The following is a 72089-nucleotide window of genomic DNA, read 5'->3' as shown; positions in this document are numbered from 1 at the left end:
TCGGTGGTTTTACAGTAAAAATGCTTTCATCCTTCTCTGTTGGCCTTAAAAGGAACACTTCAATTATCCAATTACACCCCCTACTTTCTGGGTTCAGATCTCTAGACATCTGTTTCTCTGTCCCTTATAGTATACTTTTTGGAGTTACTGGCATTGATTGACCTCCTTCACACTTTGGATGGGTTTTGATTCATAACCCTTGGCTTCTCACCCTAACTCTGCTGGTTTGTGGTTGGGCCGTTCCCAGGGTAACTACTAGCCAAGCATCTTGATGAAGTGTGTGTGTGTGTGTGAGTACTGCCGCTCTCCACACACTCACATCCACGTGTTACAAACCACAGTTAGTAGTCAACCATACTGTATCAGACAGCTAGCAGTCAACCATACTGTATCAGACAGCTAGCAGTCAACCATACTGTATCAGACAGCTAGCAGTCAACCATACTGTATCACACAGCTAGTAGTCAACCATACTGTATCAGACAGCTAGTAGTCAACCATACTGTATCAGACAGCTAGTAGTCAACCATACTGTATCAGACAGCTAGCAGTCAACCATACTGTATCAGACAGCTAGCAGTCAACCATACTGTATCAGACAGCTAGCAGTCAACCATACTGTATCACACAGCTAGTAGTCAACCATACTGTATCAGACAGCTAGTAGTCAACCATACTGTATCAGACAGCTAGTAGTCAACCATACTGTATCAGACAGCTAGCAGTCAACCATACTGTATCAGACAGCTAGTAGTCAACCATACTGTATCAGACAGTTAGCAGCAACCATACTGTATCACACAGCTAGTAGTCAACCATACTGTATCACACAGCTAGTAGTCAACCATACTGTATCAGACAGCTAGCAGTCAACCATACTGTATCAGACAGCGCTAGTAGTCAACCATACTGTATCAGACAGCTAGCAGTCAACCATACTGTATCAGACAGCTAGTAGTCAACCATACTGTATCAGACAGCTAGCAGCCAACCATACTGTATCACACAGCTAGTAGTCAACCATACTGTATCAGAGCAGCTAGTAGTCAACCATACTGTATCAGACAGCTAGCAGTCAACCATACTGTATCAGACAGCTAGTAGTCAACCATACTGATCAGACAGCTAGCAGTCAACCATACTGTATCAGACAGCTAGCAGTCAACCATACTGTATCACACAGCTAGTAGTCAACCATACTGTATCACAACTAGTAGTCAACCATCTGTTCACACAGCTAGTAGTCAACCATACTGTATCAGACAGTTAGCAGTCAACCATACTGTATCAGACAGCTAGCAGTCAACCATACTGTATCAGACAGCTAGCAGTCAACCACATACTCTATCAGACAGCTAGTAGTCAACCATACTGTATCAGACAGCTAGTAGTCAACCATACTGTATCAGACAGCTAGTAGTCAACCATACTTTATCAGACAGCTAGCAGTCAACCATACTGTATCAGACAGCTAGTAGTCAACCATACTGTATCAGACAGCTAGCAGTCAACCATACTGTATCACACAGCTAGTAGTCAACCATACTGTATCAGACAGCTAGTAGTCAACCATACTGTATCAGACAGCTAGCAGTCAACCATACTGTATCAGACAGCTAGTAGTCAACCATACTGTATCAGACAGCTAGTAGTCAACCATACTGTATCAGACAGCTAGCAGTCAACCATACTGTATCACACAGCTAGTAGTCAACCATACTGTGAGACAACTAGCAGTCAACCATACTGTATCAGACAGCTAGTAGTCAACCATACTGTATCAGACAGCTAGCAGTCAACCATACTGTATCACACAGCTAGTAGTCAACCATACTGTATCACACAGCTAGTAGTCAACCATACTGTATCAGACAGCTAGCAGTCAACCATACTGTATCAGACAGCTAGCAGTCAACCATACTGTATCACACAGCTAGTAGTCAACCATACTGATCAGACAGCTAGCAGTCAACCATACTGTATCACACAGCTAGTAGTCAACCATACTGTATCACACAGCTAGTAGTCAACCATACTGTATCAGACAGCTAGCAGTCAACCATACTGTATCAGACAGCTAGTAGTCAACCATACTGTATCAGACAGCTAGTAGTCAACCATACTGTATCAGACAGCTAGTAGTCAACCATACTGTATCAGACAGCTAGCAGTCAACCATACTGTATCAGACAGCTAGCAGTCAACCATACTGTATCAGACAGCTAGCAGTCAACCATACTGTATCAGACAGCTAGTAGTCAACCATACTGTATCAGACAGCTAGTAGTCAACCATATTGTATCACCACCACAACACCCTGCCAACTTACACTGGATCGATCTTACACACACACACATGCACACGTACACACAGATGCATACACACACACACACACATACCATATTAACATGTTTGATCTGGGTTTCAAGTGTTTTAACTCATGAGAATTACAGTCTAAAATCTGGTCTTTGATGAGAAACAAATTCCCCTGCCACTGTTTTATATCTGTATTGGATTCAGACACTGTGGTGTAGTGTTCAGTTGTTTTATCTGACCCTGAACTTTGCTAACCCGACCTACTCAGAACTCTCCCCAGCTTGGCTATATTTGTAGTTGTAAGGCTAGGGCAAGTCCACTCACTCAGTCACGTGGTGGTTTTGACTTACTCTACATTCTTGACAAAGGGAAAATTAACTTGTTTGGCATTTGCACAGCTGGTAACAGTAAAGATCCCACCAGATTTTAGAAAACCACATTTGCCAATGAGTTGACACCTCTTCAAATAGTCTGCCTCATCAAAAGGAAACATTGAGGAAACCAACACGAAAGATTCTCGGAAGGGGAGATATTAAAGTGTAACAAATCTAAACACCTTCAGAGGTGTGTGTTTGATACACCAATATCCAGCTTTTTGGGGTTTCATTTCTGCCATTGCTTCAGCCACAGTGAACTTCTTAACTTTCCTTTATTCATTTGAGAAAGGCACAACCAGTAAAAGTTACAACCAGTGAGTAACTACAAGAAAAGCACCTAGTCATTCCATGCGCTGGGCAAACATTCCATGCCCGTTTCTCATGAGTTTTGTTTGATCTTTGGACTGAATATTGCAACACGGTATGAAAACAGAAAGCATGCTTCTAGTTCAATTACTAGCTTGGAGCCAGCCGTAGTGTGTAGCCTTATTTAGGAGTTCACGTGATCTGGAGTCTCTGCTGTCAACGTGGCGGGAGTTCGGAGAGACGCTGACACTGTCTTTAGCGTTGCCATGTTCTGCTTTCCAGACACTACCTTGGCCAGCGTCGATCTTCGTCTCTCGCTCACTTGCTTCACCTCTCCGCCTCCCCCCTTCCTTTCGCTTGTGGTGGTGTCGGGGACCGACGGCAGCGTTGAAATATCTTGAGAGCGGAGAGGAGCGGCCGAGTGGCGGGAACGGGGAAGAGATGCTGCTCGCTTTCGGAGCTGTTATGTAACGAGGTCTACTCTGGAATGCCGGGATGGTGTTTGTAAACAGTGGCGGCCATGTGGTCGCACTCACGTGGAGTCCGGAAAGGAAGTTCAGTCCCAGTCGTGTCCTCACCGGCAGGTCTCCTCGCGCCTGAGGTAAACCCCAACCTGCTGACATCGATACACACTCCGAGGGCCAAAAGAACACTCCCTCCGGTTGGCCATGCCACTTAGTCTCACGAGACAGCCTTATCACTCCGAGCCGTAGCCATAATTAAAACACAGACAGACAAATGGAAGGGCCAAGGCCTCTTCCACACACAGAGAGAGAGAGAGAGAGAGAGAGAGAGTGAGAGGTGTTCTGTAGTGGGTAACTTTAAACTTGTAGTAATTATTGGTAGATATAAGGTGTTGCTTAATCGCAGGAAGAAGATATTTGTGTAATACTAGCAATGAGTAACAACCAGGGCAGGGCCAAAAAGAACAACTGTGGTTTCTATACCAACAGTCAAATGCCAAACAAGAACAGAAATGCTGCGTGATCTTTTGGGAAATGAAACTCTTTCACAATATTGTTTAGACACCCACCATAGAAAAGCTAGAAGTGACTCATTTGAACACAACCTAAAAGGCTTGTGATGAGCCTAATGCAAATCAGAAAGTAGACTATCTGGACAACATGCACGTCGAAAGTAAAGGCCATGCACATTGAATGACCTTCTAAACAAATTTCATCCAATACACTCATGTAATAAGGCAGTAATAACCGATTGCAAGTTTTACCACGGCTCTTCAACTATCGAGGCTGGGAGCAGCAGAGAGCTAAATCAATATCTCCAGAGGTCAATATGAGACTTAGTATGTCGCCATTTTGTCTGAGGAGGAGGAACGTGATCAACAGAGCCAGGTTGGTAGCTACACAGAGCCAATGCATTTAAAAATTTCTCTTAACCTGTTCCACTTGTGTCATCTCTGCAGCAGGGTTACCGTGGCCTCTGGGGTCGAAATGTGATGTGTGGCCTGCTGTTGGAGGTCAGAGGTCAAACCCAGCCCATTGTGAATGGACAGCATTGTTGCAGAAACCATGGAGACTGAAACCACTGGATATTCTTACCCCCAAAGCTTGATATTGTATTTTTCTCCCCTTAGATAACATAAAAGGGGGACTTGGGTCCAGTGGCAAGAAGCAAGAGGGGTAGTCCAACAGTCCACAGCTTTATCAGTGGGTGTGGATTGATGAGAACAGCCATGTCCATTCTTGTGATTGATCTTTCTGACTGGACTCCCCCCCCCTGCAGCCACCATGTGTTGACCTTCTCCCTACTAGGATCTATGGTGCAGATATGGTGCCTTTTCCCAATGCTGCTGTAACAGCACATGTGGTGCTAATGAAAACAGCACAAAGGGAAAATGGAGGTTGTGTGTTCAAGACAATATCTTGGCTTGCCAAGTGACTCCTGTCTTGTGTAAATAGCTCCTTCTGTGCTAAAAATACACAATCTAGTCCTTGCTTGGAGGCACAATATTATACCCATAAATTAAGTATCAATTCTGACTTTTTATATCTGTACTTTTGATAGCACACTCTTATCTCTTGATAGAAGTTGAGAAACAAACTATTGTATAGCAATCTTGCTGTCTGATACCATCTAATATAATCCATTTAAATAAAAATGTCTTCCTCGACTAACATTCTGCAGTGTCAATGATGTAAGCAGTGCAATGTGCATTGCATTCAGTCTACTTACTGAGGAATGCAGTCAACAACTCAAGGAAGACCCACTTAACTCAAAGACAAAGTCCATGCATCCTCCAATATTGGCTTACAGCTGTTTGATCCAGTACAAAAGAAAGCTAGTCTTATCCTTTAGCTTAGGATAACCATACAGCTACAGTATGAATCAATTATAATTTTTTTCAATCAAGGCCTATTTCTCTACATTATCTAATCTGGGGGAAATGAGTCCCAAATGGCACAATTAAATTCACAACATAAAAGAAACGGTATACTACCTCATCCAGTCAAAACAAACTTTACAAGAAATATGGAGTACTACGGTGCACTCCCCTAGTTACGTTACGAGATACGTTGACGCTGCGCAGTCAATGACCATGCTTACCAAATCAAAACAGAGCCGGTGCCACGCTGCCATTGTTGCATCGAAGGCTCTTGACAGCTAGTATTGAAAATCCCCCAGCCTCTTCGAAATATAATTAAACTGTAAATATTTATATATTGCTATCTGTTCTCTGATATCACGGAGGAGTATTTTAGTTTGTCGATAGTTCTGTGGTAAAGATATATTTTTTAAAATATGTCTCTGTTTACTTTATATGATGGAGCCATTGAGTAAAATGCAGATGAAGAATTGCCTTCTTAATCAATTGTTTAAATAGCTGAATTAGCTTTGACGGTTGTCCTCGAGGCCCCTTTGACAAGCAACTGACAATTTTGCTTAACATAACTGCAGTTCTCTCCAATACGTTTCACCCCGTTAGACTAGCTTTAGCCTAATACAATTAACCTAGCATTCCAAGCTATCACAGGTGATATTAGTTTGTAGCACTTGGCTGAGATTCCTTCATTGTTCTAGCATTAGCATCTGTTAGCCTCTGCACCATGCACCTCCCCTTGGCTGTGGTGTTTATTTACAACCGCTCATTAGTAGCCACTTGTTGTGCTGTGCTCCCCCTGGGCAGGCATGCCTTACTTTGACATTTCACACAAACTACTACTGCTAGCTGCTATTGTGGGTTGACCGATTGAAAGTGCATGCAGGGGGCCAGCGGAATACACAAGCCCAAATACACAAATGAGGGCAAAAGATAGCGGACCTTTATCTGTGTAATATTCTAGTAGGTCATTATGATGCTAATCCTAAATGTGGCCTGTTAGCAAATTCAGCAAAGATAATAGAAAAACAACAGGCTCCATTAGCAACTAATTTGTTCAAGGGAAGAGAGGTGTTGGGCTATTAAAACCAGTCATCTTGGTTAGTGTAGGTTGGATGTGTGTAGGAATCATTATTATTTGCTAGTACTGTATCTAACAACTAGCATAGCATAGCTATTTATTGATGTCTAGCTAGCGAATGATGCTGTGCCTTGCTTTGTTTTCTTTCAATTAAAGTAAATTAATTTAAAATAAATTGTGACAAAAAAATATTTTTAACAACACCGAATCCTTTCTATTCATCAGTAAAACGTAAATGCAAATTGAGATAGAGTAACCGCTATGAAACACTCTCCATTACTGCCTTTGTGTTGACAATCATCTGTTTATTAAAGGTGCTGTCTGCTGCATTTTTGCGTGGCAGTGCATATGGTTTGTCCAGACACATTATCTCAGATTCTCACAAAAGACACCAAATATTATTTTATGTGTTAAATGATTAATAAAACCGTAGAAAACTGTTTGCAAAATGCAAAGCTAACATGTCCTAATATGTTATATTATAGTTGTTGTTGTTGTTAAATTGCTGGATTCTTGAACATTTTCATGGTAACTTCTGGGAGACATATTTGTTGGCGTCTAGTTGGAAACAATCTATTTCAGCCTTCGGAAAATACCTGCTTCCAGGATTTCCATTCTTGTTTCGTTCAGCTAATGGTGTGGTCGGATTGAGTTTCAATGTCCTTTAAAGCTTCTGACCTCATCATCCCTCTGCTATCCACCACAATTCTCTTGTCTTTTTTCCTCTCCTTGGACTGCGCTGGCCTGCCTTTGTGTCTGCTTGTAATTCACCGGTGAATGCACAAAGCCAGAAGCTAGCTACACTCTCCCCCACTCCCAGCTATCTTTCCCATGCACTATAGTCTTAGTGATGGACTGGAAGCATACTGCTGTTCTAAATTAGACCCAATCCATCTTTTTGCTTGAACAGAGCAGAAAATAATCAACACAAGAACACAACCGTGAGACTACAAAGAAAAAAGGAGAGAAACTGACTGCATGAATGATTTCTGGTTAAAGAGTCCTTCTCTATGATATATTTACAGGATAAAATTATACATGTTTTCCCTATAAACCAAGCACTCAAATAAAAATAAAGATAAGGACAATGGTCATTTTAGAGATTAGATATATTTTTCAACTGGGAGCTAGCTTCTTCTCTGTTGCACTGAACATCAGAGGATTTTCCTTGTTCATAATGCCTCAAGAAAAGTACTGAACAAGGTCTCCATTTTCTACACTAGACACATTCCTAAGGCTACTTGAGTGTCCACTGACCAACATTGGAGGCAAAACCAGAGATATCTCTCTTTCAACTAGCAAAAAAATAAAAATAAAATGGTCAGCCATGTTGGAAGGAGAAGCTTTTATCTAATATCCCCCACTTTATTAATTTAGCTAGCTCATGCTTTTGCTGAGGGGACATTAGCATGCCTTGTACTAAGCCACAGAGCCACCGAAAAAGACCAACAAAAGGTCAAAAGGAGAAGGACGACGAGTGCAAAAATAAACAGAGTGACGTCTCACCTCTTTTAGTCCCTCCACTTTGTAGAAATTCCAACAAACCGTCTGGATCTCTCTTTAACAAATCCTAAAGGGCCGCCATCTTGCTTCCTTCTGTTCTTCTATGAAACGGACTATCCTCCAACATCAATATTCATGGGGCCAGTCTCTGACGTCAATTTCGACTCTTATCATCAGGAGGAGAGCCGGTCGGTCGGTGGTGTGTCCCTGTTGGCCACTCTGAGTGCCACACATATGTAACTTGCAGAGAAGCAGCCAGCCAGCACGCCGGGTGGACAAGTTGTGTGTGTGTGTGTGTGTTCGGTGTGTATGTGTGTGTGTGTGTGTGTCAGGGGAGAGTCTTGCCTTGCCTTGCTGGCAAAGCTGAAGTAATGAGAAAACCTCTCTCCTGGTGAGTCCCTCCACCACACAAAGGGTCTGGGCTTTCTTTCCCCCCTTTTTCTCCCTTCTTCTCCTTCAGCCGCACACAACAGTGCACACTATGACTACGGCTGGCCCCAAGCACCGGACTGGATTTGCACAGACAGGACATGGGTCCGCTCCGCCGTTCAATGTGCCGCCCACTCCCTTTAAACTGACTACGAGCTCTCTGGGCTTATCTGTCTGTCTGAGAACAGAGGATTGGAGAGGAGGAGGGAGGCCCATTCCCCCTTCCTTTAGTCAGACAGGAAGAGTGTGTGTGTGTGACTCAAGGAAACTCATGCCGAGCTCTAGGGGATTTTTCCCAACCCTTTTCCCCCTCTCTCCGTCTTCACTTCCGGTTCTTCTTTCGGTTTCATCAGTTTCTCTCAAGCTGTCATAGGTTGCAGGAGTTCCCCCCATAGCCTCGTGGCTTCTTTACGACTCCTGTAGACTTGCTTCTTCTACTCAGTTTTTCAAGACAGTTAGCTTCGTCTTCAGACCACGCGAAGTGAGCCTGCCCTCATTTCCGATCCTTCTTCTGGGTCTTATTTGGCACGTGGCTGTCAGGCAGGCTAATTTTTAGAGCAGGCATAAGACAACACTAACATTTGAAAGGAACCATACAGGCAGCAGCATACTTTTCTTTATGTGTCTGCCAAGACCCCCACCTCCTGTTGACATTGGCCACGTGGGCTGTAGTAGAGAGGAGAGGGAGACGAGGGAGATGGAGACGGAGGGAGAGGGAGAGGGACGGAAACAGAGAGAGAGGGAGGGAAAGAGAGAGAGAGGAACGGAAAGATAGAGAGGGACGGAAAGAGAGAGAGGGACGGAAATAGAGAGAGAGGAACGAAAAGAGAGAGAGAGGAACGGCGAAAGAGGGAGAGGAATGGAAAGAGAGAGTGAGGGATAATAACTACGCCTACCCTCTGACAGCATAATAACTACGCCTACCCTCTGTCAGCATAATAACTACGCCTACCCTCTGTCAGCATAATAACTACGTCTACCCTCTGTCAGCATAATAACTACACCTACCCTCTGTCAGCATAATAACTACACCTACCCTCTGTCAGCATAATAACTACGCCTACCCTCTGACAGCATAATAACTACCCCTACCCTCTGTCAGCATAATAACTACGCCTACCCTCTGTCAGCATAATAACTACCCCTACCCTCTGTCAGCATAATAACTACACCTACCCTCTGTCAGCATAATAACTCGCCTACCCTCTGACAGCATAACTACCCCTACCCTCTGTCAGCATAATAACACACCTACCCTCTGTCAGCATAATAACTACGCCTACCCTCTGTCAGCATAATAACTACGCCTACCCTCTGTCAGCATAATAACTACGCCTACCCTCTGTCAGCATAATAACTACGCCTACCCTCTTTCAGCATAATAACTACGCCTACCCTCTGTCAGCATAATAACTACGCCCTACCCTCTGTCAGCATAATAACTACACCTGCCCTCTGTCAGCATAATAACTTACGCCTACCCTCTGACAGCATAATAACTACCCCTACCCTCTGTCAGCATAATAACTACACCTACCCTCTGTCAGCATAATAACTACGCCTACCCTCTGTCAGCATAATAACTATGCCTACCCTCTGTCAGCATAATAACTACACCTACCCTCTGTCAGCATAATAACTACACCTACCCTCTGTCAGCATAATAACTATGCCTGCCCTCTTTCAGCATAATAACTACGCCTACCCTCTGTCAGCATAATAACTACCCCTACCCTCTGACAGCATAATAACTACGCCTACCCTCTGTCAGCATAATAACTATGCCTACCCTCTGTCAGCACTTAATAACTACGCCCTACCCTCTTTCAGCATAATAACTACACCTACCCTCTGTCAGCAATAATAACTACGCCACCCTCTTTCAGCATAATAACTACGCCTACCCTCTGTCAGCATAATAACTACACCTACCCTCTGTCAGCATAATAACTACGCCCCTACCCTCTGTCAGCATAATAACTACCCCTACCCTCTGTCAGCATAATAACTACCCCTACCCTCTGTCAGCATAATAACTACCCCCTACCCTCTGTCAGCATAATAACTACGCCTACCCTCTGTCAGCATAATAACTACCCCCTACCCTCTGTCAGCATAATAACTACCCTACCCTCTGTCAGCATAATAACTACCCCTACCCTCTGTCAGCATAATAACTACCCCTACCCTCTATTTGCGTCTTTGTTTTGCAAGAAGAAAAGGCAATGTCACTACATAAGATCAAGACTAGCCTATTTAGTGCATGACTATGTATGCTGATGATTCAACACTGTACACGTCAGTTACCACAGCAAGCGAAATCAATGCAACACTTACAAAAGAGCTGCAGTCAGTTTCAGAATGGGCAGTAAGAAATAAGCTGGTCCTAATTATTTCAAAAACTAAAAGCATTGTAATTGGGACAAGTCATTCGCTAAACCCTAAACCTCAACTAAATATTGTAATGAATCTTGTGGAAACTGAGCAAGTTGAGGAGACTAAACTGCTTGGACTAACCCTGGAGTGTACACTGTCATGGTCAAAACATATTGATGCAACGGTAGCTAAGATGGGGGAGAAGTCTGTCCATAATAAAGCGCTACTCTGCTTTCTTACATTTACATTTACATTTTAGTCATTTAGCAGACGCTCTTTATCCAGAGCGACTTACAGTTAGTGAGTGCATACATTATTTTTATTTTTTTTATTTTTTCATACTGGCCCCCCCGTGGGAATCGAACACACAACCCTGGCGTTGCAAACGTCATGCTCTACCAACTGAACTACATCCCTGCCGGCCATTCCCTCCCCCTACCCTGGACGACACTAGCCAATTGTGCGCCGCCCCATGGGTCTCCCGGTCGCGGCCGGCTCCGACAGAGCCTGGATTCGAACCAGGATCTCTAGACCACTGCGCCACTCGGGAGACACGACATCTCTATCAACAAAACAAGTCATACACACCCTAGTTTTGTCACACCTGGACTACTGTCCAGTCATATGGTCAAGTGCCACAAAGAGGGACATAGACAAATTAAAATTGGCCCAGAACAGAGCAGCAGGACTGGCCCCTTAGATGTACACGGAGATCCAGCATTGATCGTATGCATGTCAATCAGTGGAGGCTCAGAGGAGGATGGGGAGGATCATCCTCCTCAGTGAATTTCAGAAAAATTAAAATAGTGAAACATTAAAAAAGTTATACTTTTTAGATAAAACAATACTAAATATATTCACATGTCACCAAATAATTGATTAAAACACACTGTTTTGCAATGAAGGTCTACAGTAGCCTCAACAGCACTCTGTGGGGTAGCACCATGGTGTAGCCAGAGGACAGCTAGTTTCCGTCCTCCTCTGGGTACATTGACTTCAATAAAAAACCTAGGAGGCTTGTGGTTCTCATCCCCTTCCATAGACTTACACAGTAATTATGACAACTTCCGGAGGACGTCCTCCAACCTATCAGAGCTCTTGCAGCACGAACTGACATGTTGTCCACCCAATCAAAGGATCAGAGAATGAATCTCGTTCTCAAAGCATAAGCTACAGCTAGCTAGCACTGCAGTGCATAAAATGTGGTGAGTAGTTGACTCAAAGAGAGAGAAAGACAATAGCTGAACAGTTTTTAACAAATTAATTTCTCATGGAGAGAGAGAGAGAGAGAGGGAGAGGGAGATATAGCTAGCTATAATTAGTTGTATTTTCTTTTACTTTCACTTAGCTAGTAAATGCAGCTAGCTAGTTTAACCGACTCAAACATCTGGTTTAAACAGAGAGGGGATGCTATGTTAGCTAACTGCTTTCTGCTGACTGTCCACTGTACTGCATGATTGTAGTGGGTTTACTAACACGTTGGTTCTAGTAGCTATGTTGACTATGACATTAATATGGTGACAACGATGTAGGCTGTGTGTAACACATAGTGGTTATGATATGAAGGTTTGGCTTGGAAGGTGTTTTTTTCGCCTGGTCACAGACGGCTGATGGGTTGTGCACTGAAGTCCACAAGTGAAGGGAAAAGGTGAGAGGTGAGATTGTAGATGCGAGAAGGAATTATACAACATCAAAGGGATCATGCTGTTTGTATGTGGCTGCTATGAAAGTGAACTGTGTTAGCGTGGTGATAACAGGTGTATTCGAAATAGAAACACTCAATTCGTTTGCAACTGTTGGACTAATGATTACACCCTAAATCAGCTAGATGAAGGCAAGAGTGTGCAAGGCGGTATTGAATGTGTCAATGTCTGTCACCTTGATTACTCAAATTTCTCTCGACCTGTGCACCTACGTTGTAAACTTTTATTCAAAGGCTAGGTTGTAGCAACCTCATGATGGGTATAAGGGAACATTAGAGTATCATGTAGTAGCCTAAGCCTATCGATGTTACATTGAGCTGGGTGAATGGAATATGAATGACAGTAATCCAATATGCTGTAATAGAAATAAGGCCATGCTCATTAAAAACAATAGTCCTCCCTCATCTTAAAGGCACCGACCACCACTGAAGTCAATCTCTCCTGGCTCAGGGTGGAGGGGAGATTGACTGCATCATTGCTTGTCTTTGTGAGAGGTATTGACATGTTGAAATCACGAGCTGTCTATTTAAGTGACTAGCGCACTGCTCAGACACCCATACATACTCCACAAGACATGCCACCATGGGTCTCTTCACAGTCCCCAAGTCCAGAACAGACTATGGGAAATGCACAGTACTACATAGAGCCATGACTACACGGAACTCTATTCCACATCATGTAACTCAGTCAAGCAGTAAAATCAGATTTAAAAAACAGATAAACCTATACCTTATGGAATAGCACGGACTGTGAAGAGACGCACACACACAGCATTCACAAACACATGCTAACACACGCACTCTACACACACATACATTTTAATATTGTTATTTTGCTTTATTATTGATTTTGTATTGTAGATATGTTATGGTAGAGTAGTGTGTAATAATGTGTTGTGCTATGTATTGTTTTATTGTATGTAATTGTTATTGGACCCCAGGAAGAGTAGCTGCTGCCTTGGCAGCAGCTAATGGCGATCCTTAATAAATACAAATATTTTTTTTTTAAAGTACAATAGAAAACCGAATCATAACAAAATTTGGCACCTTGATTACATTACACAGGAATAGTACACCATGGAAAAATACTACAAATCCATACAATTTAATTCCCATATGAATACAATTTTTGGTGGTTATTGTCTGAAAATAATCTGCCTTTGGCTCCAATCCAGGTTTATTAAAGAGAGAGACTCCATCCCTTCTCCCATCGGCCCACACTGCCTGCCTGCCTGTCTGCCTTGCAGTCTCTAGCTGACATTTGTTGACTCAATAGTTTCCAGGGCTTGGAGCAGGAAAGGAGATTTGTTTTTACACAGCGTGGGGGAGGGAATGGGCAGGGGGCAAGGGTCGGGAGGAGGGAGGGAGGGAGGGAGAGGGGAGTCACCATAGCTGCAGCTCAGATATGTTAGGGCTAGGAGTGAGACTGGGACTGGGGCTTTGCTTGCAGCCTGAGCTGCCTTGCTGAAAGACGATTCTACATACCTCAACTGGTTCAGTGTGGAGGTGGTGGTGGAATGTGTATCTAGACAACCTACTTTTCCTCTAGTGTTGTCATGATAGGATTCAGTTGCTTCACATGATTTCATTTAAGAGTAGGCTAGTCCAATCTGCACCTTTCCGTTTTTTTTTTTTCCAGAGAGAGCAACTGTTGATCAAATATAGATGACATTGTAATAAAATAAATTGTAAGTAGTTATTCCTTTTAATCTTACCAGGAATCCAGCATTGACGCGTGCTTTATTTTGGTAGTGAGGGAATATTGAATAGATGCTGTATATTGAGTAGTCTGATGGATTCTGCAGTGGGAGGGGGAGAAGGAGTGGGATGTTTTGTGCCTGTCTTTGTTGTTTGTCCTTCTTTGCAGAGACTGAGGTCATCTTACTGAGACAATCCTATTATCCTGCGTCAAGCATTAAATGCCTTTAATATTGTTCTCCTTAGTCAGGTATTTCCATATTTATATAGGCAAAGGGTTTTTGTTTTTTTGTTGATTTTGGCCTGAATCCTTGATGCTTTTTCAAACCTGCCTAATAGGACGGGTGGGTTGACAACGTCACTGAAAAAGGATGCGCGAGGTAAAAGGCTGCGTAGTGTTATCATTCTGAACGGTCAGATGGCTAGCAACAATGACAACAAGCTGCCATGTGGGGGAATCGTAGGTGGCTCGTTTCAGCTAGTTGTATCTTCTTCTTGATACCATGTCTTGTTTTGAGGTGTTTTGACTTACACTCTATTTACAAAAGTATGTGGACACCCCTTCAAATTAGGGGATTCGGCTATTTCAGCCACCCATTGGTGACAGGTGTATAAAACCGAGCACACAACCATGCAATCTCCATAGACAAACATTGGCAGTAGAATGGCCTTACTGAAGAGCTCAGTGACTTTCAACGTGGCACTGTCATAGGATACCACCTTCCCAACAAGTCAGTTCGGTCAAATTTCTGCCCTGCTAGAGGATCACCGGTCAACTGTAAGTGCTGATTGTATTTGTATTTATTAAGGATCCCCATTAGCTGGTGCCAAGGCAGCAGCTAGTCTTCCTGGGGTCCTGCAACATTAAGGCAGTTATATACAATTTAAAATATTACATGACATTATATTTCATAACACTTTACCCAATACATTTAGTGTGTTCCCTCAGGCCACTACTCCATTATCACAAATTTACAACATCCATGTGTACGTGTGTGTAGAGTGAATGTCTATATGTATGTGTGTATATGTCTGTGTGTGTCTCTTCACAGTCCCCGCTGTTCCACAAGGTGTATTTTTACCTGTTTTTTAAAATCAGATTCTACTGCTTGCATCAGTTACCTGATGTGGAATAGAGTTCCATGTAGTCAAGGCTCTATGTAGTACTGTGCGCCTCCCATAGTCCGTTCTGGATTTGGGGACTGTGAAGAGACCTCCTGGTGGCATGTCTTGTGGGGTATGCATGGGTGTCCGAGCTGTGTGCCAGTAAGATGATGTTATTGTGAAGTTGAAACGTCTAGGAGCAACAACGGCTTAGCCGCAAGTGGTAGGCCACACAAGCTCACAGAACGGGACCGCCGAGTGCTGAAGCGCTGTAAAAATACGTCTGTCCTCGGTTGCAACACTCACTACTGAGTTCCAAACTGCCTCTGGAAGCAACATCAGCACAAGAACTGTTCGTCGGGAGCTTCATGAAATGGGTTTCATGATCACCATGGGCAATGCCAAGCGTCGGCTGGAGTGGTGTAAAGCTTGCTGCCATTGGACTCTGGAGCAGTGGAAACGCGTTCTCTGGAGTGATGAATCACGCTTCTCCATCTGGCAGTCCGACCGACGAATCCGGGTTTGACATTCTAGACGATTCTTTGCGTCCAACTTTGTGGCAACAGTTTGGGGAAGGCCCTTTCCTGTTTCAGCGTGACAATTCAGCGTGCACAAAGTGAGGTCCATACAGAAAATGGTTTGCGAGATCGGGTGTGGAAGAACTTGACTGGCCTGCACAGAGCCCTGACCTCAACCCTATCGAACACCTTTGGGATGAATTGGAACGCCGACTGCGAGCCAGGCCTAATCGCCCAACATCAGTGCTCAGCCTTACTAATGCTCTTGTGGCTGAATGGAAGCAAGTCCCCGCAGCAATGTTCCAACATCTAGTGGAAAGCCTTCCCAGAACAGTGGAGGCTGTTACAGCAGCAAAGGAGGGACCAACTCCATGATAATGCCTATGATTTTGGAATGAGCTGTTCGACGAGAAGATGTCCACATACGTTTGGTCATGTAGTGTATGTTCTATGCTAATATGGCAAAAATTTGCTAGCTAGCGAACCAACAACTGTAACTGAAAGGGAGCGACTCTCTGTTTGGGCTGATCTGTGACCTGCTAGCACCTCCCCCGGTCATAGTTACACACAAGGACACTTTATTGCCATAGGGCACTTTAAAGTGAAAAATCGGAGTTGCAGCGTCATTCTGTCACCGTGGAATTGCCCCATACACACGCACAACAGAAAGAGAAAATAGATGTGGGAAGGTTTTTTGGTTCTGTAATACAGGAGGTAAACAAATGTATAGGCTCTACACAATTAGCATAGCATGAGCAAGAATCCAGTGCAATAGCATAGCAAGAGCAATGATACCATTTGTAAGTGATGGTAGAAATATAAATGACTGTGTTAAGACTGTATAGATCAAGGCTAGATAAGCTAACAATTATCAGTAACACTACCAACAGTAAATTGTAAACACACACAAGTTACAATAACAATATTAACTCACTTATGCACACACTCATCCCACAAGTCCACTCAGAGGAGAAGTGAGGAGACAGTGGCCTGCACAGTCAGAGGAGCTGTCAGGTGTCCTGCCCCCTAACAATGTGCCTAGCAACCAATCAGTGGCAGGTGACAAAGGTCAGAGAAAGTTTGAGTGGCCGGTTCATGGTACCACCTAGAACCTCAAATTGTGGACCTCAAAGCCAGTTCCACTGCTTTTCCCCCATTATTTTTCTCTAATCAGGAACTGATTTAGACCTGGGACACCTGGTGGGTGTAATTAATTATCAGATAGAACAGAAACCGGCAGGCTCGGACCTCGTATGGTAAGATTTGAATACCCTGACCTAGACTCAGGTTCTGGGGAAAGGTGAGTGGAGAATGTTTTTGAGAAACAAGTGCTTATTGTGCAAATTTATTTATACTGAACAAAAATATGAACGCAACATGCAACAATTTGAAGATTGTACGGAGTTACAGTTCATATAGGACATCAGTCAAATGAAATAAATTCATTACGCCAATCTATGGATTTCACATGACTGGAAATACAGATATGCATCTGTTGGTCGCAATACCTTAAAAAAAGGTAGGGGCGATGGATCAGAAAACCAGTCAGTATCTGGTGTGACCACCATTTGCCACATGCAGAGCGACACATAGTTCCACAGAGTTGATCAGGCTGTTGATTGTGGCCTTTGGAATGTTGTCCCACTCTTCTTCAATGGCTGTCTGGTTGCTGGTTATTTTGGCGGGAACTGGAAAATGCTGCCGTACACATCGATCCAGACCATCCCAAACATGCTCAATGGGTGCCATGTCTGGTGAGTATGCAGGCCATGGAAGAACTGAGACGTTTTCAGCTTCCAGGAATTGTGTACAGATCCTTGCGACATGGGCCCTGCATTATCATGCTGAAATATGAGGTGATGGTGTCGGATGAATGGCACAAATATGTGACTCAGGGTCACGGTATCTCTGTGAATTCAAATTGCCATCGATAAAATGCAATTGTGTTCGTTGTCCGTAGCTTATGCCTGCCCATACCATAACCTCACCACCATGGGGCACTCTGTTCACAACGTTGACATCGAAACCGCTCGCCCACACGACGCCATACGTCTGCGGTTATGAGGCCGGTTGGACGTACTGGCATATTCTCTAAAACGACGTTGAAGGTGGCTTATGGTAGGGAAATAAACATTACACTCTTTGGCAACAGCTCTGGTGGACATTCCTGCAGTCAGCATGCCAATTGCACGCTATCTCAAAACTTGAGACATCTGTGGCATTGTGTTGTGGGACAAAACTGCACATTTTAGAGTGGCCTTTTATTGTCCCCAGCTCAAGATGCACCTGTGTAATGATCATGCTGTTTAATCAGCTTCTTGATATGCCACACCTGTCAGGTGGATGGATCATCTTGGCAAAGGAGAAATGCTCACTAACAGGCATGTAAACAAATTTGTGCATAAAATTTGTGAGAAATAAGCTTTTTGTGCGTATGAAAGATTTCTGGGATCTTTTATTTCAGCTCATGAAACATGGGACCAACACTTTACATGTTGCATTTATATTTTTGTTCGGTGTATGTTTTCAAGAAACATTTGGAGAGGAAATACATTAGCCAACACTGTCTGTTTTGCCCCAAAGTTGTTCATGCCATGCATTGGTTTTGTTGCTAAAAAACCCACCCGTCTATATAACCAAGTATATATATGTAGGCCTACTGTTTGAGACTGAGGCTTGTTGTGAGTTGTCATCGCTGAGGCCAGAAAGAGCTAGCTGCATGTTGTGCTCATTCCCTCAACTACTACAGTAAACATCAGATTGTCCTACTGCTACAGTAAATGCATGGTAAACATCAGATGATCCTTTTGCCAATCCCCCTTTCCCTCCCTCTCTCCTCCTTTTTGGAAGTGGTGAAACCTCTCACCTCATCCCCTCATCCGTAAACAGGGAGGAGTGGAGTGAGTGACCCCGTGCCGCCGGGGGGCAATCAGGATATGGACACACTTGTCTATTTGAGAGAATTCACACCTCAATTTGACTGTGTGGGTATTAGGGGGAGATTGGCGAGTGGGATTAGAACTAAAAAAATTCTAAAGTGGAAGGGGTCGAAGGGGTTGGAGGAGGTGGAAGGGGGTGGACGGGGTGGAGGGGTCGAAGGGGTTGGAGGAGGTGGAAGGGGGTGGTCGGGGGTGGAGGGGGTCGAAGGGGGTTGGAGGAGGTGGAAGGGGGGTGGACGGGGTGAGGGTCGAAGGGGTTGGAGGAGGTGGAAGGGGGTGGATGGGGTTGGAGGGGTTGGAGGAGGTGGAAGGGGGTGGACGGGGTGGAGGGGTTGAAGGGGGTTGGAGGAGGTGGAAGGGGGTGGACGGGGTGGAGGGGTTGAGGGGTTGGAGGAGGTGGAAGGGGGTGGACGGGGTGGAGGGGTTGGAGGGGTTGGAGGAGGTGGAAGGGGGGTGGACGGGGTGGAGGGGTTGAGGCGGTGGAGGAGGTGGAAGGGGGGTGGACGGGGGGTGGAGGGGTCAGCACGCGGAGCTCAGCGGTCCTGCTGATTTTATACAGCCGCTTAGCAAAACAAAGGCACACACAACACACACACACACACACACACACAACACACACACCCCCCCCCCCCCCCACACCCAACAGCCAGGCCCTCTACAGAGGGTACTGGAGCTGCTGGATACTGGGGTTAGAGGCAGTTAGAGACCTGTGTCACTATGATGTCACGCGATCCGGTGACGTATGACATAACACCCTGAATGGAGTCAGGAGTCTTTGTGGCTTTGATGTTGTTGAATTGGGTTTATTGTGTTGATTATTTGGTTGTTGTGGTTGTGTGTAAAGAAAGGCTAAGGTTTGTTAAATGCTCACACTTAACGAAACCTCATCCATTGATGTTGGTTAGTATGAAGTTATTCTCACGGTCTACCTCTCTGTTGTGTGTGGAACGTGGGAATTGAACCATGTTTGTAAATAGCTGGAAATCCACAATGACTTAAAGACGTCCTCCAGGGATTTTTGAACTTTTCCTGTTGAAAAGCGATATCACAAGTATAAATACATTAAAGGACACACAAGTTAGGGTAAAACAAAAATACATTTTGAACAAAATAGTGTTTTTTAGACAACTGCAAACGTTAAGGAGGCCATTACAAGGAGTTGATCTGTGATGGACAATTCCTTGAGCCAGCGAAGCATGGGGTTAGGGTGTCTCTAGAGGTGCTACTTGGCCTCAGAGGTGCTGTCATTGCCCCCCCCGAGCTGACAGATCTCAGAGGCCATCAGTGGAAGTTCACACAATCACCTGGAGTGTTTACACACACACACACACACTTCCCCAAAGTCAGGCTCCCCCTGAGCCAATACACAACTGACCGATCGCTGCATCCCCTCCTAACAACATGTCACCTACTGTCCCTCCTCCCCCTCTCTCTTCCCTCCCTCCCTCCAGTTATCTTTAAAAGACCAGGGAGTCGTTAGTGTGTATCTCGTATGACCTAATTGCTTAATTCACAGTAGGGGTGCAAGGAGCTAGGGGTGGTTAGGTTAGGGATTAGATTAAAAAGAGGAGGAGGGTGGGGACTTTAAATAGCCTAAGGAACTGCTGGTCAGCAGGATTATCTAGTATTCTGAGCACTGTAGAGATTAATTTTATTGAGCTATTCTGGAGCTATATTTCGATCTTTCCCTAGCCAGTGAAGCAAATTCCTGGCACTCCTCAGAGGGTAATTTTTCAGATTAGATTTAGGTGACCTGCTGGCACATTTCTTAAAAGATATGTCCTCAGCAAAATAACATGGAAGACAGGGCAGACAAGTAAGTCAATACCAGAATCATTGGCTGAGACTGATCCAGGGAGTGCCCTAACCCAGCTTGTTACCTGTATAAAAGACACCTGGTCCGCAGAATAAATCAATCAATCAGATTCCAAACTCTCACCGAGCGGCTAAGACTTCAAAGAGTTTTCCAAGGATGTCAGGGACAAAATTGGAGATCACACAAGGCTGGAATAATAATAATAATAATATGCCATTTAACAGACGCTTAATTCAAAGCGACGCAGCAGTCATGCGTGGCATACATTTTTGCAAATTGGTAATCCGGGGACTAACCCACCACCCTGGCTTACAAGCGCCGTGCTCCCACCAGCTGAGCCAGCAGAAAGTGGATACCATGGATGCGTATCGCACTGTAAAATGTCAACACAATTGGAGACACCACTGCGCCATTTTATAGATGATGTTATTGACAGTAAACTATTGCAGATGCTGCATCGCGAATTTAAATGAAACATTTTAGCGAAGAAAGCTAATCATCTTAGCTAAATGTGGGACAAACAATTCATAGTTATTTACCATAAATTGAGGGATTGGGGTTAGGTGAACGGTTACAGCAGAATGATATTTTTACGATAGCATTGTATTGACAATATCGCAATATAACCAGTATCCACCCTGTCCAAAGTCTCTACTTGGTCTCAGCCTCCAGTAAACTTGTAGATTATTGAACACTAACCCTACTGCTGTAAGGACAGCTAGCCTGTATCCCCATCCAGTTGAGTGGCAAATGTTATTTTTCTGTTCACTTGTTTTGGAAAATTTCGGTGTAGGACTTACTTTTTAGTAGAAACCTGTTGAATTATTAAATTTGGTCTGGGAGGTCCTAATTGTTTCGCTGCTAATTTATCTTCATTTGTTCACGACAAAAAGGAAATTTTTTCAAAGACACAATCAGTTTGACCAGCCTAGCCATGTTGATAGTAGTAGTGAATTGATTGACGCTGCTACCCTCTCTTCTTAGTTACGCTCATGTGACGAAAGCGTTGCAAGTGCAAGCCTACAGACACCCATTGAGATTGTATTAGTGTCTAAAATTTGGAAAAAATAGATTTTACATGGGGAGTTCATGACAGAAGTTCTGGGCGATTTTCAATCTGACTGGAAATCGCCCCAAAAGGGGGTGGAGCCATTTTAAACACCCACTTTAGCCTGATTCGACATTTAGTGTCAGTGTGGCACTGTGGCAGATCAGACGATAGATTACAACACTGATAACTACTGTTGCCGTGATATAATTGATTAGAAAATCCCTTCCTTTTCCCCGTTTGGCAGTGCGTCGCCCATATCGCCCTATTGAACAGGCCGCCCCTTGTCCTTAGCACTGTTGATCAAATGAACATGGGCCACTTTTCCATTTTGAGTATGTTTTTCATCACGACATTCGCTAGTGGCCTTTCTTGTTTTGTTGTTGTTTTCCCGCCTTTTGTCCTCGTCTATCTGGGATGAGGCTGATCAGGAATGAGCGTTGTTCCCAGGCAACCTGCTGCTTCAAGTAGAGTTTTAGAGCCGGGTTCCCGCATTGATGCTTCCATACATCCCACTCAAACACCCTCACAGCAGCCCTGTCAAATTCTCCAGAAGCTGGCTGTTTTGTAGGGTTTAGAAGCCCCACATTCAGGCAGCGGTTGAGCAAGCCCCCATGGTTCCGTGTAGCTCAGTTGGTAGAGCATGGTGCCAGGGTTGTGGGTCTGAGCTCCCACGGGGACCAGTACGAAAAAGTATTAAAATGTATGCACTCACTACTGTAAGTCGTTCTGGATAAGAGCGCTTGATAAATTAATAAAATGTGCAAAATGTAACTGGCTGTAGGTTACTGAAGTCAGTGGTTCTCTCATACCTGGGGCTTGGAGGGAGTGTTGGTTGTGGTGGCTGGTTGCCTGGCTGTGTGGACCTCTTCTGGGATTCATTACAGATGGGCATGAGGGGATCCACCCCTTAGCTTCTAGCGCCCGATCCCATCCAAGTGCACCTGCAATTGGATCGAGGGAGAGGGGTTTAGCCAGTCAGTGCTGGTTTTATGTGGTTCCCTAGTGGGCACCTGTATTCAGTTAACTCATTAGTCCAGCCACACTGTTTCTACTCTTAATATGTCTGAAATGACAGTGTGAGGGGCACTTCCAGTCCCACAGCCCAGATACCACACCACTGGCATGCTGATTATAATGTAAATGTTATTTGTCTCTTGCTTGGCCAGTCACTGTATTAATCAATCAACGCATTCCACTTTGTTGGTCTACTCTACTCTAGATCATCAGGAAGCTAGCTAGAAATACATGTAGCCAATCAACTTAGGCTTCGACAACTTTGCCCTGAAGAGAAACCTGAGGCTGTCTTTCTTTTTCAAAAGACTGCAGATCATTCCCAGAATGCTCTTCGGGATAGCTTGTTACCATGGGAATTTCCAAGGGTCCCAGGAGTTAATGAGGATCATATGTTGACATGTCATGTCAAACAGCACCATGGGAACGGTATCCACCAATCACTGGGGACAAGATGGTCAGCGTGGGAAATGAGGATGGACGCCCCTACTGGCTGAACAACAAGATAATGAAAGTTCTTGAAACCACCAAGGTAAAAGGTAAAATGCTTGAGCTGTGGTTCCTGCATGGTTTCCTAGCGTAATATTTATGAAATGAAGCAATCCAATTATCCAATATGTTCCTCCTCAACATGCATGTTAACACAGTGGACTTGTGATCCTATTAAACATAGTAATATTCACTCAATAATAATTTTAAAAATTCAATCTTTACGGGTTTTTTCCACTCAGACCTACTGTTTCCAGTAAAACCAGATTATCACATATAATAATTTAATAATAATATTTAACATATAACAATGACCTGACAAATGTTGCGTGTTCGAGGTCGATTAAGGGTTATGCAATTTTACTGCCAGGTCGTAGTTGTAAATGGAGAACTTGTTCTCAACTGGCTTACCTGGTTAAATAAAGGTGAATAAAATAAAATGTTTAGTTTTTGAGAGGATTTCCGGAAAAACAGTTAATTTTGAAACAGCTAATCTTGTCCACCCCACACAGGAAATATAAAAATAGAAATTTCCCAGAGGCTGTCGGAAAAATTTCCCATTTAGATCCCCGTTCTAAATCTGTCCCCCAAATACAACTTGTTTGATGTGAATCTAAAAATCTTATTTTTGCAGTCTAATGGTATTACCAACCTCCTGACACCTCACATGCACATGAGAGAGTAGGGTTCAGCCAAATAGACTAAATGCAGACAGATTTAGTCATGGTCAGGTATTGCTCCAATGTTGGGGCCATGTATTGTATATAATAACAATAATAATAATAATTAGGGCCTTATTGTCACGGTTTCGCCGAGGCTGCTCCTCCTCCTGGTTCGGGCAGGCTTTCGCGGTCGTCGGTCCGGAGTACTAGCTGCCACCGATCTATGTTTCATGTCTGCTTGGTTTAATCTTGATGTTGTACACCTGTGTCTTGGTTAGTCCTCGTTAGTGTCCTATTTAGTTCTTGCCAGTGTGTTTGTCTTTGTGTGTGATTGCTCTTCTGTTTCGCGTTGGAGCTACGTACTTCTCTCCAGTGTTTTGGAGAGGTTTTTCGCACATGTTAGTGCGCTCGTTTGTTTGACGCCTGTGTGCGCTCGTTATTTCGCCTTCGGGGCTTATTGTGCTTATTTTCTACGTGAATATTGCACTAAAGTCTTTTGGACTGAGGTTCTAAGGCCCTGCGCTTTGATTCATGCACCACACCCACCTTCAGCACCCCTTGACACTTATATAGTCCTGTTTCACTGTATGTACAAGTGGGTAACCTGCACAGGTGTGAGGTGTGAAATGGAAATGTGTTTTTTGCATATCCAACTCCCTGAGATACTCCTCGAGAGTGGATCACGCCAGATGATCAGCCACTAATGCCTGGCGCCAAACGACAGATTTGTTGAGTCAGGTATCATCAATCTGATTCAGCCAGGGGCCGATTTTTCATGAACGGATGGTCAGGGGCCGGAACATACTCATAAAAATGTATAGACTATAAATTGACTCTTGAAGCCCAAACAGATATAATATCACCAAAACATAATCATTTCAAACCTTTTACATTTGCATACGATCACATATATTTGGTATATTTTGGTATTTTATTAGATCCCCATTATCTGTTGTGAAAGCAGCAGCTACTCTTCCTGGGGTCCACAATACAAAACATGAAACATGACATAACCCAGATGGCTAATAGACAAGAACAGCTCATGACAGAACCATACATTTAAATTGTCATACATACAGTACATACACATAGAATATATAGGGTCAAATATCTCTCTATTATGGGTGGAACATTTTTAAACAATTTTACAAAATTAAAATCACTTAGAGCTGCTTTGCTGGTGTTTTTACAGTCTTTTATATTCAACAATGAAATAATAACTTTGGAGGGCCAAATAAAATCCACTGCGGGCAACCCTGCTCTACAGTATCTGCGAGTGTAAATCTCAACCGACGAGAGAGAGAGAGAGGGAAACAGTGTGTCCCTGTGCTGCAGTAGTCAGACAGCTGGCCCAGGACATCTGTCTGTGCCCCAACATTAATCCAACATCTCCTCACGGCAGCCCTGTGTAGTCTACATGGACCCCATACCAACCAAACAACAACCTAATTCCAACATTCCCAGCCAGGTGATCAGGGAGGGAGGCTGCGCACACACACACAGCACACATTGCTTCACACACACACACACACACACACACACACAAACACACACACACCAACAACCGTCCCTACAGTAGTCCTAAAACCCACCACTGTCACACGCCTGCACCATCCACTGTCTCTTCATAGGTGGCTAGACTCATAGAAATGTAAGTCCTAGAAAGAACATTCCTATTCATCTAATTGTATTTCTAAGGAGCCTAGAAAATAGGAAATTATATTTGATTGAATTCTATTATGAAACATTTACTGTTCAATACCTAGTGATGATGACTTGATATGTGGAACCTGCTCTTTTGATTAACCTTAAACTATTGAGAAACCTTTCCAAATGTTCCCAGGCTTGACAGAGATGACAATAGAGTCCCTCTCTGAATGAGATAACAGTGAGGGTTTGAGCATGTTTCTCAAAACACTGGTCCGTCTGGAATGTCTGCTGCAACAGCCTGTTGAGCTGGAGCTGCTGGCCGGTTACGGCAGATGTCTGCTTATAGCTTATGTGTGTGTGTGTGTGTGTGTGTATGTAAGCCAATGTCAATGTGTGTGTGTGTGTGTGTGTGTGTCAATGCTGGTGTGTGCGTGTGCGTGTGTGTGTGTGTGTGTCGGTAAAGGCGTGTGTGTCGGGTTGTGTGTTATGTGTGTACAATGTCAGTGTGTGTGTGTATGAAAACTGGATTTTTTGTTGTTATTCTGTCTCTCACTGTTCAAATAAACCTACCATTAAAATTATAGACTGATCATGTCTTTTGCCAGTGGGCAAACGTGACAAATTCAGCAGGATCAAATACTTTTTCCCTCGTTCGTATGCACTCACTAACTGTAAGTCGCTCTGGATAAGAGCTGCTGTTTCACTGAAACAAAAATGTAATGGGGTTGTGTGTGTGTTTGTGTCGGGTTGTGTGTGTTGGTATGTGTGTAAGTGTTTTGGGTGTGTCGTGTGTTTCAGTGTCAGTGTCTGTGTGCGAAGGCAGTGTGTGACAGCTGAGGCAGTCTTTCCAGATAGCACTGACATGAAATCATCCCATCACCTGCTACAGGCCTGGCTCAGCAAGACACACACACTCCACACGACAAGACACAACACACGCTCCAAGGCATGTTACAGAGCACCAGTCCCCCCCAGCCCGAACTGACTGCCAAGGAACCAACATGGGCCACGGATCCCAACCCCGTCAGGCAAAGTGAAGCAAGCAGGGCACAACTGGAGGGTGTGTGTCCTAGTCTGTTTGTGTGTGTTGTGTGTTGTGTGTGTGTCTGTGTGTGTGTCTGTGTGTGTGTCTGTGTGTGTGTCTGTGTGTGTGTGTGGTCTGTGTGTGTGTGCACTGCAGGGGAAGAATGGTGCGTGGTTAGGCATACACACTCACTCATGTGACCTCCCCTCCTCTCCCCCTCCTCTCCATCCACAAACACAAAATGACTATTTACATCACCTAGGATGATTTGTATTCGCAGAAATTCATGGTATGGCAAATGCCTAATTACACTGACTTTAACCACACAACATGAATATGTTGTTATTATAGGAGTTCAAATTTGAGGAAAATATTATAATTATAAATAATAGAACATGGTTGATTGTTTTCATTCCCGACTTCAGTGAATGCAATGCACATGCCATAATCTATCATTCAAAACAGTGTGCATGCTTGCTTTGGTTCAGCTAGACTCGCACCAGCTTTGAAGCCTCTTCCAGTACATATAACATCTGACAGCCCGGAACGGAATAAAGAGGGAACGCTTAAGCCTAATGCCTTTCTGCCGATGGTGGGTAAAGACAAGGGCACGTGGACGTGAACGCCACCACCGCCTGGCTTAACAAAACAGACTGCCACACATCTAATGTTGGGCATTTTAACGAGAGAGAGAGGGGGGGGGGGGGGGGGGGGGGGGGGGGGGGGGGGGAAGAGAGAGAGAGAGAGAGAGAGAGAGAGAGAGAGAGAGAGAGAGAGAGAGAGAGAGAGAGAGAGAGAGAGAGAGAGAGAGAGAGAGAGAGAGAGAGAGAGAGAGAGAGAGAGAGAGAGAGAGAGAGAGAGAGAGAGAGAGAGAGAGAGAGAGAGAGAGGAGAGAGAGAGAGAGAGAGAGAGAGAGAGAGAGAGAGACGGGAGAAACGGAAGCAGACCAACCAGAGAGATCTCCACATATAAGGATATTTTATTCAGTGAGCATGGCTAAGTGATTTCATGTGCAAATGCAATGGGCCCGCCCTGGGACTAGCAGCACCAGTCTTATTAGAGCTTAATCATTGTCCTGAGAAAGGAAAAGCTTCCTGAATGCTTGGCTAAAAACCCACCATCAAAGAGGTGTGGCTCTCATCCCTTTCTCTTTCTCTCTCTTCCTTTTCTCTTTTTTTTGGTTTTGTTTTAACGCTCAATGAAATGTACCTGGGGTTCGTATTAAGAAGACGAAATAATATGAAATATAAAAAAGATGAATGGAATTATCATTTTTTGGGGGGTGTAATGATCAACCAAATGTATACCCGGCGTTTGTAGAAAAAAAAATCTGATATGAAATAAAGTGTTGGTATTTTGAGGGAATTGATTTTTAGTCGCTATATGTCTGTGTGTCCTGTCTTTGCTGAGTCATGTGTTATTGAGATGGTGCAGAATAGGTCCCAATTAAAATTTTAATTGCATTTGTTGCTAACAACAGCAGGTGCGTTGGTTGGACATGGAACAAACTTTCAATTTCTATTGGCAACCTTTCTACTTTCGCAAAATGTCCTCCTGAATTGACAGTTTGTGTTCTGGTGAAACACTTATGTCCCCTGTATAAATGAACTATCTTGGATCGCCCATTATGCTCCTCTATAGTGTGTAAAGCAGGGCTGCCCCACCACTCTTCCTGGAGATCTACTGTCCTTGTAGGTTTTCAGTCCAACCCTCTTCCTGGAGATCTACTGTCCTTGTAGGTTTTCAGCTTCAACCTCTTCCTGGAGATCTACTGTCCTGTAGGTTTTCTGGGATCCAACCTCTTCCTGGGAGATTCACTGTCCTGTAGGTTTTCAGTCCAACCTCTTCCTGGAGATCTTTACTGTCCTTGTAGGTTTTCAGTCCAACTCCTCTTTTCCTGGGAGATCTACCGTCCTGTAGAGCTTTTCAGTCCGACCTCTTCTTCCTGGACGATGATTACCTTTTCCTGGAGATCATCCTGTCGAGTTTGTGCAAACCTGGAGATCTGAGGGTTGGACCAAAACCCACAGGACGGTAGATCTCCAGAAGAGGGTTGGACTGAAAACCCACAGGACGGTAGATCTCCCAGAGGGTGGACTGAAAACCTGACAGGACGGTAGATCTCCAGGAAGAGGGCTGGTCTGAAACCCATGCAGGACGGTAGATCTCCAGGAAGAGGGTTGAAACAGCCCTAGTGTAAGGCTTATATCATTTATATTGTTAAATGTCATATTATTAATTTGCCATAATACTTGACATACTCGTGCATAAGTACTCACCTGGCATGTATCACATTCAAGCTTACCCTCTATTTTCTAGTCTAGAGAATCAGTACCACTTTTACATGAAGTTGATCTCATACTTGTAAGTAGTAACACTGCTATTACACTAGTAGCAACATGCCGTATGTAGTAACACTGCTATTACACTAGTAACAACAGCATTTTACAGTAACACTGCTATTACACTAGTAACAACATGCTGCATGTAGTAATGCTATTACACTAGTAACAAATGCCGCATTTAGTAACACTGCTATTACACTAGTAACAAATGCTGTATGTAGTAACACCGCTATTACACTATAACAACATGCTGTATGTAGAACACTGCTATTACACTGTAACAACATGCAGCATGTGGCTAATAGGTCAATTGCATTTCAATCGCATGGCAATAGTCGATTGTTTTTTTGCATTACGCGCAAGGAATAGGGACTGCCTCTGTATTCCTGTTGTGTAGGTAATAGTAATGGTGTCAAAACGCCACCAGAGGGCAATGTGTCCAAATGTATTTAACCTGATGTCACGTACTGAGAGGTTTTTTAAAGAGTCTCCATCAAACTCAACCGCACAAGAAAAATGTGTGCGTGTGCATGTGTGAGGCCCTACTAGCGTATTAACATCTCCATCATCCCGCAAAACCATAATTAAAACATTATAATATTGTTACTGTAGTAATTACAGTGTTCAAATCCAATATCCAGCCCTCATATCCACCTTCATCTAATAGTCTGTTCCTTTAGTTTCATAAGCGGCCCAGAACTACTCAAAACAGGGACCACCAGGACCTTCTCTCCCATGTCCAAAGGGAGAGTATAGAGACAGGGAGTCCTAATGCCTAGTACTGTAGCCTCAGTGTGGTATAACTGCTACCTCCATTTCATCATTGAAAAGCATTGGCGTTAATTCCTCAGCATACAGAGTGAGAGCTTACCTCCTCATCTCTGCTCTCTCTGTCTACACTGAACAAAAAAATATAAACGCAACATGTATTGGTCCTATGCTTCATGGGCTGAAATAAAAGATCTCAGAAATGTTCTGTCGCACAGACAAAAGCTTATTACTCCTAAAATGATGCGCACAAATTTGTTTACATCCCTGTTAGTGAGCATTTCTCCTTTCCCAAGATAACCCATCCACCTGACAGGTGTGGTATATCAAGAAGCTGACTGAACAGCATGATTATTACAAAGGTGCACCTTGTGCTGGGGACAATAAAAGGCCACTCTTAAAATGTGCAGTTTGTCACTCAACACAATGCCACAGATGTCTCAAGTTTTGAGGGAGAGTGCACTGGCATGCTGACTGCATGAATGTCCACCAGAGCTGTCGCCAGAGAGAATTGAATGCTAATTCTTCTACCATAAGCTGCCTTAATGTCGCTTTAGAGAATTTGGCAGTACGTTCAAACACGGCCTCACAACTGAAGACCACGTGTAACACCCAGCCCAAGACCCCAACATCCGGCTTCTCTCTACCTGGGGGACTGTTTCCGGCCACCCTGACAGCTGATGAAACTGTGATTTGCACAACTGAAGAATTTCACACAAGCTGTCAGAAACTATCTGTAATTCACCTGCATTTTTGTTGTCCTCACCAGGGTCTTGACCTGACTGCGGTTCCGGGGTCAGAACTGACTTCAGGCAAATGCTCACCTCGACAGCCACTGGCACGCTGGAGAAGTGTGCTGTTCACAGATGAATCCCCGTTTCAACTGTACGGCAGATGGCAGACAGCGTGTGTGGCATCCTGTGGGCCAGTGGTTTGCTGATGTCAACGTCAGGAATAGAGTGCCCCATGGTTGTGGTAAGGTTAGTAATGGACAGGCATAAGCTATGGACAACAAACATAATTGCATCTTATCACTGGTAATTTGAAATTTATACTGTGACGTAGATCTTGAGGCCCATTGTTATAAAATTCATCCGCCGCATCACCTCATGTTTCAGCATGGTAATGTATGTCTCATGTTTCAAGGATCTGTACACAAATCCTGGAAGCTGAAAATGTCCTAGTTCTTTCCATGGCCTACATACTCACCTGCCAAACATGTCACCCATTGAGCATGTTTGGGGATGCTCTGGATCGACGTATTTTACAGCGTGTTCCAGTTCCCGCCAAAATAACCAGCAACTTCACACAGCCATTGAAGAGGAGTGGGACAACATTCCACAGGCCTACCTTTTTTTTAAGTATTTCAGACCAACAGATGAAGATTCTGCATTCCCAGTCATGTGAAATCCATAGATTAGGGCCTAATGAATTTATTTCAATTGACTGATCTTCTCTTATATGAGCTGTAACACAGTAAAATCTTTGAAATTGTTGCATGTTGCATTTATATTTTTGTTCAGTATATCTCTCTTTTTCTTCCCTTCTTCCCCCCTTTTTCTCTTTTTTTCCTCTCTCTCTCTCTTTCTCTATCCTATCCCTCCTGTAGGATCATGGGAATTAAAGAGGTAGCGTGGTGTTCCCCGCCCGCGTGGCGTGGTGGTAATGACCGCCCGCTTGCCACCACGCTCACAATTAATTCTACTTCGCCTCGCGCCCTCTTTCCAAAGAGGGGAGAGGGAGGTCTTCTCATTAGAGCACTGTGATGTGCGGCGGTGAGCGTGAGCAGCAAGTGAGTCTCTCCTTTATTTTGCCTATGTTTGTTTTATATTCATGTCAGAGATGTTTCATCCATCTATGATTTTGAGGGAGGTGTATGTGTGTGTGTGTGTGTGTGTGTGTGTGTGTGTAAAAATGTGCTATGACAGGTGGTGTGTGTGACCCATTTACTCTCACCAATGCAGACTGACTGACTGACACCCTGAGCCAGAGGTGCAGTTTCCACCAGCTGGCCTAGTTGAGATGTTTGTGTTTTTGAACTTTTGGATGCGTGGAGATGACATTTATTTACTGTTGATAGCTACTCACGATGTTGTTCTTTAATGCTAGTCCCAGCCAAAACCCCCAACACACACACACACACACACACACACACACACACACACACACACACACACACACACACACACACACACACACACACACACACACACTGGTGATATGTAAGTTGCAGCAATAATGAAATATAAGCACAATCTGAATGTAATGTTTTCAGCAATTAAAGCTGATTTAGTTTATGACTGACAACAAGGTCTCAAAGGCTTCTACACTTTTGCATACAAACTCCATCCAACAAATAGAGTGACACTTTTTAGAAAATGGTTATCTTTTAAACTGTCTCAACAATGTCCTCTCTAATTCTAGATGGGATTCTCCATCAACCACTTAACCATGAGTAAATGATGACTGTCAGTCCTCTAGCGTGTAGGCCTAGTTGCATTCACTTCCTACGTAAAAAAATGGGACAATATCACAATGAAGTCCCCAACCCCAAACTCCCAGATGCATCTGAATCCACAGAAAACAGGAATAAACCAACATCACTACCTCGGAAGCTGACAACGGTAGAGAGATGAACTGCATCTCAGAGAACACTGCTGCTCAGACAAGTTATGCAGGTTACAGCAGTGGCAGGCAAACTGCGTCTCTCGGATGCCCACTACTGTAGTGGCTAGTGCCGTTAAGACCGCTTTCCTACACGCTGATTCTTTTTTCTCTCTCACCATTATGCTCGGTACCGATTATACTGAGCCCCATTGTCGACTTTGCTTTGCTTCGGTGGATGCTCTGTCTTGTCTGAGTCTTCGATGCAGGGATCAGAGTCAGATAAATAGAAGCTAGTTATGGTTGAAAGTTCTGACGGGAGGAATCCAAAGTTGTATTCATGTTGCTTGATGTTGATAAAGATGATGATTCAGTGTATGTGTGTGTGCAGGTGTGCGTGTGTAAAAGTGTGTGTGTGTGCTACATTTTTTGACTGATCCAGAATATTTGGTCTCAGCTCCGCAGCCTGTAGAGCACTATGATTTGCTTCTTTATGTGTACATTTCAACCCTCTCTTTGAACCTCTTCCTGATCTAGTTGGCAGGCTTTTTTATGATGATCTGTTTTCCATTTTATGGAAGACACCGTTGACCCGGATGTCTGGTTGGACAGCATGATTGAATATTGGTTAGCCTGTCCATCTTATGACATAACATGATGGACAGACACAGATGGACATCAAATGTTTTGACAGTACTCTATTGTTACCTAAGTGTAAAACATTGTCAATTTTTGCACAGCATGAGATGAACTGCTCTTTCTCACTCAAAATATTTCTTTCCATGCACTTTACAAATAGGCCAGTGTTCAGTAGTGCCTTTCCTGTCTTAAACTACCTGCAGCAGACCTTCAGGTTAAATCAGACATCACACTACACCACAGCCTCTCTATCCCTCCACATCTCTGACAGAGCACAGAAAGACACTTCTGTACAGATGTGAAATATAACATAGTGGTGGATAGTAAGAAAACACTGTGTGTAAATACTTCCCTGAGAGCAGAAGGTAAAATATATTTTACACGTTTGAAGCTTTGTCCTGAGCCACATTCTGAATGTGACTGGTTGGCTTAGCAGTGCGTCTCCAAAGTCCTTGTATTTGCCCAGGCTGCTTTCCCACCTGCTTCCTCAAATGAGCATGATGCCTCTGTGTTTGCTGATATTGGCACAGAAGCAAAGCGAGACTACTCTCTCATTCTCCTGCGGTGTGTTCACTAGGAACCAAACAGAACCAAATGGAACGAAACAGGGAGGGATCTAGCTGAATTTGTCAAATAGAAACTCTAATTTCCGTTGCAAAAACGTTTCGACTAATGATTACGCCCTGTTCTACTGCAAAGAGGACACTTTTAGCTCACTGCAGTCACTTCAGTGCCTTCGGAAAGTATTCAGACTTCTGTCGCCTTGGCTCTGGGGACTCTTATATGTTGAGCCAGGGTGTTAGTTTCTCATGTTTAGTGTTCTATGTTGTTCTAGTTCATGTGTTTCATGTTGGTTGGTGGTTCCCTAATCAGAGGCAGCTGTGGCTTGTTGTCTCTGATTGGGAACCACTTAGGCAGCCTGTTCTGGCACTTGTCATTTGTGGGATCTTGTTCTGTATAGGTTTGTGTTGGTGAACCTTTTGACTTATAATAATAATAATACACACACAATAATAATATGCCATTTAGCAGACGTTTTTATCCAAAGCGACTTACAGTCATGCGTGCATACATTTTTTTTTTTTTTGTGTATGGGTGGTCCCGGGGATCGAACCCACTACCTTTGCGTTATATAAGCGCGGTGCTCTTACCAGCTGAGCTACAGAGACCACTTCACGCATCGCTTTGTTGTTTTGTTGTATTGAAATAAGTACTGGTTAAAAGATGTAAGCCTACTACTCTCTGCGCCTTGTTCCGGGCTTATTACGACGATCGTGGGACAGACCCTTGACTTTTTTCCACGCTCTTTTTTACATAACAGCCTTATTCTACAATGTATTAATTATTTGTTTGCAAATTTATAAAAAATTTAAAAACAGAAATACCTTATTTACATAAGTATTCAGACCCTCTTTGCTATGAGACTCGAAATTGAGGTCAGGTACATCCTGTTTCCATTGGATTATCCTTGAGATGTTCCTGTACACCTGATTGGAGTCCGATTTCTTGGTAAATTAAATTGATTGGGCATGATTTGGAAAGGCACACCTGTTCATATAAGGTCCCAACAGTTGGTAGTGTATATCAGAGCAAAAACCAAGCCATGAGGTCAAGGAATTGTCCGTAGAGTCGAGACAGGACTGTGTCAGGCAATGATCTGGGGAAGGGTACCAAAATATTTCTGCAGCATTGAAGGTCCCTAAGAACACAGTGGCCTCCAACATTCTTTAAATGGAAGAAGTTTGGAACCACCAAGACTCTTCTGAGCTGGCCGCCCGCCAAACTGGAGCAATCGGGAAGAAGGGCCTGGTCAGGGAGGTGACCAAGAACCTGATGGTCACTCTGACAGAGCTCTAGAGTTCCTCTGTGGAGATGGGAGAACCTTCCAGAAGGACAACCATCTCTAAAGCACTCCACCAAAGCACTCCACCAACATTTGGAGAAACTCCCAAAATACAGGTGTGCTAAGCTTGTAACGTCATACCCAAGCAAGACTTGGTGCTGTAATCACTGCTGCTGTGCTTCAACAAAGTACTGAGTAAAGGGTCTGAATACTTATGTAAATGTCATATTTCTTTTTTTTCTTTTTTTTTAATAAATTTTCTAAAACCCTGTTTTTGCTTTGTCATTATGGGGTAATGTGTAAAGATGAATGAGGGGAAAAAACAATTTAATCAATTTTAGAATAAGGCTGTAACGAACAGAATGTGGAAAAGTCAAGGGGTCTGAATACTTTCCAAAGGTACTGTATTTAATGGTCCGTGCTAGTTGGGATCCTTGGGTACGTCCCTACCCCATTGAAGTTGAAATGTAAAATGGTATGGGTTAGTTAAGTGTTATGTTTAGGGTAGGACGTCCCAAGGAACCTGGATAGCACTGACCCTTGTTCAATGAAGTCAGACGTTGTTGTTTGAGAGAGGGTCTTGGTTTGAGGTGGATGTCTATACAATGCCAAATGCCAACAGCTGGCACTTATAAGAAAATGATTGGGTAAAGTGATAGCACAACTCCTAGCGTGAGGATATTTCAATACACTGATGTTAGTAAAGGATAGACAGGTAAACTGTTGCATAATACTAGTTTAGTGACATTTGGATCAGATGACAGTAAGCATGTAACAGATATTGTCCAATTATCTCATCTACACAGAGGGAGCACCTACTCATCAAGTAAAATTGTATCACGATATCTCTTTAGAATGTGATTCTCTGAAGGGTCAGGTTGTAAAATAACGTTTTTTTAGACTTATTTTTGCTGCCAGCAAAATACATATTTCACTGATTGTATGACCAGATAACAACTAAAATATTACTTTCAACTGTGTCTCTGATGACATCACCAAGAAAAAGGAAGTCTCACCTGGTTGTGCCATGGTTAACTGACGTCTTTACAATCCCCAACCAGTTTTGAACTCAAATGACGCTATTATGACGCTCCTCATGCCAAATTCTGCCCACTGTGTAATAAATAAATAATATGCCATTTAGCAGATGCTTTTATCCAAAAGCGATTTACAGTCATGCGTGCATACATTTTTGTGTATAAGTGGTCCCGGGATCGAACCCACTACCCATGCTAAGGTTACGGTGTTCTACCAGCTGGAGCTACAGAGGACCACTCATGTGTGGGCTGCCATGTAGTTTCCAAACCTGGCATTGGTCTGAACTCTCACTTTCTTCTTCATGTAAACACATCCAACCCTTTCTACCACAATAAGCTTCTTGTTTATTGTCTTTGGTCAGTTAATCACTTTCATGCCTAAGGAAGCTCATCAAGTTGCATTATCCTATTGTTTACATCTGGTAATGTGTGTTGTTCTTTGCTTCTTACACACTAACCCTCCAGCAACGTGTACTTTCCAACCACTGGCTGCCTTGAGGTTAGATGGAGTCAATGTTTCCATACAGACGGCGGTACTCACTCCACAAGGATGATGTCTTTTGAGGCAGTATAAATAGCAATTTTAAAGTCCCATTTCCAAGGTATCTTAAAATGCTGCCTCTGGATTGAGACACAGCCCACGTGCCAGGAGTCATAGTTGGTCTGGTCACGGTGTCACTGTCAGCGCTGTACTCCGTACTACATTAAGCAATGGTAGAGCTGTATGTGTGTGTGTGTGTGTGTGTGTGTGTGTGTGTGTGTGTGTGTGTGTGTGTGTGTGTGTGCCGTCACGTGCTTGTGTGCCCCAGTATATCCGGAGAGAGATATAAAGCCAGGGTGAATACAGCTGATCATCATGTTGCCACAGATGGAGGGCTAATGTGCGTGGAGGTGAGACAAGCGCTATACATTACCCTCAGAGAGGAGGCAGAGGGGAGAGGAGGAAATGAGGCAGGTTTCTAAATAAACACCAGCCAAGGTGGCTGGCGTCAGGAGGCGCATCACTGCCGAAGCCACTGCCATGCAATGTCTCTCACACTGTTTATTCCCTTCCCTGCCTGCAGTCAGTCGCTCTCTCTCTCTCTCTCTCTCTCTCTCACATTCTCTCTCGCTCTACATTCTCTCTCTCTCTCTCTCTCTCTCTCTCGTCTCTCTCTACATCTCACATTCTCTCTCTCTCTCTCACACATTCTCTCTCTCTCCCTCCCACATTCTCTCACCAAGCTCCTGCATTCTCTCTCTCTCACATTCTCGCTCTATCTTTTCTCTACACTTTCTCTGTCTCATCCCTCTCTCTCTCTCCCCTCTTTCTATCTCCTCCCCCTCTCTCTCTACCTCTCCTCCTCATGCTCTAGGGGCTCAGAGGGAAGCTAGTGTCCATAACAGGCAAACTGGGATGAGCTCATCAGACCTACCTCCTTTTCATCATTCCATTGAGAAACTTAAAGCTCAACGAGAAAGACTGTGCCATTCTATTTTCTATATAATTAATTTTCAATATGAACAAATATCCTGTACTAACTGATATTGGGAATAATTTCACATGTATTGTTTGACCTGGAGTGTAATTTATGTCCATAGTTTGATGATTTTGTTTAATTGCCATTAAGATAAATGTTTGTAACAGTTAAAGGGGCTCTGACAACAGTTAAAGGGACTCTGACAACAGTTAAAGGGGGCTGTGACAACAGATATGAGGACTTGGAGAACAAGAAAGATGATGCTTTCTCTCTTTCTCTCTCCACCCACACTCCCAGATCAGGTGGGAGGAGACAAGGAGCAAGTAGACGATCAATGGATACACACCTGCCTCCCACACCCCCAGCTCACATGGCCCAGCCGCCCGCCTTATCTCACCTCCACACCCCCAGCCCCGTGTCTCACCTCCACACACCCAGCCCCCTGGCCCAGCCACCCATGTCTCACCTCCACACCCCCCAGCCCCTGGCCCAGCCACACCATGTCTCACCTTCACCCCCCAGCCCCCTGGCCCAGCCACCCATGTCTCACCTTCACACCCCCAGCCCCCTGGCCCAGCCACCCATGTCTCACCTTCACACCCCCAGCCCCCTGGCCCAGCCGCCCGTGTCTCACATACCATGACCTTACTCCTCCTGGATCCTATTCCCATCGACTAAACGCTGGCTACACTTAAATCTGGCATCGCCGTTATTAATGACTCCTTGGAGTTCACTTAAAACCCTGGAGGAGGAGGAGGAGGAGGGTGTGTGTGTGGGGGGGGGATTCTGGGGCACACGGCCAGGAACAAAGGCCTGCCACATGGGGCCCATTCCTCCCACAACTAGCCTAGAGACCCAGCCGCCCCAGTCGGGACCCTGCTTCCTAATGCCCTGTGTGGCTTAGCAAGACAGAGGTTAGGACCACCTAGGCAGATTTCCCCAGGGGGATGTGGACGCTCGTAAGATGAAATGATTTTCAGTCGGTGATGGTTAGGCTACGTAGACACAGATGTGATGTGCAAATGTGCAGTGGCTGATACTGATAGTATACAAGTAATAGAACGGTTTACCAAGAAATGCTTCCAAAAGGACTAAGGGCTCTATTCAATCCATAACACTGAAGATCCGCTTTATAGCGTGATTGACAATTAATGGCAATGTTCCCGCAGTCTCGGAGAATGCATTCAATCACGGTAAACACTGCATATGCCGGCTCAATCAGAAATTACCTTTTAATTGTACCGCTTATCTTCCACGATACTTCGGCAATATGGATTGAATCCAGCCCTAATTCGAGGCAGAAATAAGAGTATACAGGTAATGTTGAGGAGTTATAGCTAACCACCACATGGTTTCACTGTCTCTAATGACAACGACTGCTGTGGTTTCTGTTAGTAATAGTTCATGGGGGGGAATCTCTTCGAAATGTAAGCTCATAGTAGGATGCATGACTTGGCAACTTTAATATATGTATCATCTAAAGATTATTTTGAGAATAGGTTGCATGGTTTTCTGTGTAGGCTAAAGGCAACGGCTACACTGCCATCAATACAATGTTGTCAGTTTAGTGTAATTACAGCATTAGCCTACTACACAAATATAAATCAACTTAATGTAAAGTGTTACCCGAGATATTATTAGTCTATTTCTAAATCAAACTACAAACTGAGAGATAGGTCTTGTTAAATGAAATGCCAATTTGGCTTGTCCCTTACACTGGCGAGTGCCAACACTATCAATTCAATAATGGCAAACCATTAGTACCTGTCACCTTTTATAGAAGAGGCCACACTGGCATCCCACCGGCTCAGCAGACAACATATTCAGGAGCGCTGATCTAGGATCAGATCCACGCTGTCCATACAATCATATTCATTATGATCTAAAAGGAAAAACTGATCTTAGATTAGCACTCCTCCTCTGAGACGCTTCATTAACATGGGCCAATGTATTTTTTGACCGTTTTTTGGTACACTACATGACCAAAAGTATGTGGACACATGCTCGTTGAACATCTCATTTCAAAATCATGGGCATTAATATGGAGTTGGTACCCCCTTTGCTATAACAGCCTCCACTCTTCTGGGAAGATATTCTAGATGTTCGAACATTGCAGCTGCGACTTGCTTCCATTCAGCCACAAGATCATTAGGGAGGTCAGGCACTGATGTTGGGCGATTAGGCCTGGCTCGCAGTCGGCTTTCCAATTCATCCCAAAGGTGTTAGATGGGGTTGAGGTCAGGGCTCTGCAGGCCAGTCAACTTCTTCCACACCAATCTCGACAAACAATTTCTGTATGGACCTCGCTTTGTGCATGGGGGCACTGTCATGATGAAACAGGAAAGAGCCTTCCCCAAACTGTTGCAACAAAGTTGGAAGCACAGAATTGTCTAGAATGTCATTGTATGCTTTAGCGTTAAGGTTTCCCTTCACTGGAACTAAGGGGCCTAGCCCAAACCATAAAAAAACAGCCACAGACCATTATTCCTCTTCCACCAAACTTTACAGTTGGCACTATGCATTAGCAGGTAGCGTTCTCCTGGCATCCGCCAAACCCAGATTTGTCCTGGTCGGACTGCCAGATGGTGAAGCATGATTCATCACTCCAGAAACACGTTTCACTGCTCCAGAGTCCAATGGCGGTGAGCTTTACAGCACTCCAGCCGACGCTTGGCATTGCACATGGTGATATTAGGCTTGCGTGTGGCTGCTCAGCCATGGAAACCCATTTCATGAAGCTCCCGACTAACAGTTCTTGTGCTGATGTTGTTCCATAGGCAGTTTGGAACTCGGTGTTGAGTGTTGCAACCGAGGACAGACGAGCTATGCGCTTCAGCACTCGGCGGTCCCGTTCTCTGAGCTTGTGTAGCCTACCACTTCGCGGCTGAGCCGTTGATGCTCCTAGAAGTTTACACTTCACAATAATAGCACTTACAGTTGACCGGGCAGCTCTAGCAGGGTAGAAATATGAGGAACTGGTGTGGCTGAAATAGCCGAATCCACTCATTTCAAGGGGTGTCCACATACTTTTGTATATATAGCATATAACTGTGAAGGGGAGTCCTTTTCAATGGAATCAATTAATATTTTTAAAGAGTATTTAATGTGTTTGACTTTTTAAAACTATAGATCATTATGAAGCATGTGTATACAATTATGTACGTAATTTACCCATTCAATCATTCTCCATAATCAGTGCTTACTATTGCCACATTCAAAACAACTGGGAACTCTGGAAAAAATTAGCTCTGACTGGGAGAAATCGATTTGAATGGTCATCCAACTCAAAATTCCAAATCGGGAACACGGGAACTCGGGCCTCTTTCTAGAGCGACTTTCCGACCTGAAGATCACTGACATCATGATTTGACCTCGTATTCTTCGAGTTCCTAGTTGTTTTGAACGTGCCAGATAGCTCCAGGCGTTCTGTTAATTGAGCCGCTCACTGTCTTGGCTGATTGGCGGGAGTGGCTAATTGCCACACGTGCCTGTCATTTGTAATCAGGGGTGTGTGTGTTGCTGTCGGTTTGGGAGCCATTGTTTTAATAATAATAATAATATGCCACTTAGCAGACGCTTTTATCCAAAGCGACTTACAGTCATGCGTGCAAACATTTTTGTGTATGGGTGGTCCCGGGGATCGAACCCACTACCCTGGCGTTACAAGCGCCGTGCTCTACCAGCTGAGCTACAGAGGACCACCAGCCATTTTTACTTTAAAGTTTGCCGTTTTAAAATAGGCTACTTATTTCAGTTTTTTCCCCCCCAAGACATTTTAAATTAACAAGTTATCTGCCAGCTTTGTCACTAATTATAACTAAAGGTACATTTCGGTCAAATTGGGATGAACTTCTTCTATTTGGGCATATAGCCCAGATCTATTGAAATCGCATTGTGTTGGCACTTTTCATGAATAGTGTATTCATGAACTGTATTATCTTATCCCTTGAGTTTAAGAGCGATGTTTAATAATTTTAGGCTATTCTACATCACCAATTGCAAATCTATAGGCCTAATCTGTGTTGGTTGAATGATTGGCTCGGTAATTGATTGGCGCCATAATTTCATTACATGACCATATTTCACGTGCATTAGCCAGAAATTATATTCCATAACATTGTGAATGGAGTGCATCCCACATGGGCACATAGAATAAATGTGCCGTGCATCCATGTGTTTCTACCCCGCGCTGGAGCCATGCATTTGTGGCCATCGGGAAGGATTTATAGCCTAATCGTGATGAATCCCCGCGGTGCGCACTGCGCAGGTCTTCGTAATTATGGCGGTCGTTCTAATGGAGGGGGGGAGAGAGGAAAAAACACCCTGGGTAGGAGGCATTTTATCTTCATCACTGGACCGCTCAATTCCAATTAATTTGACAAGATTTCCCTCACGCGAAGCGCAAATCCCTATTAAAAGACGCATACTGTAAATGACAACCCTCTAAACGCCTCGCGTGTCCGAATGAAATAGAAGAGGAGAGAATGGGAACGACAAAAGGTTAAGACGCAGCTTCCCATAGTTATTTCCCGGCAGAGCGCCCTAAGCCACAGTCATTGGCCCTAAACCAGCCCCTCCCGAGTGCTCCTCGTGTTTCTATAGTAATTTCTAACCAATGATCAGTAGGTGTCCACATCCTAGCTTCCTCACCTCAGCACCAATCAGCCACACACAGAGACAGGACCGAGCTAACACTAGGCAGCCACACACGATACACCTCGGACCAAGCAGAGGAAACACCTAAAACGCACCGTTATTTCCCGACTACGGCGCCATGGTTTTATAATAATAAACCGTTGGTTTTTTTCCCTCTGAAAGCTCGATAGGCTATCACTTGGAGTTTGCAATTTTTTCTACTTTTCTCAAGCCAGGAAAATAAGTCTGTAAAAATGCTCCTTTTAATTTGAGCGCAGTTTTTCAGTGTGTGCCTGTGCTCTTCCCACATCCTCGCGTTATTTTTTTCTCCATCGCGCCTTGCCGTAATGTGCCGCTCTGTGTTGGCAGCAGACTGCTAGGCGTCTGGAATCTCTTCTCGCCAGGAACCTGGTAGGTAGGTGATGCTCTTCCATTTTCCTCAGTCCAGGCAGCGTCATGATATTTTGCATGCTTTTCTCCCAGACTGCCCCCCGATTTACGTCGGCTAAAGCTGGCGGTAAAGTGATCCAGGCGCTGTCGGATTAATTGTTATGGTTTATTTGCACTGTCCAGACCCCTCTACGGATTGTCTCTGCATGACCTTTGGTCTCCGAGTGTCTCGGACAGACCAGACTAGCGATAATTAATGGCAGCCACAGCAGGCAGGCAGCCACACAATAGCTCGCCAGTCGTCATCGGACGTACAGTACCGTGGTCCTCTTTCTCTTTCTCTTTCTCGTACAGTACCGTGGTTCTCTCTCTCTCTCTCTCTCTCTCTCTCTCTCTCTCTCTCTCTCTCTCTCTCTCTCTCTAAGTATCGAACATTTCTGTCTCTAAAGTTTGTTTACAGGTTGAGAATCGATAGCTGTGACTTGATTGCCTTTGGGCTGCGTATTTTGCTCCTGGGGTGAATTGATTAAGTAATAATGACTACGAGCAGGGCCGATCATTGAGGCATGGACGGTTTTGTTTACTGGTGGTGGTGGGGTGCTTTTGGGATGGCACACCAGGATTTTTTTTGGTTCCCACCTACCATTATATATATATATATATATATATAATGCATTTGTATGGATAATATTGGCTTCAAATGATCAGGTAGGCTATGTCATTGTATTCAAACAGTTACTATTCATATTTGTTTAATATTGTTTTTTAAAAAGATTATAAAAAGGATCTAAATTAGTGCTTTGTCCTCAAGTTGAATATTAATAAAACAAAAAGGGTTAATCCATTATTTGGCATGGATTTCATAATTCAGCAATTTCATTTCATTTTGTGGTAGAGCAGATATAAGCAAAAATACTACTTTCTGGGTAATTGTATTGAGATTGGGCATGTGCTTTACTATTCTGGCTGTGCTGTAAGGCCACCCAATATGTTCTCTCTCTGTGGCTCCACCATTCCAGTGTGGATATTTATCATTCATTTTGGGAGATGGCTGTTGGGTTGTACCATGGAAATGACTGGAAATGCTTTAGTGTTTCCCCGCAATGGATCGGCTTTGGCAATTAAACAAAGAAAGAAAGAGCCTGAAAAAGTTAATGGAGGGAGGGAGAGAGAGATGTGTCTAATGGGGCTTTTATCAGTGGAAACCAATTCCAGGCAGACTGAGGGAGAGGAGAGAGGGAGGGAGGGGAGAGAGGAAATGGAGTCTCCCCCCTAAGGCAGTTGACACTATGGTTGTCAGTGGAGGTCTGTCTGTGGCTTCATGGGTTGGATTGAAATTCACCAGTGGTGGTCTCTCTCCGCTGTCATTGAGTTAATGTAATAGAACCTGGGATCCATGAATGAATACCAGTTGCTATTAAGAGACCGAACGGCAGTGGGTTTACATGGAAGAGACTGTATAGCATTAGAATAACATCAGTGGTGGTGAAAAGAATGTAAAACGTTGTCTGTCGTGAGGTGTACTATGTGCATAATGTTTTGGGACTGTATAGCATCAGGATAACATCAGGGATTTGGAAAATAGGTTTGTTTTCTGTTGATGTTCCAGAGGAGTTTGCTATATCAGTGAGCATGGATGAGACTTTTTGGCTGAATATTGTGCTTATATTATTTGAGTGACTGGTCTCATTTATATATATATAGATATAGATAGATATATTTGTTTATCCATTGCCAGAATATACCATCAAATACATAATTGATAAGACTTATTTCAAAATATCCAGGAATCCTTTGACAACCGCATTAAACATCTCTTGAAAGTCTCTCTGACACGGAGCTAGCTCTGTCTTCTCCAGCATGCTAATTCCTGTATTCCATTATGACATGTTGGTGTGTCACAGCTATCATGTTATTGTCAACAGATATGGATGTGCTCGGAATAGTTTGAGATACGTTTCATTATAATATAGTCTGAAAGAAGAAAATTAACGACATGCCAGCTGATTCTTCAGACGTCTTTTATCAACTTTCATCTCAGGCAAAAACTTGAGGAGAGAGGGAATGGAAATTGATTAGGCTGAGGATGTTGTTTTCCTGTTGTATCTGTAATTGTTTGTTCTTTGTGTTCTAGTACTGGAGGAGACAGAAGCAGGATGATAACATATTGTTGGTGGTAACCAGCAGCTTCTAGTTTGACGAAGGCCACCGTTGACGGCGACCCCAGACTCTTCCCCAGTGAACCCTGCTCAACCGTCCTCCAGCCATGTCTAATATAAACAATGCTCTCTGCATTGAGAACGGACAGAACGCAGACTTGTCCCTCTTACAAAAGGATAACCTTCAGAACCTTCAGAACCTGCAGAACTTGCAGAACCTCCAGGATGGTGGATTAAGCCAGCTTTTGGATTATAACGCCGAGATGGAACGGTACCGCTCTTTTGCAAACTTTTACAAAACCAACGGCGCGTTCGGCCAGACGGCCAAGATCGCCCGCATCACGACGCCCATTTTCCCCAGCGCCCGGATCGGCATGTCCCCGTGGAACTGCGATAACGCCATGCTCTGGGGGAGGAAATCGGCGACAATAAACCCTAATAGGACCAGCATGCACAGGAATGACTCCCAGAGGCCGGGGAAGCATGGCGCGCCGCCAGAAACGCTACAGCAAATGGCAAATAATAATTTCCTCTCTAGCTTATCCCCCGAACACTGCAGACCTTTTAGCAGGAGAATGCATGAACAAGCTAAATGCGGCGCCGGCAAAAGCAGAGATAATGAATCTCCAGGAACGTGTCGGAACTTTTTCCGCCATTCCAGCTTTAGGGGGCATCTCATTACCTCCCGGGGTCATCGTCATGACAGCCCTTCACTCCCCCGCAGCCTCGGCAGCCGTTACAGACAGTGCGTTTCAAATTGCCAATCTGGCAGACTGCCCACAGAATAATTCCTCGGCATCCGGCGGGAACCCTGCGAAGAAGAAAAGGAAACGGTGTGGGGTGTGCGCGCCCTGCAGGCGGCTAATCAACTGCGGCGTGTGCAGCAGTTGTCGGAACCGTAAGACGGGCCACCAGATCTGCAAGTTCAGGAAATGTGAGGAGCTGAAAAAGAAACCCGGCTCGTCGCTGGAGGTGAGAAAATAGAACCCGGCTTTCATCCCCCCCTTTCCTTTCTTTTGTTAGTATCCCTCTATCCTTCTCTCCCCTCCCCTCCTTCCACCTTCCTCCCTCCCTCCCCGCACTCCAAAGTATTAACCTTTTCATCCAGTCACGTTTTCTAAGCTCTTGAAAATTGTTTCCATGCCCACCCATGCCTGAACATCCCCCCGGCTTCTCCAATCTGACTACCCGCCTAGCCTAATTGGCAGTAATTAGGGGTGTTTGTGCGGAGCAGCAAGCTGAGCTTGGCTCAGACACCCCGTAATTGCTGCCAGTCAGGCTAGGGCTGGAACGCATCCGAACAACCCCGGGCTTGGCTCTGCTCCAAGCCAGAGCTGGGAAATGGTTTTCAGCAGAGAGAGCGAGAGGGGGTGAGAGAGTCATCCCCTCTCTGCACCCCGGTCATTTTAACCAATTACGGAGACCGTCTCTGGACGGCGAGGATCGATTACCCACAAAGCACCAGGGCCGACAGGGCGGACCACCGTGAGGGTGATGGCAGGGCCCGCTGATGGCGTCCGTCTCATAACACTCCTCTAGTTTAATACGGAGGGAGGGGTGTAATGAAATAAGAACCACCCAGACACATTCTGTTCGCCTGATCCTATAGGAATTGATTGAGGATAGCGGGTTTTTGAGGTGAAATCATTTTCTATTCAATTTGAGGCCATTATGACCGAATGTGGATCGATCTTTTAGGGGGTGATCCTTTGCACATACTTGCCTTCGGTAATGGTGGGCACTAGAAAACAATTGTGATGCAAAGATGTCTGGAAGTTTTTTGGGCGATGCACTTACAGTAATGGGATGGTGCTGTAAAAACTAGACAGCTAGCGAGATACTTTGTTTCAGTGCCCTCTACATTGAGAGGGCAGGGGTGTTTTTTAAATTACTGTATTTAAATTGATTTATTTGGCACCTGACATATAGTTTAGAAAGGACTGTGGTAGGAATACAGATAGTTGTAAAATGTTTCTGGCTTCCTACTCTGACACAACACAGGCTTATATTGTGGCAGACCACCACAACACACTATGGTGCAATAGGCCAGTATGGACCAGTGATTGGTTCAATAGTTAAGTGGTAGGTAGAGCTGAGTTTAAGGGGTCCTAATATAATATCACTTGGTTTAATGGTGAATAACTTTGTGTACAGTACTTCTCCCTTCAGAGTTTATTAGTCTTGGTCTACTTTTTTCCCAGTAAATTGTTCGGAACTTGGTCGTATCTATGAATGTGTTGAAAGCTTGTTGTTCCTTTGGAGATAGACATACACTGAGTGTACAAAACATTAGGAACACCTGCTCTTTCCATGACATAGGCTGACCAGGTGAAAGCTATGATCCCTTATTGATGTCACCTGTTAAATCCACTTCAATCAGTGTAGATGAAGGGGAGGAGACGGGTTAAAGAAGGACTTTTAAGCCTTGAGACAATGGTGTTGAAGTGTGTTGTTAGACTGGAGATCCATTTTCAGCTTAGGGTTTTCTTATTGCCGAATTGCTGGACTTGATGCTTCTGCCTACCTTATAGAAAACAATGGAAATATTGATTCATAACTCCTAAATAATGCACAGGATCTGAGTGAATACGCAGATGGATGCATGTTGTGGATCTAGTGAAGTGATGGCCCAGCACATATTTGTATTATTGATTCATCATACGACCAATTTGTTCAGGATTTTGTTTGGTTCCAACAGACCGTATATAAGAAAGTGAGAATATTTGATGGTTCCATGCTTCAGACTGAATGTTATCATGGAATTAGCCACGATATTGTCCTGAACTGACTTCTAGGTCCGTCTAAAGGGTTGTGGTTTAATGGTTTCTCTGTTAAAGGTACACTATGGAAGTTTTTAGTTTGTATTTGTTTCCTACAATTTTGGATTCAGTTTTGACTGTGTGCGTACACGCATACACTCCTCATATTTATTTGGACAGTGAAGCTAAACATTTTAATTTGGCTCTATACTCCAGTATTTTGGATTTGAGATCAAATATTTTATGAGGGAACAGTACATAATGTCACCTTTTATTTGCGGGTATTTTCATATCTGTTTTACCATTTTAGAAATGAAAGCACTTTATGTATCTAGTGAAGGTGTCATATTTTGATTAATTTATAGTGTATTCAATTTAGTCAAAAGTTAAGTGTTTCTTCCCATATTTCTAGAGTGCAATGACTTCATCAAGCTTAGATTCAGTGTTGACTGTATGGTGCATGTGATAAAATATTGATCACTTTCCTACCTCATTAAACCACACAATCCTTGTTACCCGTGTTACAGGTAGGTCCGTGTTTTCCTAGACTGGTCCCTGATCTGTTGACAAAGACCTTAGGCGTTGGCTATACAGCCTGGGACCAGGTTAGTGTTATTGATACTTGGCTTGATTACCAGTACATCAACATCAGCTTTACGTCATATAACTCCTTTAACCACAAGAGACACATTCTCTCTGTACCGCCCTCTGAAACCTGGCTGTTGTGGGTTTTAAAGTCCTACTCCAGTCTCCTTTTCACCTCATTTAACACCCGTTTCACTTAACAAACGGCACATCTCAATAGGTGGTCCTGGGGGGGGGGCTCTCCTTTTTTGTTCTCTATTGTTCCTCAAGCAAGGGGGAGGCTGATGACATCACAGTCACCATCAGACCAACTCTTTGAATTCCCTACTCCTTGAAGTTTACAGTTGTCTAAAAAACACTATTTCGCTTTTCAAAAGGAAAAGTTAAATGACTGCAGGACGTTGTTAAATGCTGGGGGTTACAGGTGAACCATAGAGGCTCATTTGATGTTGACTCCACATCCCAGGTCCTAACAGGTGTTCTCAAACAGGTGTTCAGGAAGAAGGCCTTTCATGCCTAATGGCTGGTTTGACTGGGTCAAACATCAATTTGCCAACTAAGACGTTGGAATTACCATGGACGGAAGGGAGGGTGTGAAAAACAAAAACGAATCCAAACTTGCTTTTGAAAGAGAAATAGGTATTTGAGTTGTGAGTTCTGTCATTCAGATTATGGGGTTCCTCTTCTACTGGTAACGGTAATGATTATTTTCGTCTCGGTACCTGTAATTATAGAATCCAGGTTGTACCGAAGGAGGCTGTGTGTGTTGGGTTCAAAGGCATCGTAGAAGGTGTAGTTAGTTCCTACACACTTGATTTGGATACATTTTTGATATGTTCAGATTCAGTCATTTTCACCACATTATCTCGTGTGCTGTGAACAATCGTGCGTGGTTCCATGTTGAGACTCAAACGTGTGGGAAAATGAGCGGCACTCGAGCGAGCTTGCATAGACTTTTCAGCCCACACACACAGTCACGCACGCACGCACAGTCACACACGCATGCACGCACAGTCACACACGCACGCACAGTCACAAGCACGCACGCACAGACACACACACACACAGTCACATACACACACAGTCACTCACACACACAGTCACATACACACAGTCACTCACACACACACAGTCACACATTGTCACATACACACAAAAGCACACTCACAGTCCCCCACACCCTCCCCACACACACACATAAACATTAGCAGCTTGTACCTCTCACCTAAGAAGGGAGGAAGCGAATATAGCAGCAGAAGCCAGTTAGATTTGCTCAGTGCTTTCCACATGGGAATCACCCCTGAACTAATTATATCTTAAGTAGCGGTGGATAAATGCAAATCAGAATTTCTCACACCCCTGAAATCGGAGAGCCAATTTAATCTAATACCCCTTTAATTTAGCGCACTAATGCAAGACCCCGGAGGATTGCCCCGTGTCACCGCTGTGCTGTTCTGTTCTGCAGCAGTCTGTCTGCTTTTCTCTCTCTTTCTAAATCAATCTCTCTTCTCAATGTCTCTCTCTCTCTCTCTCTCTGTGTCTCTCTCTCTCTCTCTCTCTCTCCTTGTGTTCCCTCTCTCTCTGTGTCTGCTCTCTCTGTCTCTCTTGTCTCTCTCTCTGTCTCTTCTGTGTCCCTCTCTCTTTCTCTCTTTCTCTGTGTTTCTCCCTCCCTCTCTCTTTCTCTCTCTCTCTGTTCTCTCTTCTCTCTCTCTCTGGCTCTCCTCTCCTTCTCGTCTCTCTCTCTGTTCTCTCTCTCTGTCTCCCTCTCTCTCTCTCTGTAACTCTCTCTCTCTCTTTTCTCTTCTCTTACTCTCTCCCCTCTCTCTCTCTCTCTCTCTCTCTCTTCTCTTTCTCTTCTCCTCTGACCCCCATAATGGATAGTGTGGTGTAGAGGAGTGCATCTCATCCAACCTAACATATTTCCCAGCAGCTCTTTGCCTGGGTGTGGACCCCTGTGTCTCCAGGGTTCAAGCTGTGGTCAGAACCTCACCTCTTTTTTCAACAAGGAGTCCCATAGAGACCAAGGCCTCTTGCAAGGGAGTCCTGCCTCTTTACATTACACACAATGTTATTGTTGCACTGCAGTACTCCCTCAGGCCAGTCTCACCGGGGTTGTGAATCATACGTCAATGAGTGTGTCGAATGCTATGTCCTGCTTAATCTGAACACATGTACTGGTTCTTGGAATGTGTTATGTCTAAGTTTCTTCTTTGAGGTCAACCTTTCAGTGAAGTGTAATTTCTTTCTTTCTTTTTACTTCAGTTTCACTACTTTAATTTGTAGGCGCTATCATACGTGTTACAGTATAGTTGATTTAGGGAAAGGCTCAGACCAGGAGTAATGTGGATCCATTTCTCTACCAGCCCAATTCGGAGGAGGTTGTATTCATAAACAGTTTAAAGTGTAGAGAGATGCAGCTTGAAATGCACCATGAATTATTGAAACATCGCTAGGGCTGTCAGAGGGAATGAGTTTTCTCTATTACCCCACGTGCTAAAGCTACTATTCCTCATTGAGCGATCTTTACAAATTCATCACAAATACATGACTTAAGACAACGATAAACTGTAATTATGGATGGTTGGATTGATCGTTTGAAAGATGGCTGCTGTGTTAGGTGCACTGAGAAGTAAGCCATTGTGCATGACTCTTTCCTCGAATGAGTTGGTGTATCAAAGTGCTTTGTGATGTCAGACCAGAGAAATGTTCAACAGCATCTTTATATTTAATACAGGGTGAGGCACTAAGACACCATTTAGATTGTAGTTCTTGATACAGACCCATAGCATGTCCTTTTAAGTAAAACAAATTTGGGAGGCCACGTTTACTGTCTTTTACATTGTCCTTTATTCACAGTTTCTCTTCGTAGTTCTTACTTTACTTGCCGACAAATTAATCTATCGAATACACTCTTAGCTCCTCTTTACTATCTTGCCAACAAAATAAATATTACTCCCATTAGATTAATTCAATACACTCTGAGACGTGTACACAAGATGTTATAAGCTCGCAGAGAGAGAGAGAGAGGGGACGAGCGAGAGAGAGAGGTATGAGCAGGAGGGGGGAGAGAGAGCGAGGCAAGCAGAGAGGAGAGAGCAAAGAGAGGAGAGCTACAAGCCAGAGAGTAGAGAGAGGGGGAGCGAGAGAGAGAGAGGAGAGAGAGAGAGAGAGAGAGAGAGAGAGAGAGAGAGAGAGAGAGAGAGAGGAGAGAGAGATCTCATGAACAGAAACCGCTTCACTTAGGGTGAATGTGAAAGGCCACGCGCCATTCCGGGAAAATCGCAATCGAATGGTGTGGCTCTCCTCATGTCTTTCCCTCTCTTTCGCGGCATGTTGATGAGAAACCCTTGAAACGGTGGCGGTTCGCCAGGTACCACGGCGTCCTCCAGCATTGGCAAAATATAAAATGGACCCCTAAACTGGTGGGAGGCAAGGACCCTTCAAGAAAACAAGCCAGGGATCCCATCTGTAGTCTCTTAATGACGAGGTTGAGCCAAATACTCGACGAACATGTCGGAGGGACTGCGGAGTCTAATTTGTTTTTATGTAAAGCTCAGAATAGATAAGGACCAATCTGTGGCCTTTCTCCCCCACCCCCAACCATTCCTGGGAGATAATGCAGAGTCAGCTCCCTCCCAGCACCTTCCCTCCTCCCCTCCTCCTTCCCCCAATCTCTTCAGGCAGAGGTGGCAAGGTAGAGTGGAGGGTGGCGAGAATAAAGAATAACCCTGAGGGACAGACGCGCCTTTTAGATCAGAGGATCTTCTAATTTACTTGATTTATTTGAGCTTTAAAACCACAGATTAATTTGACGGAGGTCTATGAGGAAAAAAGACGGAAGAAAACGCGGCCTGCGCCTCTCCCGCACCTCTCCTGCCCCTCACAAACGCATGGTCTCAACTCAAAGGGCAACCTTAAGCTCCTGTCGAAGACAATAGGATTTTGCCATCCAAGCTGATCGCTTAATTATACATATCTAGCCTCCCTCTCCTTCCTCTTGCATTCCTGTCATGCTACCTCTACCTGTACTCATGAGAAGCCAGGGTCTCTATCTTGTTCCCTTCTTGTGTTTATTTTATTTTTATCAAGATTGTCTTGCAGTGGTGGCTCTGGTGTTTGCATTTGCAACACCACAGGCTGCTAGGCTATGCTCCCAGTCCTGTCTGGCTGGCTAGCTGGGGAAGCTTAGGCCAACAGCCAAGCAGCTAGCGCAAAGCTCTTAAAGAATTGATCGTTTTGCCACAGCCACAATTAAAGTCCGGGCGTAATCTGGGCGCCCCGGCGGTGCTGCAGCCCGCGGCCCGTCACGCCTTCCCCTGCCCCCCGCTTGATTTCCACATCCCACGGGCTCGGTGGAGAGAGGGCTCCTGTGGTCATTGGCCTGTATAATAGGAGGGAGGGGATGAAGGTGGGGGAGGGAGCTGCAACGGAGCGTGGAGGGTGGACAAGCTGAAAGTGCAGTTGCTGGCGACGAATGTGTGGCACCCTAAATTTTAAACAGATGCTAAATTATTGATGGTCGCTCTGGCAGGGGAAGTTAAAATGTATCTCGATCCTTATCTGGGAACCTGTGGAGGGGGAAAAGAAGCGAGGAAGAGAGGATGTTAGTAAGCCACTTTCGTCAGCCAAGGCAGTTTTGGTCTTAGCACGACGGCTTGACAATAAGGATATTCTTCTAACCGTATATAGGGGTTCCTCGGCTATCGAATTTGCAGTAATAGCTAATCATTTAGAATATGGTAGGCTGCAAGGATGTGCTGTCCGTTGTTTTCAGGAAGATTCAGGAGAAAAGCGGGTTGATATTGACTCTGGGTCTGAAATGGCATCCTATTCTCAATGTAGTGCCTATAATCGATCCCTATTTCTTATTTACCAGTAGGGTACTATATACTGTAGAGGATAGGGGTGCCATTTCAAACTACAGCCCATTGACAGAACACTTTGCAATATTTCTCTCCTCTCTCATCCAAGGGACTTGACAAGGAAGTGAGTTTCTGACTGACATCTATCTGTGGTGGATATAGAAATCGGTCAGTGCGGTTAAAACGTCTCAGTTTCTGCAAAGTCAAATCCACACCTCCCTTTATACCGGGTCTGCTTTCAAATATGAATATTTCATGCTAGCCTCTGATACCGTGAGTGCAGCGAGATATTTGAATACTGGTTTTTTATTTTTATAGACCCCCTCAGGGTTAGAGAATGGTCACTAGAGGAGTGAAGTCAATCTCTGCCCCCGAGCAAAGAGGATAGAATTTATGATGCCTCTGTTGATGACATCAGGTTGCATATTTCCATTCACAAACCAGGAAGTAGAGAGCCGTTGGCACTTTTGCTGTTTACATTCCATGAAAAATGAATTGTACATCTTTGGTTGTAGTTGTCACCATATAACTAGAATTCACCATACAACTATAGAATGTTGTTCACATTCTAAAAGGAAGTAGTAGTTGTCACCATAGAACTAGAATCCACCCTAGAACTATAGAATGAATTCTTCTTCTGTGGTTGTCACTCTGAGTGATCTAGTTGGAGGAATTCCACTGTTAAGAGCAGTGGGAGGATCTGTATCTGTTGGGAGTAGCTGGTTTATTTTGACCTGCTGTGACCAGTTTCTGTGTCTGATCAGTGGGGAGCTGGATGACCAAGCAGGGGGTCGTCTGCTTAGATTAGCTCTGTTTTAAACCCTTTTCCTTTAAAGTATCACGTTGCACCGTTGGCTGGCTACGCTGTGACTGTGTGTCTGTCTTCTGTTTTAGTACTTTTAGCACATCTTGGTGTCAATCAAATGTGTCCGTTTGAACCGCTTCTCCTTTAGCATAATGTTTGTATATCACCTTGTCTTGTTGGCTGGCTACACTGTATATGTGTATGTATATAGTTTGAATATTTTTACTCTCTAGTAGCCTACGGTCCAATCAAATGTCTCCACGGGGGGTCAGTATGAAAAATAATGTATACACTCACTAACTGTAAGTCGCTCTGGATAAGAGCGTCTGCTAAATGACTAAAATGTTAAAATGTAAAATGATAGGCTGCAAGACCTATTGTGTTTATTTAACATAGCCTACAACCTTCAAACTTAACCCTGGACCTCGAAGCCTGTTCCACTACTTTTTTTTATTGTTCCCTTATAATCAGGGACTGATTTAGACTTGGGACACCAGGTGGGTGCAATTCATTATCAGGTAGAACAGAAAACCAGCAGGCTCCGGACCTCGTAGGGTAAGAGTTGAGTACCCTGGTCTATACTGTAGTCGACGGTCCAATCAAATGTCTTCTGGTTTCAGCCTTGAATTTGATCATGTGTATCAATATATTAACACTATTCATTAATTAAACATAATGAATGATTACGTGTTAATTAGCCATGGGCTATACTAATAGTGACTTAGCGCGTGTTAGACACGTGTTGGGTTACCCATACATGTGTAAATGCTTGTTAGGTCAAATGTTGTTGTCGCTTTTGTATGGTCATAGTGTCTGCTAACTAGTAGTAATAGTTGAACACATAATTGAGAGGTAATGGATATCGCAATAAATGGCTTTTCTTTTGGGCTTATTTTGGTTAATTGTCTAATTTTAATTGGTTAATTGTCCCAGAATATAACTCGGCTCTGTGTGGTGTTACATTACCTGGTTCTACAATATAATTCAGATCTCAACTAAAACTCTGCTGTTTGGGATCATTTCTTTATAATATTAGATTTTTCTCTTCTACCTAATTTGCTCTCCCCCTCCCCAGTACAGACGTGTATGTTTGGAATGATCCACTCCACTCCTCTGATGGATGCTGTGGAGAATCTGCTCAGAAGAGCTGCTCTTACTCAACACACACACACACACACACACAGCTCTCCTGCTTTGCATTTTGATGTAACATTTCAGAGGAGCTGGCAATATGTTGCCTCCCTTAGCCCCTCTTTCCACCAGCTACACATGGCTTCTTCTGGCCGCCACGCCAACAGGCGCTCACTGACATCGCTCGTTCAAAGGGCTGGAAGTTTCCTATACTCCAGATCCCTCAGGTACCCTGCGCTGCACACTTGACGTGTGTCCCAGCATTTGGTTTTCGGTCCCCTTCCCATCTAACCTCCCCCTGCTTGCTTGCTTGCTCTCTCTCTCTCTCTCTCTCTCTCTCTCTCTCTCTCTCTCTCTCTCTCTCTCTCTCTCTCTCTCTCTCTCTCTCTCTCTCTCTCTCTCTCTCTCTCTCTCTCTCTCTCTCTGTCCTCTCTTCTCTCTCTGTCTCTGTCTCTTCTCTGTGTCTCTCTCTGTGTCTCTGTGTGTGTTTTCCCATTTTAGAGCACCACTGACTTGGCTCTGTGTCTTTGTTTTGTTTTCTGAAACCTCTGTCGCCCAGAGTACCCAATCTAGGGTTTTGCTCCCAGTGTAGAGTTAGTCAGCGCTAGCTCTGTGCAGAAAGGCTGGGTCGGACTGCTAGTTTCACAAGGGGAATTAGGTGAGGCTCATTCTAAATGGAGTCCTGTGCTGCTGTATGACAGGGTCGTGGTCAATAGTACAAAGTATCAACGTTTTGTAATGTAAAACGAAAATGTGAGTTTCTTATTGGACAATTTCAGACTCGCACCTCCCTGTTTGACTCTGTTTCCAAATGTTTTCTCCTTACTGAACACAGCCAATGTGATCTTGTCTGCTGGAGGGCTGCAGACGTAAAGGTCTGACTGACCCAGGGCCCTAACCCCCCCGCTTCCCCTCTGTAGTAGGGTCTCAGCCTCTGACTGTGTGGGTTTGGATTTACCATCCATGATAAATGGGGGTGGTTGTCTAAGCAGCGTTCGAGAGCAACAGGGACTTTTTCCTTTTAACCTAAATATCTTTCAAATGTATTACAGACGGTGAGTGCCTTTTTAGACAGTGTATCCCTAAGTGTTTCACAAAATGTGGAAGAAGTATGATTCAGTGTGATTCGTTCTTTCTTTGTCTGGGAGGCTGAATAGTGAGTACTTTTTATATTGAATTAGTTTCTTTACAGTGCTCAAAATAATAACAAATTCTTCACACTAAAAAGGAATCAAATATGTACAAATCCTGCTTTCAAAGGTCTCTGTCCCTTCATTGTATTGGATTTTGATGACGAGTGGTGTTTAGGTTGATACAACTCAATATATATATACAACTGTGTTTTGTATTTATTTTTACACTAGGCTATTTTCATTAGAAATAATGAATAACTATTTTGATATTACCGACGTTGACACACATTATGGCAGTGAAGTGTGACTGACTATAGTATTGACAGAAGAGCTATAGTGTGAATATATTGCATAAAGAATAGGCCTATATTACCATGTTTAGACCAGGTTTTACTCTTACTAGGTCACTTGTTGACCCTGTCACCCCCATAGACATAGTCCCTAGAATGGTCAAAACCCCCTTTAGACCATGGCAATTTGACTGACCTCCATTCCATTGCCAGCCCAATGCTGAACTGGATAAAAACTGTACATTTCTGCTACACTCGGTCCCCCAAAGACGACAGAAGTCCCAATGGCCATCTCAATATAAATCTGCTCCTACAGTGGCGCCGTAAAGTAGAGCTCCTATAGGAATACTGTAGTGTAATTACGTTCCCCCACATTAGCATACGGTGGCCCAGGAGAGTCAAACTGAGCAGGGCCTCCGGCGGCACTTTGCCATATGGTCGTCTGGGTCTCTCAGGGCGATATTTGGCAAGGCTCTCCAGAAGGTCAAATATGAAGTCGGAGGACTCGCATGTTGCATCTATGCTAATTGCCCTCCTTCTCTAGCTCTCCCTCTCTCCCCTTCTGTTTCTCATACTCTCTTCCTTCTCACAATCTCTTTTTATCTGCTCTCTCTCTCTCTTCTACCTCTCTCTCTCTCTCTCTCTCTCTCTCTCTCCCTCCTCCTCCTCAATCCCTCTCCTGTGACCACTCCTTCCCCCGAGCACCAGCTCTCTTAGCACGCCAACATACACCCCCCACCCCTCCACTCCGTATCGCACAGTCAGCAAAAACCTCCAAAATTCCTCATTACTCACGAACATCCGCAATACACTTAGCTTGATTTGCTCCGAGGACGCGTGATCGGTTGGAGCATGGGACGTGCGCGCTCGCTCGGTGCACGCCGGGACACATTTGGCCCACTGCTATACTACTAGAGGAGTAACTTGGGTAACGTAGGTTCTCCGTCTGTTCGTATTAGTACAGTGTAGCAGATTGAGATGTGGTTTGATTGGTTGGTTGATGTCTTTGAGGTGGTGTCTGTCATGTGTTCTCATTGGAAGGCAGATGGTGTGGAGGAAAGTTCTGGCTCAGGTGAAAATAAGCTGGTTTATTTAAACGTTTACTTCCTGTACAGACCGCTTTGTGATAGGCCTATTCAAGTGTTTGACACTTACATGGCAGTAACTTATTAATATGCTATTAATGTCTAGCTTTGCAGTTTAGTATTGTAATCATCTTTATCAGCCGTTAATAAGAGGCTAAAGTCATTTCAAGGACATTTATGAGACACTTCTATCAAAACGCTTGTTAAAGGTGTCCTATAGGGCTTGGCTATAGCACTTACTGAATCATTCTGGAATGACATCGTTACATAACAGCGTGTGTGTTTACCACCTGTACTGTCTGCAGCCATTTTAAGACTCGCATATAGGCTTTAAATCTCAACTGCATCACGTTCAAGAGCTCTTTAATTGTTTGTTTAAATATTCATCACCTATTATTATTTAGTCTTTATGAACATTTATTTAGCATTTGATTTATTTATTTGATTGAAATAAAGATCTTCAAAGGCTTGTGTTACTCGGACGATATATTCAATCTGACTGATCTTTACCATTGTATTGCTACTCTTGGTCATCATGGGTGTTGAGGAAATACGGGTGTTGATATCCTGATAGCTATCTGTACTGATAGGCCTAGGACTCATGGCTACTCCACAGAGAAGAGTTCATCTATAGGATTGGCCCACGTTTCGTTCCCATAGCTGGGCTGCACTCGACAAGGATTTGACTGCCCTTAGTAGTAGATGGGTTAGGAGAAACATGCAACTCTTAAAATTAAGGAATGTTATTATAGGATAAATCATGCTGGTTTTGTTAAATTACATGTTAGAGCATTATTTACATATGGATTTTCATAGATTGGTAAGTGGAACTGTCTTTGATAAACATGGCAGAATGTTGCTGCTGCACTGTGACTTTAAATTCCTAGCCGTTCTGGCTAACACTAGTTCATCTGTTACACTGTGAAATGTGTGTGTCTAGTGCAGTGGAGCGAACAGGCTCGGGCATAAACCAAACTGCTAATCCACGAGGAAGAGATGCATCAGCATCTGATACTGGAGAGGAAGAGGATGATTTCATCTCAGTACTAATGGTTTATTCCCTTTGCTAGGTCTCAGCTACCCCTCCCCCTTTAACTTATCTCCAGCAGTACCAACGGACCAACCCAACGCTTTTCGATCATTATCGTTGCATAGTTAATATTCTCTCTGGCTGAAGATAGATGTAGAAGGGGGTGTTTGCGTTATGGCTGACGTTTGATGCAGGGAAGGCGCCGAGGTGTGTGTGGGTTGGGAGGGGAGCGTTGTCGTGTGGGTGAATAGATGAGTGGTCTGTCCGTGATGGCGGCCTTGGATGGAGGGAGGAGGAGGAGGAGGAGGGGTGAGGGTTATAAGCAGGTGTTGGGTGGCTGGAATATTGGCTATAAGCTCCGAGATGAGATCTCAACCTCACGCACGCACGTAAACACACACACGCACTCACACACGTCTCACTCACACACCCACACCCTCAGAGTGCAGGTGGTGATGGATTGCCGTACCTTCCAGGTGTGAGACCCTGCAACGCCAATATTCCCTCAGAATGACGTGACAGGCAATATATAACCCATCAGTTAAGGCTGACTGCACCGCTGCTGAAACCTTTATTTCTCCTTTTTCCAGGCCGGGAGAACTGGGCTCTGTCCCAAATGCAACCTATTCCCTACTTGGTGCGCTACTTTTGACTAGAGGCCAATTGGCCCTGTTCATAAGCGGTGTACTATACAGGAATAGGTTACCATTTGGGACAGAGCCCTGGAGTGGCCCTGAATCTTTGTCTGGCTCTCTCCTACCTAGGCTACACTCCTTTGGTTGGTTCTGACACTTTTTAGTTTTTTTTCTGTTTTTTTCTCTACCTTTTGTCTGCCTCCACTTAAGGAAGAGTGTAAAGAAATTCATCAAGGTTATTTTTTTTCTTCTTCCTTTTAACCGTTTCATTTCAAGATGCTATGAAATGATGATGGGGGCCTATTTAGAGAGTAGCAGCCTGCTTTGCCTTGGTGTGGCGTTGCTGTGTTTTGTGGCAGCAGGATCGTTAGGGGAGAAAAAGAAACCCGTTGGTTGACCTTAGCTTGTACTTGGGTTGCAGTTGTTACGGCGTGTGGAATGTGTTTGTAATTCCAGTTGAGAGGGAGCGCGTTGGCAGAGACTGCTAGCCTAGTGTCAATGAGAGGGTGCGTGTGTGTGTGTCCCCATGTATGTGTGTCTAGAGCTGTGTGTGTGTGTGTGTTATGTATTTTATTACCAGAACACCAGGGCTGTCAGGTTTGACTCCTCCAAAGGATTGCAGCAGTTGTTGGAAGGTGGCCTGGAACCCAGTCAGTCTAGCCGTTATATAAATAATGGCTGTGTCAGAGTACCGTATGGATGGGGCTGTGTGTTATAATGAGTAAGCGTTCTGGAGCCAGAGCACATCAGGCAGCCTAGCTGAACACCACTCTCCTCAGACTGCTATTCACTTCAGTTCAGCCTCCCCAGGTGAGAGTGTGGAGGGGAAGGAGGTCTGCCCAGTGACAATGAACTATGTGTGCATGTCTCCTGAGAAGCTTCTCTCTCTCTCTGTGTGTGTCTGTCTCTGATTGTATCTCTCTCTCTCTCTCTCTCTCTCTGTCTCTCCCTCTCTCTCTCTGTGTCTCTCTCTCTCTCTCTCTCTCTCGCTGTGTGTGTCTCTCTCCTTTTCTTTCTCTCTCTCAATGCTCTGATTTTTCAGACACTTCACACATTTTTCCAGCCTCTTTTTTTCATCCCTAGTGCAGCTTTTTCTTTGAGGGAGGGAGAGAAATAAGTAAAGTTCCTTGAATATTCTGTTCAGTCAGAAGCATAAAGAGAGAGTGTGTGGCTGAGCAGGGAGTTAGTACTGCTCAGAAATTGTCTGGGCGTAATTCACGGCGTAATTAAAAGTTTCATGACCGTGGCGGTGGGGAAAAGTGTGTGTGTGTGTGTGTGTGTGTGTGTGTGTGTGTGTGTGTGTGTGTGTGTGTGTGTGTTGAGAAAGGAAGGGGAGATTGTAAGAGAAGGTTAGTTGCCAGACATGTCTCAAGGGAACCAGGGCACATTTGCAATCACCCCAAGTTCAAAAGGGTAATTTATTCACAGTCTGTGGTTAAAGTTGGGCTGCTCTGAATGCCAGTGGGATTTCTCCTCCTGGAAGCAGCCGCCGTGCTGAGAGAGGGGAGGAGAGACAGAACAGACAGTATTTTCATTTTCTCTCCATCTTCTTTTCCCCCCTCTGTTCCCCTCTCCTCCTCCATGTTGTTGTTTCAAGCCTGGCCCTGTGTGGCATCTTTTAGCTCACGCCCGGCAAGCATATTTCACTTTTACGCTCATTCGCATTGACGTGCGGGCGTTGATTGAATTTGAGGTGCTGCGGCGTGGCCCATTATCGTCCTCACCGTCTTGAGTGGTTTATCTCTGGACCCTACCAATGCTACGCTCTGCTCTGTGTGACGCCCGCCTGCCTCGGGAAGGGGGGTGCATTAGACTGTGAATGTGTGAGAGAAAGGGAGGAGGGAGGTGTTTGGGGGGTGTTATCACAACAGCCCTGACAGACTATCAGATCAGGGGGGTTGAATATGAGTCAGCAGCCCTCTCCTCCTCCTCCTCCCTCCTCCCCCCTCTCACCCCCTTCTCCTCCCCCTCTCACCCCTCCTTTCACCTCTTCCTCCCCCTCTCACCCCTCCCTCCCCTCCTCCTCCTCTCACCCCTCCTCCACCCTCTTCTCCAATCAGGACACACCAGACCCCCGCCATTACCTACACTGCCATGGCCAATCAGCATCAGCTGTCGTCAGGACCTCACTGCATCCTTCTAGGAAAGGAAGACCAGACCAAATGGTATTGGTCGCATACACATATTGATCAAATGTTATTGCGAGTTTAACGCGAAAACGCTTGTGTTCCTTGCTCGAACAGTTCAGTAATATTTAACAATACACACAAATCAAAAAATGTAAATAATGGAATTAAGAAATAAAGAAATATTAGGACGAGTCCGGAGTATAAATATATTTATACCACATCATTGTTGAATACTAGTTTCTGATTGGCTAGAAGGGCATTCTAGAATGGGCATTAAAACCAGATATCGGCACAGTTGGAAAATAAATCGGGACACCTTGCAATCATGATGCAATATGCGCCTACACATGCAGACCGTACTTGCTACAAAGTTACAGAAGCTAAACCAACAACTACACAAACTTAAATTGGATACATTGTAAACTCAGGTTCAACAAGGAAAAATACGTAGCTAGCTAGCATTGATTTGTTTTTGCAGAGACAGTTTTTGGAGCATCTGATGACCTAACGTGGTGAGTGTCATCCTCCCACGTGTTTCTAGTTTGACCAGCTGTTTTCAGCAACTGATATTTTTATTTGATTGTCATATTGGCAAGTTTGCTAACAACTATTTAGCTAGCTTCTAGCGTAGTGTTTGATATCCAATACAATCTCCTCATAATTAACAGCCAGTGTTGACGAGTGTCCTGACGAGAAGGCTAACTTTTCTAGCTATGCCAGGCAAAATCGGGCATTATCAGCTCATTGTTATGGATGTATCCAAATGAATGTCAATAGAAAACAGTTACTTTGCTGTTATTCTGGCTGCAGAGGTCGTGGCTGTGTAGCCGTAGCTAGTTGGCTAGTTAGCAGCAAGCAAGGGATAGGAACGTTGCCACTGAGCATGGCAACGGAACATAAACAATGAACGACTGGGTCGCATATGTAAATATCGAAGTAATCGAACAAACAAATGACTGGATCGCATATGTAAATATCGAACTAGTCGAACAAAAGATGAGAAGGTATGAATTTGTATTTCTACCGGTGATGTAATTTAAAGGTAAATGTGTGCTTTCATATTGTTTTCTTTGGCAATGTGGTACACTGTAAGCAGGATAAACGCCTTCCTACTGTACATTTTATTTATTTTACATTACCTTAGAAAAATGAACTCCGCAAAGGGGATAGGCGCTTGCTTCGTCCATTATTTCCAAAGTAATGTACAGAACTGCAGCGTTTATCCCTTACATACAGTGCATTCGGAAAGTATTCAGACCCCTTTGACTTTTTCAACATTTTGTTACTACAGCCTTATTCTAAAATGGATTAAATCTTTTTCTCTTTACACACAATACCCCATAATGACAAAGTGGTAGATTCAATTGATTGGACATGATTTGGAAAGGCACACACCTGTGTATAGGTCCCACAGTTGACAGTGCATGTCAATTGTCCGGCCAAACTGAGCAATCGGGGAGAAGGGCCTTGGTCAGGGTGACAAAACGCAATGGTCACTCTGACAGAGCTCCAGAGTTCCTCTGTGGAGATGGGAGAACCTTCCAGAAGGACAACCATCTCTGCAGCACTCCACCAATCAGGCCTTTATGGTAGAGTGGCCAGACAGAAGCCACTCCTCAGTAAAAGGCACATGACAGCCCACTTGGTGTTTGCCAAAAGGCACCTAAAGGACTCTGACCATGAGAAACAATATTCTCTGGTCTGATGAAACCAAGATTGAACTCTTTGGCCTGAATGCCAAGCGTCACGTCTGGAGAGAACCTGGCACCATCCCTACGGTGAAGCATGGTGGTGGCAGCATCATGCTGTGGTCATGTTTTTCAGCGGCAGGGACTGGGAGACTAGTCAGTATCGAGGGAAAGATGAACGGAGCAAAGTACAGAGAGTTCCAGAGTGCTCAGGACCTCAGACTGAGGCAAAGGTTCACCTTTCAACAGAACAACGACCCTAAGCACACAGCCAAGGCAACACAGGAGTGGCTTCTGGACAAGTCTCTGAAAGTCCTTGAGTGGCCCAGCCAGAGCCTAGACTCGAACCCGATCGAACATCTCAAATCAAATCAAATCTTATTTGCCACATGCGCTGAATACAACAGGTGTAGACATTACAGTGAAATGCTTACTTACGAGCCCTTAACCAACAATGCAGTTTTTTTAAGAAAAAGGTTAAGTAAAAAATAGATAAGTATAAAATAAAAGCAAATAACTAAAGAGCAGCAGTAAAATAAAATAACAGTAGGGAGGCTATATACAGGGGGTTACCGGTACAGAGTCAATGTGCGGGGGCACCAGCTAGTCAAGGTAATTGAGGTAATATGTACATGTGGGTAGAGTTAAAGTGACTAGCAGCAGCGTAAAAGAGGGGAGGTGGGGTGGGGGGGCAGTGCAAATAGTCCGGGTAGCCATGATTAGCCGTTCAGGAGTCTTATGGCTTGGGGGTAGAAGCTGTTAAGAAGCCTTTTGGACCTAGATCTTTTTTTGCGCTCCGGTACCACCTGCTGTGCGGTAGCAGAGAGAACAGTCTATGACTATGGTGGCTGGAGTCTTTGACAATTTTAGGGCCATCCTCTGACACCGCCTGGTATAGAGGTCCTGGATGGCAGGGAAGCTTGGCCCCAGTGATGTACTGGGCCGTACACACTACCCTCTGTAGTGCCTTGCGGTCGGAGGCTGAGCAAGTTGCTCATACGAGGCGGTGATGCAACCAGTCAGGATGCTCTCGATGGTGCAGCTGTAGAACGTTTTGAGGATCTGAGGACCCATGCCAAATCTTTTCAGTCTCCTGAGGGGGAATAGTCATTGTTGTGCCCTCTTTACGACTGTTTTGGTGTGTTTGGACCATGATAGTTCGTTGGTGATGTGGACACCAAGGAACTTGAAGCTCTCAACCTGTTCCACTACAGCCCCGTCGATGAGAATGGGGGCGTGCTCGGTCCTCTTTTTTTCCCTGTAGTCCACAATCATCTCCTTTGTCTTGATCACGTTGAGGGAGACGTTGTTATCCTGGCACCACACGGCCAGGTCTCTGACCTCCTCCCCATAGGCTGTCTCATCGTTGTCGGTGATCAGGCCTACCACTGTTGTGTTGTCGGCAAACTTAATGATGGTGTTGAGTCGTGCCTGGCCATGCAGTCATGGGTGAACAGGGAGTACAGGACGGGACTGGAGCACGCAACATCAATTGCAGTGGTTCTAGGGTGTCGGGTAACATGGAGGTGATATGATCCTTAACTAGCCTCTCAAAGCACTTCATGATGACAGTGAGTGTTACGGGGCAATAGTAATTTAGTTCAGTTACCTTCACTTTCTTAGGTACAGGAACAATGGTGGACATCTTGAGGCAAGTGGGGACAGCAGACTGGGATAAGGAGAGATTGAATATGTCTGTAAAAACTCCAGCCAGCTGGTCTGCGCATGCTCTGAGGACAAGGTATGCCATCTGGGCCTGCAGCCTTGCGAGGGTTAACACACTTAAATGTCTTACTCACGTCAGCCACGGAGAACGAGAGCTCACAGTCCTCGGGGGTGGCAGTGACCCGCGTCGGCGGCACTGTGTTTTCCTCGAAGTGTGTGAAGGTGTTTAGCTTGTCTGGGAGCAAGACGTTGGTGTCCGCGACGTGGCTGGTTTTCCCCTTTAGAATCCGGGATTGTCTGAGTCCCTGCCACATGCGTCTCATTTCTGAGTCGTTGAATTGCGACTCCACTTTGTCTCTGTACTGACGTTTTGCCTGTTTGATTGCCTTATGAAGGGCATAACTGGAATGTTTGTACTCAACCATATTCCCAGTCACCTTGCCGTGGTCAGTGTTATTCTCAAGAGGCAACCCGGGAACATATCCCAGTCTGTGTGATCAAAACACACACCACACACACACACACACACACACACTCTGCACGCTGTTTGTCTCACTACTAGTGCCACCAACCACATCTCTGACTTCCTGTTTCCACCATGTCCCTTTTTAAAGATTTTTCCCTGAACTCAGTGACTCTGTTTAAATGTCAGGGCCTTTCCAGTTTGGGGGTTTGGAGTCATTTGGATTTTTCAGGGGTTTTGAGTTTCTTCACTTGGTGAAACTCCAGCCCAGTACTGACTTGCATTGCATTGCGTTCCTTACCTGTGTGCGTGTGTTCTCTGTGTGTGTCTCTGTAGCCAGGTAGTTATGTATGCTCAGCTGGCGGCTTCAGAGAGCCAGTGGTGTTGACGGAGGCTGAGCCGCGCCATTACCCTGTCTTGATGAGGTGAAACCTCAGTGTTGCTCCCCTGTCCCTGGCGTAACACTATCAGCTCTTCTCACCCTCCTTTTCCCTTTCCCTCGCTCTCTCTCGCTCTCTCTCGCTCTGCTCTCTCACACGCTGTCATTCTGTTTTGTCTCTCCATCTCTTTCTCTCCCTCCCTCATCTTATTTCTCTTATCTTTCTCCATTTATCTACTCTCCCTCTCTCTCTCTCTCTGCCTCCTCTCTCTCCTTTCTCTCTGGCGGTGGGTTGATGGAGTGATTTCGATGGGCCGCTGCGGAGGCAGGCGGGGAAGCGAGGAGACGTGGAGCTGTGCTAATTGAGCTGCCTTTGTGCCTGGTCACTGCAGTGAGCCAAGGCAAGGGCCTTGGGAGGAGGAGGGAATCTGAGCGTGCAAGCGTGCACAGACACACACACACTGTCTCACACACACAATGCAAGCAGCACTCAAGAGTCCCCACCGTTAAATAGATCAATAGCACAGGACTTAACAAAACCGAGACATGGCGAGCGCCCACGTCAGGGTCATTACTGTGGAGAGAGGAGTGTCACACGTCCATCCAGGGACTGATCAATGACAGAGTATATGGATCAACAGAAACATCTTTCCTCTCTCCCACCACCTCAGCCTTTTACCCAACAAACTGTCATGTTTCTGGACTAGGGAAGCTTAAACCTTTTGCACACAATCGTGCCAACCCAAAGCAAACTGTGTTGGCTCGATCATTTATTTTTAGCAGTGTCTTTTTTTTAGCATGGTTCGAGCGACTTTGGTGTGTGTGTAACCAGGCTAGCTTAGTACAGCGTGGTTTGGCATGGCTCGTTGGGCTCAGTCGTGGAAATGCCCTCTTAAAGTATCATGTTTTAGGAGTGTGGGTTGTGGAGCGAGCTCAGGATAGGGTTCCATGTTTATTGGGTTTGCTCTTAGAATGTAGATCCTGGTTATTGGACTAATACAGTGCGGCACTCCCATCTATTTCTTTCAAGTTTTCTTTTTTGGGTTTCATTTGAAGGATTTGCTCCTGGTGGAGGCTCTTTCCCATGGCTGGGCCGCTTCTTAATTACGTGCGAACATGGAAATGTGTCTCATACTGCAGATTAGTTTTAGGCTCCTCTCCCACTCTCTCTCTACTCACTCACTCTCTCACACACACACACACACACACACACACACCTTTAACTCTTTCTGTTGCCAAGAATCTCTTTCTCCATTTTTCACTCTTTCAGTTTGTATTAGCCAACATTCTGACACTCGCCATCATTCATAGATAGACATTTGTGGAACCATGTGTTTGTAACCTACACAACTGTTCTATATTCTCTTTCAATATGTCGCTATAACAAATATTGAAGTATGACAATATCTACCTCTGTACCTGGTCCATTCTCCTGGATTCTGCTCTGTCACGTCTTGACTTCCATTCCTCAAAGCTTCTCCTCTGGATGGCATTCAGTCATTTCCATGTTGTGATGTCCATTATTTCATTGAGCCTTTGTATAGCCAACTGGCAACAGTAGCGGTAGCTTGCTAGAACAGAGATAGTGGGACGTAGATGTGGGGAATGGGTTTCTGTAAGTGTAGGGTTATCCTGCGTTTTAGCCCACTTGAAATAATGATAAACAGAGCTCTCAACCAAAGAGCAGCGAAAAAACATCTAAAAAGCGTGTTCATTAAATGGAATAAATAAATACATGGTTGTGTTGAACCTTACTAATTGAATAATGTTGCCATAAGTTGTAGTGTAAATGCTTTCCTGGTTGGCTGACGGTTCACTTACACTGAGGGGGTGGTTGTCTGTAAATTCCATTAACTGGGCCTGTAAATTAACCTACATTACTAAAGTGCTAAAGTGGCATTTTTCAATTAGCCAGCTAAATACTTTAGGAATTTGTAGGAATAAAATATGTATTTTACTGTAGGAAAGTGGTGTCTCACGATGAATGTATGAATGCTTTCTGTCTAATTAGTTGAGACATTACTGTGTTCATGTGGGTTTTGTAGAGTGGAAAGGGGCAGGTGACATATCAGACCAGAGAGGTAATGATAAACCATTGTGCAGTTGTAAACCATTTTGATTGCCTTGGTTGCTCTAGTATTAGCATTTACAGGCCGTCATTCATCCTGTTATTGTGGCTTCTAAGACAATGTACTGTATTAGTCTGCATTTTCTCCTAATATATTAGAAGCTGTTATACTGTGTAGGTGATTGTATTGTAATTCCATAGTTGGAGGAGTAGGCCTGTATTCAGTGACATTAGTGTTGGTCGTATTGATATAACTGTAGCCTCCCTCTCTCTGTCTCATTGGTTCACTGGTACATCAATTAGTTGGTCTTTGTTACACAAGTGCTTAGCAGTATGCTTGGCCCCTAACCCATCACCTGGTCCACTAACACAATGCTGGATCTCTACCCATATTCACTCTTGATGTCCACGGTCTGTGTGACTTTCTATTGAAACGCTGTTTTGTGGGTGGGAACATGTGCAATATAATGTTGTATTGTTGCAATATGTTGTATTGTTGCAATATAATGTTGTATTGTTGCATAATGTTGTATTGTTGCAATATATTGTTGCATAATGTTGTATTGTTGTATTGTTGCAATATATTGTTGCATAATGTTGTATTGTTGCAATATATTGTTGCATAATGTTGTATTGTTGTATTGTTGCAATATATTGTTGCATAATGTTGTATTGTTGCAATATATTGTTGCATAATGTTGTATTGTTGCAATATATTGTTGCATAATGTTGTATTGTTGCAATATATTGTTGCATAATGTTGTATTGTTGTATTGTTGCAATATATTGTTGCATAATGTTGTATTGTTGCTGGATCTCTTGTTATACAGTGGGGGAAAAAAGTATTTAGTCAGCCACCAATTGTGCAAGTTCTCCCACTTAAAAAGATGAGAGTGGCCTGTAATTTTCATCATAGGTACACGTCAACTATGACAGACAAATTGAGAAAAAAAAATCCAGAAAATCACATTGTAGGATTTTTAATGATTTTATTTGCAAATTATGGTGGAAAATAAGTATTTGGTCACCTACAAACAAGCAAGATTTCTGGCTCTCACAGACCTGTAACTTCTTCTTTAAGAGGCTCCTCTGTCCTCCACTCGTTACCTGTATTAATGGCACCTGTTTGAACTTGTTATCAGTATAAAAGACACCTGTCCACAACCTCAAACAGTCACACTCCAAACTCCACTATGGCCAAGACCAAAGAGCTGTCAAAGGACACCAGAAACAAAATTGTAGACCTGCACCAGGCTGGGAAGACTGAATCTGCAATAGGTGAGCAGCTTGGTTTGAAGAAATCAACTGTGGGAGCAATTATTAGGAAATGGAAGACATACAAGACCACTGATAATCTCCTTAGATCTGGGGCTCCACGCAAGATCTCACCCCGTGGGGTAAAAATTATCACAAGAACGGTGAGCAAAAATCCCAGAACCACACGGGGGGACCTAGTGAATGACCTGCAGAGAGCTGGGACCAAAGTAACAAAGCCTACCATCAGTAACACACTACGCCGCCAGGGACTCAAATCCTGCAGTGCCAGACGTGTCCCCCCTGCTTAAGCCAGTACATGTCCAGGCCCGTCTGAAGTTTGCTAGAGTGCATTTGGATGATCCAGAAGAGGATTGGGAGAATGTCATATGGTCAGATGAAACCAAAATAGAACTTTTTGGTAAAAACTCAACTCGTCGTGTTTGGAGGACAAAGAATGCTGAGTTGCATCCAAAGAACACCATACCTACTGTGAAGCATGGGGGGTGGAAACATCATGCTTTGGGGCTGTTTTTCTGCAAAGGGACCAGGACGACTGATCCGTGTAAAGGAAAGAATGAATGGGGCCATGTATCGTGAGATTTTGAGCGAAAACCTCCTTCCATCAGCAAGGGCATTGAAGATGAAACGTGGCTGGGTCTTTCAGCATGACAATGATCCCAAACACACCGCCCGGGCAACGAAGGAGTGGCTTCGTAAGAAGCATTTCAAGGTCCTGGAGTGGCCTAGCCAGTCTCCAGATCTCAACCCCATAGAAAATCTTTGGAGGGAGTTGAAAGTCTGTGTTGCCCAGCGACAGCCCCAAAACATCACTGCTCTAGAGGAGATCTGCATGGAGGAAGGGCCAAAATACCAGCAACAGTGTGTGAAAACCTTGTGAAGACTTACAGAAAACGTTTGACCTGTGTCATTGCCAACAAAGGGTATATAACAAAGTATTGAGAAACTTTTGTTATTGACCAAATACTTATTTTCCACCATAATTTGCAAATAAATTCATAAAAAATCCTACAATGTGATTTTCTGGAGAAAAATATCTCATTTTGTCTGTCATAGTTGACGTGTACCTATGATGAAAATTACAGGCCTCTCTCATCTTTTTAAGTGGGAGAACTTGCACAATTGGTGGCTGACTAAATACTTTTTTTCCCCACTGTATACATGAATGGGTGAATGAATGAATACATCATTTGTGTAACACATTTTTTAAGCTCATCCCACGTAGGATTATAAACCATACTGTATCATAGCACCAGAATTGGCTAGCTACCTGTTTTTAATGCAGCCCACATCTTGGTTATACCAGAGTACCTAGCCCTAAGACACTCATCCACCTCCTCTGTGAAGAGTCAGTGATTACACTCATATTGAAATATCACATTTCCCCTCCTCTCCCTTCCACTCCTCTCCTCAGAGTAAAGTGATTTTTGGTTTCAATCAGGCACCACCGTTTCCCTGTCAACAGCTGAAAAATAAATAAAAAAACATAACTAATTGGTTATGGGGATTTCCGGGGACTTCAGTATTTTTAGTGTTGTGACTTATATTATAGGGCTTCCAAAAAGGAAGTGTCTGTCACTCCAGTGTAGTGGGGTTGGCTGGCTGGTTGGCTGGCTGGTTGGCTGGCGCGGGCCCAAATTGAAATGACGTGCTGGTTCCCCCTCGCTGCAGCTGGAGCGTCCCGTAATTAAACGCCTCATTGTTGCATCATGGGAATTTTGTTGTGAATATTTCATCATGGTGTAATGATTATTTGGGTGTGGGTGGGTATTTGGTAGGGAGGTGGGTGGCAGGCACTGGTGGTGTCTTTTAACCTTGGGATGCTCTTAGAGGAAATTAGACGTGGGGATAACTAAGGTATGTTTGGGTTGAAGTGAGTGGTTTGACTGCTCAGCTGTTGTGGGCTTTTTACAAACAAAGTGTTCTTTGTGAGAGGAAATAAAGATTCTAAGGGGAAACTCGGGCCACCTTAGACATTGGCCTCTTGGTGGCCTTGTATACTGTACTCATATTTTTTTCTTCTTCTTGGTTTTAAAGTGCTCAAGAGAAGAAAAAGAGAAATGTAGCACTTTTTCTTTCACCTTGGTAACTGTTGCTAACCGTTTGCCTTTGCTCTTTTCGTTTCTCCTACAGAGGACACCAGTCAACAATGGCGAGGCATTCCGGTGGTTCTTTTAGAGCGCCCGACCTCGGTGACATCATCATGCAGTATGAGGTCAGAGGTCCAGATAGAACTCTGATGACATCACTGCAGGAAGCACTTGTGGGGGCTCAAAGAACCCAAACAACTCAAAACACCCCCAGTTTTTAAACGAGGAGGAAGAAACTCTAAAAAGATGAAACGATAAACATTATGGTGTTGGTTTAACTCTGTAATTTCCTTTCCTGTGTAATTATTGTACCTTTTGACAGTATCATAATGTCTATTTTCGGTGTATATGAATGTGTTTCAGTGTCGTTTGGCTGTAAAGTTTACAGTCAATCTTATGTAAAGGACTCAATAGACAATCATCACCAATCCTTCAACAACAAAGATGGCCGCCGCTGGGATTGATCATGTGATCGTCACACACAACCTTTCTTGATCTGGAGCAATAATCTTTAACGCTGATTATTCTGCTTGAATTTTCTCTTATTTCATTTCTGTTTTATGACTTTTTCAAATCATATCAAAGCTGAATAACTTTATTCAATTTGTCATTTTTGTTTAATTCTTGCATTCCCTGTTTGTGTGTGTGCCTCTGACTGAGGGAAACTATAAGGTCCTCTTTAGTAAATGTGATGTATCATATAAGTGACACAATGTCAGAGAGAACGACAGTATTATTCTGGTTATTTAGATGGTTCTATTTGGGGTTTCTTTCAGTTTTGGTCCAGCACGTTACGAAACAGGGCACATTGTCTTGTGTAGCGAGTTGTACTTTTTTGGAAAAGAAAGAGGAGCATCGTCATGTTAGTTACTGCACAAAATGGTGGTTGCGAGCCAGACTGTTTCTCTGCGGTTTTGATACGTTTCAAAGGTGGTGTTATGATGAGCTTTTTCATGTAACTGTTTGGCCTCCTCCTGAGCATCTTTTGTTTTTTGTTTGAAATACAAAATGTTATTTTATAGGTAACACTATACTTATATCCTGCAGGTATAATGCTTCATTACTTGTTATTAGCAGATAATGCTTCATTACTTGTTATTAGCAGATAATGCTTCATTACTTGTTATTAGCATGTAATAACAGATAATGTCTTATGAGGTTTTATGATATGTACTTGCAGACTTTAAGTAAAGTGTTACCGGTTATTACACCCAACCTGTCTAAAAGGTAGTTATTAATAATACTAGTAAAGAAATTGAGGTTAAATTAACATTCAAATTGAATATTAAGTCAACAGTACAGTTTACATATCTGACAACGGTTGTATACAATATAACTGATATATATATATATATATATATAACACACACAGTGAACATATCTGACGACAGTTATTCTGGATCTAAGGTACTTTCCATACCTTTCTCCTGCAGAGACCACAATAACAACAAATGCAGTAGTCTGTTGAGCCGACGCAAAAAGTGAACACATTCCAAAAACGACAAATTATTCAATAAGTTACTCATTGTCTTCAAAACCCTACTGTTGCATGTGTAAATGTGTTTTGGTTTTAAAGATTACTAAGAATTTGTATATTGTTGTTGTGATGCTTTTATGTGTTAAAATAAAAAAAAGGACAAAAAAAAAGAATAATTTGATGTCGACGAATAACGGACATTTTTTTATCCTCACATTGTACAATTAAACATTGATTATGATTCACCTGCAATTTTTCTCCCGATCTCAT

General features: G+C 44.1%; 1 protein-coding gene across 1 annotated transcript; it reads left to right on the top strand.

The window, feature by feature from the left end:
- The first annotated feature begins 41648 nt into the window (after window positions 1-41648).
- Window positions 41649-70549, top strand: LOC121557062 (CXXC-type zinc finger protein 4). The gene is given in 5 exon segments (XM_045212641.1): window positions 41649-42132; window positions 44246-44833; window positions 44835-45242; window positions 47557-47634; window positions 70386-70549. Coding segments are annotated over 4 exon segments (987 nt in total). The 5' UTR covers window positions 41649-42132; window positions 44246-44377; the 3' UTR covers window positions 70431-70549.
- The last annotated feature ends 1540 nt before the right edge of the window (window positions 70550-72089 follow it).

Source organism: Coregonus clupeaformis, unplaced genomic scaffold (genome assembly GCF_020615455.1).
Source record: "Coregonus clupeaformis isolate EN_2021a unplaced genomic scaffold, ASM2061545v1 scaf0034, whole genome shotgun sequence".
Classification (NCBI taxonomy): domain Eukaryota; kingdom Metazoa; phylum Chordata; class Actinopteri; order Salmoniformes; family Salmonidae; genus Coregonus; species Coregonus clupeaformis.
Note: the sequence above shows the minus strand (reverse complement) of the source record. Positions and strands in the feature narration are given on the sequence as shown.